Source organism: Somniosus microcephalus, unplaced genomic scaffold (genome assembly GCF_052327205.1).
Source record: "Somniosus microcephalus isolate GS21.2 unplaced genomic scaffold, FLI_Smic_1.0 scaffold82, whole genome shotgun sequence".
Classification (NCBI taxonomy): domain Eukaryota; kingdom Metazoa; phylum Chordata; class Chondrichthyes; order Squaliformes; family Somniosidae; genus Somniosus; species Somniosus microcephalus.
Genome location: NW_028225269.1, coordinates 527,289 through 599,377, shown reverse-complemented (window position 1 = coordinate 599,377; position 72,089 = coordinate 527,289). Strand labels below are relative to the sequence as shown.

At 43.0% G+C, this 72,089-nt stretch overlaps 1 protein-coding gene across 1 annotated transcript; it reads right to left on the bottom strand.

Annotated features, from left to right (window-relative positions):
* Positions 1–33,071: 33,071 nt before the first annotated feature.
* Positions 33,072–57,650, bottom strand: LOC147083127 (C-type lectin domain family 6 member A-like). Its single transcript, XM_085980260.1, has 6 exons — positions 56,692–57,650; positions 49,223–49,318; positions 44,288–44,416; positions 43,644–43,795; positions 36,545–36,651; positions 33,072–33,874 (listed from the first exon to the last, which is right to left on the bottom strand). Exons 1-6 carry the CDS (start codon positions 56,951–56,953, stop codon positions 33,715–33,717), a joined length of 906 nt encoding a protein of 301 aa, XP_085836386.1. The 5' UTR covers positions 56,954–57,650; the 3' UTR covers positions 33,072–33,714.
* Positions 57,651–72,089: the final 14,439 nt, after the last annotated feature.

Sequence of the window (72,089 nt, the reverse complement as noted above, 5' to 3'; positions counted from 1 at the left end):
GGTGTCGCTACAGCTGCTCTCTAACAAACCCGAGCTGGTCTCACAACCGATACGGTGGTCCGCTCAGACTCTACTTTTCCAGAGATCCCCTGTCAGTGCCTTCTAATAATACCCTGTTGATCTACAACTCATTTCATCGTGTTAGTGTTCAATTTTTTTCCATTCATTACGGTGCTTTTGAACGTGGTGAGACGAGAGATGCAAAGATTGCTATCATTAGAGCAAAGAACGTTATGGGATTAAATAGAATTGAAAATCATGAAGGTTTTTGATAGACTAAAACATGAGAAACTATTTTCATTGGCAGGAGGGTTGGTAACCAGAGGACACCGATGTGAGGTAATTTAAATAGAGCTGGATGTAAGATAAGGAGTATTTTTTACGCAGCGAGTTGTTGTGGAATACACTGACTGAAAGGGTGATGGAAGCAGATTCAATAGTGACTTGGATAAATTGTTGAAGTGGAGAAAATTCAAAGGCTATGTGGAAGGAGCAGGGGAGTGGGGTTAATTGGATAGCTCCTTTAAATATCCGGCAGAGGCAAGATGGGCCGAATGGTCTGCTTCGGTGCTGTAAGTTTCTGTGGCATGAAATGATATTGCTGACTCGAGCCAAGGTTTAGCTGCATCGTCGTCTCATTCCATCACTTCCAAATCCCCAGTCTAAAAGTGTGAGTCTGGAGAGTGTCTGATGAAACCCATTGAGCTGGCCCGATCGTGTTCTCATCTGAAATCTGCACACGTACATTACAACAACAGATACTGAACAACGAACAAGAGCAGATGCACGGACTGCTTCCGCATCCATAACACACGGTCATTGTATAGTGATCAGGGGCAGAAACCTTGGCTGGTCGCCCTTCTTCATACACAGTCACTGAGTTGTGACCAGTAGCAGGATTTAGGACACTTTCAACTTCACCAATCCAGGGTAACTGTGCCCAATTGAATCACTGCATCTGCGAACTCAACCTAATCCAAGAAATTGGCTTCGCACATTCCGGTACCGCTCGGCTCCCTGCCACATCGCACGTTGCTTTGAACAATTGAAGCATTCCAGGAGCACATAATTAACATCGCTCTTTTTCTGTTTTATTTTCAGTATCATACAATCATTAATATTTACAGCAGAGAAGGAGGCCATTCGGCCTATCTTGTCCGAGCCGGTCGACAAAGTGCTATTCACCCTAATAATAATTTCCAGCTCTTGGTCCTTAGCTTTGTAGGTTGCGGCATTTCAAGTGCATATCCAATTAATTATTTTAAGTAATAAGGGTTTCTGCCTCTTCCACCCTTTCAGGCAGTGTGTTCCAGAGCCCCATCACCCTCTGGGTGAAAACAAGTCAAGTCAAATCCCCTCTAATCGTAATACCAATTTATTTAAATCTATGACCCCCTGGTTATTGACCATTCTGCTCAGGGAAATAGGACTTTCCTATCCATGCTATCTAGACCCCTCATAATTTTATACAACTCAATTAGGTCTCCCCTCATCCTCCTCTTTTCAAAGAAACCAACCCCAGCCTATCCAATCTTTCCTCATAACTAACAATCCCCAGCCCAGGCAACATCCTTGTAAATCTCCACTGCATCTCATCAGAGCAATCACATGTTTCCTGTAATGTGGTGCCCAGAACTGCATGCAGTATTCTAGCTGCGGACTAACTTGCGTTTTATACATTTCAAACATAGCTTCCCTGCTCTTATATTCTACGCCTCAGCTAATATAGGCAAGTGTCCAGTATGCCTTATTAAATACCGTATATACCTATCCTGCTACATTCAGGGATCTGGGAGAATGCACACGAAGGTCCCTCTGATCAACTGCACTTCTCAGTGTCCTACCATTTATAGTGCATCCCTTGCCTTGTCAGCACTCCCCAAATGCATTACCTCACATATTTCCAGATTGAATTCTATTTGCCACTGTTCTGCTCACCTGTTTAGTCCATTGAAATGTTCATAGAGTCCTAGAAAGTTACAGCATGGAAGGAAGCAATTTCGGCCCATCGTGTCCACGCCCCCCATCAAAGAGCTTTCCATCATAATCCCACTTCCCAGCTCTTGGTCCGTAGCCCTGCAAGTTAGAGTAACGCAAGTGCACATCCAAGTACGTTTTAAATGTGGTTAGGCTTCCTGGCCTAGAAATTCATTTGGGGCGGCCAGCTCGCTCGCACCCAAAAGTTAGCGCTGGGCGGGGAGGCATTAGCGATCGCCAGATATTCGTCTTCTGCGCCCCAATTCGGAAGCGGGCGCTATACCAGGGTGTGCCCGTCTCCGCTTGGGGCGCTGCAACTGAATATCGGCGCACTAGTTGCCGCAGCGCCACCCGCAGCGGAGCGGCAGGCTGCAGTACTGCAGGCCTTCCTCCCTCTCTTAAGGGGGAGGTGCCTGCAACAGCCGGAGCCCCGATCGCGAGTGCCGGCAAGAGAGCCCGGCACAACGGAGAAGTGCCGGGCTCGCGGAAAGCAGCCGGCAATGCCACGGGGGGGGGGGTGGAGGAGGCCGGGGAAGGAGGTGCGGGCAGGCGGCCGCTGCAAAAGCGGCCGGCCGCACCTTCCGCTTTAAAGCGCCCCACTAAGGCAGCAGGACGGCCCCGTTTTCTGGTCGCTGTTTGCGGCCGCTTCGGAGGGGCCGCAACTAAATATGGGGATCGGCGCGGTTTCGGGGCGTTACCGGGGCACCGCGCACACCGATGATGTCATCGGTGCTGGCGCAGCACTAACGGCTACCGCCGCCATTAACGCTGCACTCAATTTCCACGCTACCAACCCCGCCGGCGCAAAAGACCTCTTTAGGCGCTAAGTGGGCACAAGGCCCACTGAATTTCTAGGCCCCTGCCTCTATCAAACTTTCAGGCAGTGATTTCCAGACCCCTACAACCCTCTGGGTGAAGAAATTTCCCCTCAAACCCCCTCCAAACTTTCCACCAATTACTTTAAATCTGTGCCCCCTGGTTTTTGACCCCACTGCTAAGGGAAATAGTTTATTTCTATCCACTCTATCTATGTCCCTCATAATTTTATGCACTTCAATGAGGTTTCCCCTGAGCCTCCTCTGTTCCAAGGAATACAGACACAGACCCAGACCCAGAACAGCCTATCCAGTCTTTCTTCATGGCTAAGGCTCTCTACTCCCGGCAACATCCTTGTATATCTCCCCTGTACCCTCTCCAGTGAAATCACATCTTTCCTGTAATGTGGTGACGACAACAGCATGCAGTAATCTTAAGGCTATAGGAATCAAGGGATATGGGGAGAAGGCAGGGACAGGGTACTGAATTTGGATGATCAGCCATGATCTCATTGAATGGCAGAGCAGGCTCGAGGGGCCGAATGGCCTACTCCTGCTCCTACCTTCTATGTTTCTATGTTTCTACTCTAGCTCCAGTCAGCTGCCTCACTCTCCTTTAGCAACCACGTTGCATTATTATCACTATTTTTCAATGGTTAGATTGTGATTTCTGTAAAATAGCATGATTTTTAATCATTTAGGTCATTATAACCTCGCATTATTTGTATAAGTGTTTTTAACAGTATTGTTAACCATGTGAGCTATGTAACTATATCCTGTTTAGTTACTTTCAATATCCTTATCTGTCTGAGAATGCAACCTGTTACACTGATGCACTGTACACGGGCTCCCTTTTACTGGTTCAGTTTAATAAATGGCACAACTTCACTTTGAAGTATTGAGTTCAGATTGCAGATACACTTTGAGATCTTGGTCACAACCCAAGGCTGATAGAATTCTGGACTGTTCCTTCATTGTTTTGCGCTAACACTCCTTGTTACTGTCTCGTGTTTCTGGGTGATTTGGAAATGGTTTCAAGTTTAGTTTGCGGTCAGCAAATCAGTTAAACATCGGTGGTTAAATTTAATATCGTTGCTTCTAAATTAAATCCAATGTCCATATAGCACAGTTAACTGAAACTACAACCTTCTGTTATCGCCTGCTTTACTTTAATGTAAATGGTCCCAGTTTGTTATGTCTAGAATGTTATTATTTCTATATTTTAAGATCATGTTCCAGAATCAATTGAGCACTCAATAATCACTCACAGACGGGTGAAATGTCACGGAATGTTTGAGCGTATTGTTGTTTATGAAACCCTCGTGATATTTGGAAATTGTGATTCAAAATATAAAACTATCTAAACTGATGAAAGAAGTGAAGGGAAGAATTTGCATGTTAATGACGCCGTTCATGACTTCGGGAACACCCAAATCGCTTTACAGCTAATGTGGTATTTCGGTAGGGTGGTCAGTTTTGTAAAGTAGTAAACGTTCAGTTAAAGGGTCTTGTGGTGTAATTGGACAGTTTGCAGCAAAATATGTGAATTTCGTGCTTTATGTAAAAATGATTTGAACATGCAACAATTAGTGAATACATTTTCAATAATGAAATTGATAGATTATCGAATGAGTATTTATTTTATCAATTATTTCTGGTATTTATTTGTATAACTGTTTCCCCCTCTGCCTATCTTGTTGATACTCAAGCTGCTCTCTAACAAACTGAGCTTGTATCACAATCGATACTGCTCCTCTCCAACAGCTCCTAACGCTGTTCCATCATCCGCTGCTTTTCAAGACTTCCTCTGTCAGCCACTTCCCATAATTACCAACTAATTTATAACTATCTTCAGCAGGTCAATTTTAAAGCAGCAGTTTCAATTCATTGGGGTTCCTTTCCATTCTGCTTTAGTTGGAGAGGCTAAATGAACTGGGATTGTTCCCCATACAGCAGAAAAGGTTTAAGAGCAGATGTAATATAGTTCAAAACCATGGAGGGATTTGGTAGATTAAATCAGCAGGAACGGTTTCCACTGGCAGGAGGGTCGCTAACCAAAAAACACGCATTTAAGTTAAATGGCAAAAGAGCATGAGGAGAGTAAAGGATTTTTTTAAGCTGCGAGTTTTTATGGAGTAAACTGGCTGAAAGGCTGGTGGAAGCAGATTGAACAGTGACTTTCAAAAGGGAATTGGAAAACACTTGAGGGGAGAACATTGCAGGGAAATCGGAAAGGAGCGGTGGAGTGTGACAAATTGGATATATTTTTTTAAAAAGCTGGCACAGGAAATATGGGCCGAATGGCTTCCTTCTGTGGTGTGAGAATCATCGAATCTATGATATGAACTAAAGTTTCTGACTCTTGCTGAGAATGCATGTGCCGCTTATTCAGCCACGTACAAGTCCCTATTCTTAAAGTGTGAGTATGGGTAGTGTTGGAAGATGCTCATTGCAGCTGACCCGATCGTTTTCTCACCTAAAATCTGCACACCTACTTTACAGGAGCAGATACTGAACAATGAACTGGAGCTAATACATGGACTGTTCCTCCTCCATAACCTGGGTTCATTGAATAATGATTAGTGGCTGAAACCTTGGCTGTTCGCCTCTTTATTATCAGGAGTAGGATGTAGGGCTCAGCTACCATCACCAATCCCTGGTCACTGAGCCCAAGTAAATCACTAGGACTGCAAACTCAACACATTCCGAGCACTTGTCTTGGCGCATTCCAGTACTGTTCGGATCCCTGTTACAAGTCACGTTGCTTTGAGCAATTTGAATGAGGTCACGCTCCCCTATTTATCACAGTTCGTTTTCTGAAACATTTTAAAATGGTATTCCTAAGTTATGGTGTATGTGGCCCATTTATTTAATTAAATATTCTATTGATTATTTCATGATAAATATAATATCTCCAGAAACCAGTCCTTTACATGGGCAAAATAATTAGATTGTATCAATGAATTCAATAACAAAATATCAATTTTCCCCCCAGTAACTCCAGCAAATAAGCGCCTTCACTCTGATTCTGATCCTTTCCATTGTTATCCCGTACAGGTAACGTGGTGACGATTGTGATCCAGTCTCGGGGAAAGTGCAGTCTCTCCAAATGTATGACTCGCTACCTGGTGGCCATGGCAGCAGCGGATCTGCTGGTCGTTATCATTGATCAGATACTGAGACATATCCTTACAGTTTATTATGTAGAGCTCAATTTCGTGAGGTCCATCCCAGTGTGTAATATCCACGCCATCCTGATGTACACAGTCACAGACCGTTCTGTCTGGTTCACGGTCAGTTTCACCTTTGATCGATATGTAACCTTTTGCTACCAGGAGCTGAAACCTAAATGTGAAAACGGCGATTGTGGTTATAGCAACAATTACTGTGATTTTCTCTTTAAAAAATACTTTGTGGTACTTTATTTACACGAGTAAATACTGGTCATCAATCAAGCCTGGTATTGCTATATAACACCTATTATTGAAGAGTCAAAAGTATGGAGTTGAATTCTTTCATTACATTTTAACTCCATGCATTTCATTTATTTTGGTCTTGTTGTTCAATGCTTTAACCGTCAGGTACATTTTAGTGACAAATAGAGCCCGCAGCAGATTCCGGAGTCACGTCAGTGGGGAGAGTCCCAGTGACCCAGAGATGCTGAACCGCAGGAAATCCATGATTGTACTGTATGCTATATCAGGGAAATTCATACTCTTATGGGCGCTATACATGATATATTGTATTTATTGGCGAATGGGTTACCTGGGCTACGAGGCTGTGTATCCACCTGTGCTCATACGGGAGTTTGGTTTCATCCTGCAACTCATGGGTTGCTGCACAAACACTTTCATTTATGCCGTGAAACGGCATAAATTCAGAGATGAGTTAAAGAGTCTGTTAAAATATCCCTTTGATTTTATTGTTATATAATTAAAAACTGAAAAGCACTCAATGCAAGATCTCAATCTGGTCTGGTACTATTTGCAGCTGCACTATCACCCGGCTCTGCAATGGTGGATATGATGTGTCGCATGCACTGGGTGCTCTCACGTTTGCAGATGGCAATCAGTTAGGAGGGACAGTAAGTAGTGCAGATAGCAGAAGAAAGTTGCAACGTTATATTAACCCGATTAAGTGAGATGGCAATACTATGATATATGGGTTTCAAAGTGGTTAAATGCGTGGTCATCCACTTTGGACCCAAGAAAAATAAAAAGGAGTATTTTCCAAACATTGAGAAAATATGATCTGCAGTGGAGCACACACTATTAAAAGCTTGTCGACAGGTAAGAAAACAATCAAAAACGATAATGGAATGTTGGACTTTACCTCAAGTGCGCTGGAATACAGAAGAGTGGAAGTCATTCTACAGTTGTATAGAATGCTGGTCAAACCCAATCTGAAGCACTGCTTCAGTTTTGCGCAACGCATCTGAGGAAGGATATGTTGGTTTTGGAGGGGATTCAGCTCAGATTTACTGAATGATATTAGGGCTAAAGAAGTTATATTATGAAGCCACGTTGCTTACATCTGGCTTGTATTCCCTAGTACAGCAGTTTGAGGTGTGATCTGATTGAAGTTTGTGAAATGTGAAAAATATACGATCGGCTAAATCCAGCGGAAATAATTCCTCTGCTGTTGAGATCAATAAAAAAGGGGCACAATCTTAAAATTATAGGCTGTGCATGCCGGGCTGAATTGGAGCATTCAAGACTGATGTCGATTTGTTATGTAAGGGTACCAAGGGATGTAGATGGAAAGCGGTCACTTGAGTTGATGTTCAGATCAACCATGATCTAAGTGAACGTTGGAAAAGGGTCAAAGGGCTGAATGGCCTCCAACTGTTCGTAAACCTGATCCATATCTAGTTACTTCAATGGTGGTAAAGCGCTTTGGGATGCCCTGAGTTCGTGAAAAGCGGTTATTAATGCAAGACTTTCTTTGCAACAGTTTCAATTACATTTCAAAATACACGGGCTAAATTAGGGCTCGTCCGGAATCTGTCGCAAAATTCAACCAATAACCCCGAAAGGAGAATCATACCCCTAGACCAACCAGCGGCTTGGCTGGTATTAGTGGAGAGAAGAGATAACCATTGTAGAACCATTTATTTTGTTTGACGAGCAGAGTATTTGAGACCGAGACAGTGACGTTGCCTTTTTGACTTGTCTTCTGAGCGCCGCCCGGTCCCACTCCTACAGTTAAAATGAGGTGTTTGGACCTTAATGTCTCCGGGCTGCAGGAGGCAACCCCAGGCGCAGCAGAGGAGTCTCTGCATTAGTTCTGCATGGAAAAAGTATCTTTCCCCTTCTCTCTTCCTCTTGTCTACATACCTGTTCATTTATTTCTCTATTTATTTCCCCTGTCTCAGTTTCCTGCATCGTAACATGGTGGGGATATTTTTAGAGACGCGGCTTTTTATTACTTATTGAAAGGACACCCAGATGTACCGATTGAACTGCAATTTGAATCCTGTCGCTGGCCCTGTGTTTTTCTATTCACCTATGTTGTTCTGCTTCCACATTCTCAGTCACAAAGTTCCGAGCCTCAATTTTTAAATAAAATAAGGCCCACCTCTTCAAGTAGCGATCCGCGAGGGGGTCATTCCCTAAATCAGCACCAAATTTCCCCAAATCCCCCTTGAGTACCACAACCCAAACTGTGTCCTATACGGGAAATATCATTGAGAATGACTTCACTCGCTGTAACGCTGCCATTTGAATGGCATAATTCGCCTCTCAATGCGTCTTTTATTTATGCTAAAAAATGTAAATTATTCCAGTTTTCATATTTACTAAATTTGAATGCAGAAAAGGCATTATATTGCCTTTCCCCACTTTCGAACAGTTGATTTTTCATGTGTCTCCCCAGTACACACCGGAAACCCTCCAGCACTCGGGTGCATTGCATTGTAGCAACTCAATAGGAAAAGGAGGAGGCCATTCAGCCCCTCGAGCATGTTACATAGGAACAGGGGGAGGCTGTTCAGCCCTTCGAGCCTGTTACATAGGAACAGGAGGAGGCCATTCAGCCCCTCGAGCATGTTACATAGGAACAGGGGGAGGCTGTTCAGCCCTTCGAGCCTGTTACATAGGAACAGGAGGAGGCTGTTCAGCCCCTCGAGACTGTTCCACCATTCAATTAGTCTGGTCTGTAACTTCACTCCATCTACCCGCTTTGATACTTAACCCTCAATACCCTTACCAAATAAAACTCGATCGATAGTATCTGTAATCTTGAGCCTGAAACAAGCTCCACTCCCGGATGCAGAGAGAAAAGTCTTCTTATTGACCGCCACCCTGCAGATTAATTAATTACATTTGTGAACTTCAGGGATTCGGAGATTCCAGTGTTTAAAATGGAACAAAAGATGAAATGGGCCTCACTGTGGATCAGTTTTCTCTCACTCAAAGTTATCTATTCATTGAAGTGAAATAAAGGCCAATTAAAGAATGAAGGAGAAGCTGCTGTTACAGTTTTCCAGGAGATGAAACTCGCCTCTGGTTGTTCGTCACAGCAAGTTTAACAATTTATGTTTCCACCCGGGCTCGAACGTGATAACCGCTACATTGTGGAAACCGCCTGCTCTATATTATTAGCAGAGAGGAAACTTGACTCAGTGACCTCCCTCTGTGCTGATCAGTAATGTGTTGCCTCACTTCTGTCCCACACTAAATGCTCTAAATGCTTCTCCTCCTCTGCCCATTACAATAATGTCACTTATTCCCCCACACACTCACTAACGAGTTCTCTTCCACACCCTCACAGTGGGGCCGCTGAGGCTCCTCGTGTCTCCCCGCCATCAGCGATCTCACCCAGTTTGTAAAATTAAACCGGAACAAGTGTCCCTCAAAGAGAGTCTGTAACTGAAATCTGTAACAGAATGTAATGGGTTCATTAACGGTGATTAAAGCAATTAATAATCGTCTCACAGACTTGAATTATTTTTTATGCATTGAACTGTTCCCAAATCTTTTGTCAAAATGAGTTCCTTGATTGAGAATCGAAACCGGGCGAAATCCAGTCGACCACCAGGGACCAGCTATCATATTTGTATATATATATAATCCTGAATATGGGTAGAAAGCTGTCTAGATCTCGTGGCGCAACGGTAGCGCATCTGATTCCAAATTGAAAGGCTTCTTTTGAAATTACCAATGAATAACCGATGACCATAATTTACAGAATGAAAGAAAGGCGAAACACACTTCAATAACGCATTTTGTCCTTTCGCGTGGGAAGCGAACCTGATAACCGCTACTCTACGGAAACCTCTGCTTCACTGCTCAAAGAGAATAGAATCAGTTGTGAACAAAATATCCCACGGTGCTCATTTTCAGATTCGACGCAGCCAGCTTTTACATCAAGTGAAATAATTTTTCAGTGAAACGAGTTGGAAGTATGTGTTACTCGTATTTGTGCCTTTAATTAAAGTTTCTGGCGTCTGACTCCCGTTCATGTCTCTTCTTCCTCTGATGAATATGAAAGGAGAGGCTGACGTTGACCAGACTGCACTGCGCCTGATATTTGTGAGCTCATCCTTTATATTGAATGATGCTGTTTAAGGTGAACCAATCAGCACAGAGGAAGTTCACTGCTCAGTTCCCTCCTGTTAAAGATATGCACGTAGTCAGTTCCCGTAGTATAGTGGTTATCACGTTCGCTTTCAATGTGTAAAAGTCCCCGGTTCGAGCCTGGGCGGGAATATTATGTTTAAACTTGCTGTGGATGAACAGCCAGCGGGTTTGTTCCGAATCACAAAAGAAAATTGCTGTGAATCTGAAATAGAAACGGAAAATGCTGGAAATTATTAAGAGTTCAGGCAGTATCTGTGGATAAAAATACAGAGTGAACCTTTCAGTTCAATTAACCATCATTAGAACTGTGAAGCGGGAGAGATGTATGGTGAAGTTATTCTCTTGTCAATAGGGCTAAGCGGTTTCTCTCTTATTCTTTAAGTTCTCTTTATTTCACTTCACTAATCAGATACATTTGAGTGAGCGAAAACTGACACACAGTGAGGCCCATTTCATCTTTTGTTCCCTTTTAATCCCTGGAATCTCTGATGCCCTGAAGTTCAGAAATGTAATTCATTAATCTGCAGGGTGGCCGTCAGTAAGAAACCTTTTCTGTCTGGATCCGGGAGAGGAGCGCGTTTAGGCTCAAGATTGCTGATACTGTCAATAGATTTTTGTGGATAAGGGTATTAAGGGTTACGGAAAAAAAACGGGTAAATGAAGTGATGATACAGCCCAGACCTGATCTAATTGAATGGCGCAACAGGCTCGAGGTGCTGAATGGCCTCCTCCTGTTCCTATGGAGTCGATGCAATGCAATGCACCCGCGTGCTGGAGTGTTTCCAGTGTGTAGCGGTTATCGCATTCCGCTAACACATGAAAAGTCAGCAGTTCGAAAGTGGGTGGAGGCAATTTAATGCCTCTTCTCCATTCAAGTTTGGTAAATATGAAAACTGGAATAATTTGCATGTTTGGTTCAGTATAAATAAAATACGCATTGACAGGCGACTTATACCTTTCAAATGGCAGCGTTACAGTGAGTGAAGTAATTCTCAATGATATTTCCCATATAGGACACAGATAGCGGGTCTTTAAGGAGGATTTGGGGAAAGTTGGCACTGATTTAGGGAATCTCCCATTGCGTGTCACTGACTAAAGAGGTCGGTCATATTTTATTTAAAAATTGAGGCTGAGAAGTTTCTCATTCAGAATGTGGAAGCAGAACAATAAAGATTAATAGGAAAACACAAGGTCAGCGACAGGGTTCAAATTGCAGTTTCAAACGTTCCAACTGTGTGTCCTTTCAATAAGTAATAGAAAAGCCCGTCTGTAAAAATGTCCGCACCATGTTATGATTCAGGAAACTGAGACGGGAGTAGAAATAGAGAATTAAATGCACATGGATATAGAGAAGAGGAAGCGAGAAGGGGAAAATACTGTTTCCACGCAGAACTAATGCCGGGACCCCTCTGCTGTGCCTGGGGCGGCCTCCTGAAGCCCGGATACATTAACGTCCTAACAGCTCATTAACTGTAGGAGTGGGACCGGGCGGCGCTTCAGAAGACAGGACGAAAAGGCAAAGACACTTTCTCGTCTCAATGCTCTGATCATGAAGAATATCCACACACACAAATTCTTTTATCAATGGTTAGATCCTCACTCGGCTAGGTTGGAACCAACGTTCTCGGGTCCGATTTTCGCTTCGGTGGTTGTTTAAATTTCCGAGAAGTCCGCGGTTCAAATCACAAAGGAGCGCTCGTTTTGCCGCCACTATTGGAAGTTGAATCTTTTGCAATCACCATTAAATAACCAATTACCATAATTTACAGAATGAAAGAAAGGCGAAACACACTTCAATAACGCATTTTACCCTTTGTAAGTAATGAACTGTTTAACATATTTCATTTTGCACATTGTATTTTCGGAACCTCGTTTAAAATATTCATTGCTTATGAAAGCAGAAATCTGGTGCATCTTTTAAAAAAATTAACAGGATTGGTCAATGCACAGCATAAACTGCTGGAGAATGTAACTTTTCCGCCAGCAGTCGAACCGGGTACTTGTCGCTTCTGACGTGAACGTGACAACCGCTACACTACGAAAAACTCTACGTCACTGCTCGCAGAGAATAGAATCAATAGTGAACAAAATATCACACGGTGCTCATTTTCAGATGCAATGCAGTCAACGTTTACATCAAGTGAAAGAATTTTTTCGTGAAATGATGTGGAAGTATGTGTTACTCGTATTTGTGCCTCTAATTAAATGTTGTGGCGTCTGACTTCCGTTCATGTCTGTTCTTCCTCTTTTGATAAAGAAAGGAGGGCATTCGTTGAGCAGACTGCACTGCGGCTGGTTTTGTGAGCTCAACCTTTATATTGAGTGATGCTGTTTAAGGTGAACCAATCAGCACAGAGGGAGTTCACTGGCCAGTTCCCCTCTGTTGACGGTATGTGTGCAGCGGTTGCCGTAGTGTAGTGGTTATCACGTTCGCTTTATATATGGAAGGAGCCCGGGCGTGGAACATTATGTTTAAACTTGCTGTGGATGAACAGCCAGCGGGTTTATTCTGAAGGACAAAAAAAAATTGCTGTAAATCTGAAATAGAAACGGAAAATGCTGGAAATTATCAAGAGGTCGGGCAGTATCTGTGGATGAAAATACAGAATGAACCTTTCAGGTCAATTAACCATCGTTATAACTGAGCACATGTATGGTGAGATTATTCTCTTGTCAAAAGGTCTACAGCGGCTTCTCTCTTATTCTATAAGTTTTCTTTATTTCACTTCAATAAGGGTCAGGATGGTGTGACTAGAAGTGAGGCAGGTACAGGGATCCAGGAGGTAGTGTTGGAGGAGCCGCAGCCCTTGCTCTTGCCCAGCAGGTTTGAGGCTCTTACTCCCTGTGAGCCTGGGAACGGTGACTGCGGGGAGGATGAGAAACCCAGCCACAGCACCGTGGAGTGGGGGGCCATTCAAGTGGGGGGGAGTTAAAAGAAATGTTGCAGAGGTAGGGGATAGTATCGTTAGGGGGATAGATAGAGTTCTTTGCAGCCGAGAGTGAGAGTCCCGAAGGCTGTGTTGCCTGCCCGGTGCCAGGGTTAAGGACATCTCCTCTGGGCTGGAGAGAAACTTGAATTGGGACGGGGAGGATCCAGTTGTCGTGGTCCATGTTGGTACAAACCACATAGATAGGACAAGGAAGGAGGTTCTGCTGAGGGAGTTTGAGCAGCTAGGGGCCAAATTAAAAAGCAGAACCACAAGGGTAACAATCTCTGCATTACTACCTGAGCCACGTGCAAATTTGGCTGGGGTAAATAAAATTAGAGAGCTGAATGCGTGGCTCAAAGACTGATGTGGGAGAAATGGGTTTTGCTTCCTGGGACACTGACATCAGTACTGGGACACGAGAGAGCTGTTCCGTTGGGATGGACTTCACTTGGCCAGTGCTGGGACTAGAGTCCTGGCGAATTGAATAACTAGGGATGTAGAGAGGGCTTTAAACTAATTAGTGGGAGGGAGGTTTTAAGAGAGCGAAAAATAAAAATGACAGCGGAGAAGGCAATTGGGCAAGGTAGCAGTGGGCGAATTAAAAACCAGAGCGTGTCAGGAAGGGACAGAATGTATAATGATAAAGGTAAAGTACGAAAAGGGATAAAAGCAGGAATAAATTGTCAGAAAACATATTTGAAAGTTCTTTATCTGAATGCACGCAGTATTCGTAACAAAATTGACGAGTTGACGGTACAAATAACTACACATGGGTATGATCTGGTGGCCATTACGGAAACATGGCTGCAACATAATCATGACTGGGAACTAAACATACAAGGGTATTTGACAATTAGGAAGGACAGACAGGAAGGAAACAGAAGTGGGGTTGCTATGTTAATCAAGGATGGAATCACTGCAATAGTCAGAAATGATATTGGATCAAAGGATCAGGATAGTGAAATAGTTTGGGTGGAGATAAGGAATAATAAGGGGAAAAAGTCATTAGTGTGCGTAGTCTATAGGCCTCCTAAAAGTTGCAACTCTGTTGGTCAGAGTATAAATCAGGAAATAGTTGGGGCTATAATCATGGGTGATTTTAACTTTAATATTGACTGAACTAATCAAATTGGGCATGGCAGCCTTGAGGAAGAGTTCATAGAGTGTATTAGGGATGGGTTCCTTGAGCAGTATGTAACTGAACCAACCAGGGGGCAGGCAATCTTAGATCTGGTCCTGTGTAATGAGACAGGATTAATAAAATATGTCCTAGTAAAGGATCCCCTTGCAATGAGTGACCATAATATGGTTGAATTTCAAATTCATTTTGAGGATGAGAGAGTTGGATCTCAAACCAGCGTACTGAGCTTAAATAAAGGAGACTATAAAGGTATGAGAGTAGAATTGACTAAAGTGGACTGGGAAAACAGATTAAAGTGTAAGACGGTACAAGAGCAGTGGTCTACATTCAAGGAGATATTTCACATCTTTCAAGATAAATACATTCCACTGAGGAAAAAGGGGAATAAAAGAAAAGTCAGCCATCCATGACTTAGTAAAGTAATAAAGGATAGTATCCGACTGAGAACAAGAGCATATAAAGTAGCCAAATCTAGTGGGAGGATAGAAGATTGGGAAGCATTTAAAAGCCAGCAAACAATAACTAAAACATTAATTAAGAAAGGGAAGATAGATTATGAAAGTAAACTAGCAAGAAATATAAAAACAGATAGCAAGAGTTTCTACAACCATATATAAAGAAAAAGGGTGTCTAAAGTGAACGTTGGTCCCTTAGAGGATGGGCCCAGGAACATAGTGGTGGGGAACATGGAGATGGCAAAGACGCTGAACAAATATTTTGTATCAGTCTTTACACTAGAGGACACTAAAAATATCCCAACACTGGACAAACAGGGGGCAATGGGGTGGGGGGGGTGGAGGAGATAAACACGATTAAAATCACTAAGGAGATGGTACTCAGTAAAATAATGGGACTTAAGGTGGATAAATGCCCCGGACTTGATGGCCTACATCCTAGGGTTTTGAGAGAAGTGGCGGTAGGGATTGTGGATGCATTGGTGATCATTTTCCAGAACTCCCTGGTTTCAGGAAAGGTCCCGGTAGATTGGAGAACTGCTAATGTAACACCCTTATTTAAGAAGGGAAGTAGACAAAACTCTGGAAACTATAGACCAGTTAGCCTAACAGCTGTGGTTGGCAAAATGTTGGAGTCCATTATTAAGGAAACAGTAACAGAGAATTTGGATAAACATAGCATTCGTAACAAAATAGACGAGTTAATGGCACAAATAGCTACATATGGGTTTGATCATGTGGCCATTACAGAAACATGGCTGCAGGCTGACAATGCCTGGGAATTAAACATACCAGGTTATTTAACGATCAAAAAGAACAGGCAGGAAGGAAGGGGAGGTAGGCTGGCTATGTTAATAAAGGAAGGAATCACTGTAATACAGAGAAATTATATTGGGTCAAAAGATCAGGATAATGAAGCAGTTTGGGTGGAGGTAAGGAATAATAAGGGGAAAAAAACACTAGTGGGCGTAGTCTATAGGCCTCCGAACAGTGGCAACTCTGTTGGACGGAGTATCAATCAGGAAATAGTTGAGGCTTGTAATAAGGGAACATCTATAATTATGGGGGATTTTAACTATCATATTATTTGGACAAATCAAATTGGGCAGGGCTGCCTTGAGGATGGGTTCATTGCGTGTATTAGGGATGGGTTTCTTGAGCAGTATGTAACTGAACCGACCAGGGGGCAAGCAACCTTAGATCTGGTCCTGTGTAACGAGACAGGATTAATTAAAAATGTCCTAGTAAAGGATCCCCTTGGAATGAGTGACCATAACATGGTTGAATTCCATATTCAATTAGGGGGTGAGAAGGTTGGATCTCAAACAAGCGTGCTAAGCTTGAATAAAGGAGACTATGAAGGTATGAGAGCGGAATTGAGTAGAGTGGATTGGGAAAATAGATTAAAGGGTAAGACGATACATGATCAGTGATGTACATTTAAGGAGTTATTTTACAACTTCCAAAAAAAATATATTCCACTGAGTAGAAAAGGGTGTAAAAGAAAAGACAGCCATCCGTGGCTAAGTAAAGAAATTAAGGATAGTATTCGACTAAAAACAAGGGCATATAAGGTAGCCAGATCTAGTGGGAGGATAGAGGATTGGGAAAACATTAAAAGACAGCAAAAAATAACAAAAAGATTGATTAATAAAGGGAAGATAGATGATGAAAGTAAATTAGCAAAAAATATAAAAACAGATAGTAAGAGTTTTTATAGTTATATAAAAAGAAAAAGGGTGGCTAAAGTAAATGTTGGTCCCTTAGAGGCTGAGACCGGGAAATTAATGGTGGGAAATATGGAGATGGCAAAAACACTGAATGAATATTTTATATCAGTCTTTACAGTAGAAGACACTAAGAATATCCCAACACTGGACAAACAGGGGGCTAAAGGGGGGGAGGAGCTAAACACGATCAAAATCACTGAGGAAGTGGTACTCGGTAAAATAATGGGACTCAAGGCGGGTAAATCACCTGGACCTGATGGCTTACATTCTAGGGTCTTGAGGGAAGTGGCGGTAGGGATTGTGGATGCATTGGTAATAATTTTCCAAAACTCTCTGGACTCAGCCAAGGTCCCGGCAGACTGGAAAACTGCTAATGTAACACCCTTATTTAAAAAGGGCAGTAGACAGAAGGCTGGAAACTATAGACCGGTTAGCCTAACATCTGTGGTAGGTATAATTTTGGAGTCCATTATTAAAGAGACAGTAACAGGACATTTGGATAATCATAATTTAATAGGACAAAGTCAGCATGGTTTTATGAAGGGGAAGTCATGTTTGACAAATTTGCTGGAGTACTTTGAGGAAGTAACATATAGGGTGGATAAAGGGGAACCAGTGGACGTAGTGTATTTAGTCTTACAAAAGGCATTTGATAAGGTGCCACACAAAAGATTATTGCTTAAGATAAAATATCACGGGATTGGGGGTAATATTCTGGCATGGATAGAGGATTGGCTATCTAACAGAAGGCAGAGGGTTGGGATAAATGGTTCATTCTCAGACTGGCAATCAGTAACTAGTGGTGTTCCGCAGGGGCCAGTGCTGGGTCCCCAACTCTTTACAATCTATATTAACGATTTGGAGGAGGGGACCGAGTGTACATATCAAAGTTTGCAGATGATACTAAGATGGGAGGGAAAGTACTGAGTGAGGAGGACATTAAAAACCTACAAGTGGACATAGACAGGCTAAGTAAGTGGGCAGAGATTTGGCAGATGGAGTACAATACTGGAAAGTGTGAGGTTATGCACTTTGGCAGGAAAAATCGTAGAGCAAGTTATTATATTAATGGCAAGAAACTTGAAAGTACTGAAGTACAAAGGGATCTGGGGGTCCTGGTGCACGAAACTCAAAAGGTGAGTATGCAGGTGCAGCAAGTGATTAAGAAGGCCAATGGAATGTTGGCTTTCATTGCTAGGGGGATAGAATATAAAAATAGAGAGGTATTGCTTCAGTTGTACAAGGTATTGGTGAGACCGCACCTGGAATACTGCATACAGTTTTGGTGTCCATACTTAAGAAAGGACATACATGCTCTGGAGTCAGTACAAAGAAGGTTTACTCGGTTAATCCCGGGGATGAGGGGATGGACTTATGAGGAGAGGTTGAGTAGATTGGGACTCTACTCATTGGAGTTCAGAAGAATGAGAGGCGATCTTATTGAAACATAAGATTGTGAAGGGGTTGGATCGGGAGGATGCGGGGAGGATGTTCCCGATGATGGGTGAAACTAAAACTAGGGGGCATAGTCTTAGAACAAGGGGCTGCTCTTTCAAAACTGAGATGAGGAGGAACTACTTCACTCAGAGGGTGGTAGGTCCATGGAATATGCTGCCCCAAAAAGCTGTAGAAGCCACAGCCTTACATAAATTTAAAACAGAAATAGACAGTTTCCTGGAAGTAAAGGGAATTAAGAGTTACGGGGAGCGGGCAGGAATTTGGACATGAGTCTAGGTTCGGATCGGTCATGGCCCTGTGGGTAGCAGAGCGGGCCCAGGGGCCGTGTAGCCTGATCCTGCTCCTATTTCGTGTGTCTAATTCTGTTAGATTCAGGAGATGGTTCTTTGATCGTGGATTGGCGGTTAGGATCAGATCAGCCATGATCTTATTGAATGGTGGAGCAGGCTCGAGGGGCTGATTGGCCTACTCCTGCTCCTATTTCTTATGTTCTTATGTTCTTATGTTCACTGACCCCTGCGGTACCCCACAAGTCACTGCCTGCCACTCGGAATAAGACCCGTTTATCCCAAATCTTTGCTTCCTGTCTGCCAACCAGTTCTCTATCCAAGTCAGAACCTTATCCCCAATCCCATGTGCTTTAACTTTGCACGCTAATCTCTTATGCGTGACCTTATCGAAAGCCTTCTGAAAGTCCATATACACCACATCCACTGGTTCTCCCTTATCTGTTCTACCAGTTGCATCCTCAAAAAATTCCAGTACATTAGTCAAGCATGATTTACATTTGGTAAATCCATGTTGATTTTGTCCGGTCCTGTCACTGTTTTCCAAGTGCTCTGCTATTACATCTTTTATAATGGACTCTAGCATTTTCCCCACTACCGATGTCAAGCTTACTGGTCTATGATTCCCCGTTTTTTCACGACCACCTTTTTTAAATAGTGGGGTTACATTAGCTACCCTCCAAACCATGGGAACTCTGTCCGAGTCTATAGAATTTTGGAAGGTGACCAGCAATGCATCTACTATTTCTAGGGCCACTTCCTTAAGTACCCTAGGATGTAGATTATCAGGCCCTGGTGATTTATCGGCCTTCAATCCCATCAATTTCCCTAACACCATTTCCCTACACACACTGATTTCATTCAGGTCCTTCCTCTCATTAGACTCTATGTTCCCCGACATCTCTGGGAGGGTTTTGTGTCCTCCATTGTGAAGACAGAACCAAAGTATGTATTTAATTGGTCAGCCATTTCTTTGTTCCCCATTATAAATCCCCCTGATTCTGACTGCAAGGGAGCTACACTTGACTTCTCCAATCATTTTCACATCACTTATCTATAGAAGCTTTTCCAGTTAGGTTTTATGTTCCCTGCAAGCTTAATCTCATATTGTATATTCCCCCTCTTAACCAATCCCTTTGCCCTCCTTTGCTAAATACTAAACTGCTCCCAATCCTCAGGTTTGCTGCATTTTCTGGCCAATTTCGATGTCCTCTACTTGGATCTTATGCTATCCATAATTTCCCTTGTTAGCCACGGTTGAGTGACCTTTTTCGTTTTATTTTTATGCCAAACAGGGATGAACAATTTCCGTAGTTCATCCACGCGATCTTGAAATGTTTGGCATTGCCTATCCACTGTCAACCCTTTAAGTAACGTTCCACAATCCATCCTAGCCAACTCACGCCTCATACCATCGTAGTTTCCTTTACTTAAATTCAGGACCCTAGTCTCTGAGTCAACTACTACACTCTCCATCTTAATGAAGAACTCTTTCATTTTATGATCGCTTCTCCCCAAGTGGCCTCGCACAAGAAGATTGCTAATTAATCCTTTATCATTACATAACACCAAGTCTAAGATGGCCTGAGTTCATTTGGTTCCTCGATATATTGGTCTAACCCGGTGACACTCTAGAAATTCCTCCTACATAATATTGTTACTTATTTGGTTAGCCCAAACTATATGTAGATTAAAGTCACCCATGATAACTGCTGTGCCCTTATTGCATGCGGCTCTAATTTCCCATTTATTGCCATCCCCAAACTCAGCATTACTGCTTGGGGGTCCGTATACAACTCCCACTAAGTTTTCTGCCCCTTAGTATTTCTCAGCTCTACCCATACAGATTCCACATCATCAGAGCTAACATCCTTCCTTACTATTGCGTTAATCTCCTCTTTAACTAGCAATGCTACCCCAGCTCCTTTTCCATTTTGGCTGTCCTTCCTGAATATTAAATACCCCTGGATGTTGCTTTCCCAGCCTTGGTCACCCTGGAGCCATGTCTCTGTAATCCCAATAATATCATATCTGTTTATATCTATTTGTGCTGTTAATTCATCCATCTTATTAGGAATGCTCCTCACTTTAAGACACAAAGCCTTCAGGCTATTTCTTTAGCACTCTTAGTCCTTTTAGAAATATTATTTACTGTTGCCCTGTTTGCTTTACACCCTTGATTTATCTGCCTTCCACTTTTGCTTTTATCCTTCCTCTCTTTTGTTTCTATCCTTGCTTTCCTTTCCTCTGTCTCCCTGCACAGGTTTCCAACCCCCTGCCATTTTTGTTTAAACCCTCCCCAACAGCACGAGCAAATACTCCCCCTGGGACAATGGTACCTGTCCTGTCCAGGCGCAAACTGTCCAGTTTGTACTGGTCCCACTTCTCACAGAACCAGTTCCAATATCCCTGGAATTTGAATCCCTCCCCCTTGCACCATTCCTCTAGCCACGTATTCATCTGAAATATCCTTCTATTTCTACTCTGACTACCACGTGGCACTGGTAGCAATCCTGAGGTTACTACCATTGAGGTCCTGTTTTATCATTTACCTCCTAACTCCCTATATTCAGCTTTTAGGACCTCGTCCCGTTTTTTACCTATATAGTTGGTAACTATATGCACCATGGCAACTGGCTGTTCACCCTCCCCCTCCAGAATGCCCTGCATCTGCTCCGAGACATCCGTGACCCTTGAACTAGGGAGGCAACACACCATCCTGGAGTCTCCTTTGCGGATGCAGAAACTCCTGCCTATTCCCCTTACAATAGAATTCCCTATCACTATAGCTCTCCCGTTCTTTTTCCTCCCGTCCTGTGCAGCAGAACCATCCATGGTGCCAGGAAGTTGGCTACTACTGCCTTCCCCCGATAAGCCATCTCCCCCAACAATATGCAAAGCAGTATATCTGTTTGAGAGGGTGATGGCCACAGGGGACCCCTGCACTACCTGTGCAGTCTTTACCTGCGGTGTGACCAACTCCCTAAACGTGCTATCCACGACCTCCTCAGCATCACAAATGCTCCAGTATGTATCCATTCGCAGCTCCAGCGCCGCAATGCGGTATGCCAATAGCTGCAACTAGATACATTTAATGCCAACTTGTTCATCAGGGACACAGGAAGTGTCCCTAATTTCCCACATAATGCAGGAGGAGCATGCCACGGAGCTGAGCTGTGCTGCCATGACTTAACCTCTAATTAAATCAAATTAATTTAAATCAAATCATTACCACTAATTACACTACAATTAAATGATATACTCAAGGGCCCGTGTTTACTTGCACTCCCGCTACACAACAGGGACCTAATAAACTACAAACCACAATTATTAAGTTTGGAAAAAGCGAGAAAGATAAACACTCAACAACCAATCACTTACCTGCTTTCTGGTGATGTCACACTTCGATTAATTTTTACTTCTTTACACTCAGATGTAATAGGAGAGCACTTGGAAAACAGCGACAGGATCGGACAAAGTCAACATGGATTTAAAAAAAGGTAAATCGTGCTTGACTGATCTACTGGAAATTTTTGAGGATGTAACTGGTAAAATAGATAAGGGAGAACCAGTGGATTTTGTGTATTTGGACTTTCAAAAGGCTTTTGATAAGGTCCCGCATAAGAGATTAGCATGAAAAGTTAAGGCACATGGGATTGGGGGCAAGGTATTGACTTGGACAGAGAACTGGTTGGCAGACAGAAAGCAAAAAGTTGGAATAAACGGGTCTTTTTCCAAGTGGCAGGCAGTGACTAGTGTGGTAATGCAGGGATCAGTCCTTGGACCCCAGCTATTCACAATATATATTAATGATCTAGATGAGGGAACTAGATGTAATATCTCCAAGTATGCAGACGACACAAAGCTGCTTGGGCATCTGTGCAATGAGGAGGATGCTGAGAGCTCCAGTATGATTTGGACAGGTTGCGTGATTGGGCAGAAACATGGCAGATGCAATATAACGTGGATAAATGCGAGGTTATCCACTTCCGTGTCAAAAACAGGAAGGCTGATTATTATCTGAATGGCAATAGATTGGGAGAAGCGGAAGTGCAACGAGACCTGGGTGTCCTTGTGCACCAGTCACTGAAGGTAAGCATGCAGGTGCAGCAGGCTGTTAAGAAGGCAAATGGTATGTTGGCCTTCGTGGGGAGAGGGTTTGAGTACAGAAACAAGGATGTCTTGCTGCAGTTTTACAGGGCCTTGGTGAGAACACATCCTGAGTATTGTGTGCAGTTTTGATCACCTTACCTGAGGAAGGATGTCTTGCCATGGAGGGAGTGCAGAGAAGATTCACCAGGTTGATACCTGGGATGGCAACATTGACGTATGAGGACAGATTGGGTCGATTGGGCTTATATTCGCTGGAGTTTAGAAGAATGAGAGGGGATCTCATTGAAATTTATAAAATTCTAACAGGACTAGACAGACTAGATGCAGGAAGGATGTTCCCGATGGTCGAGGAGTCCAGAACCAGGGGTCTCAGTTTAAGGATAAGGGGTAAGCCATTTAGGACAGAGATGAGGAGGAATTTCTTCACCCAGAGAGTGGCGAACCTGTGGAATTCTCTACCACAGAAGGCCGTAGAGGCCAATTCATTAAATATATTCAAGAAGGAGTTGGATATATTTCTTAATGCTAAAGGGATCAAGGGATATGGAGAGAAGGCAGGAACAGGGTACTGAATTTGGATGATCAGCCATGATCTCATTGAATGGCGGAGCAGGCTCGATGGGCCGAATGGCCTACTCCTGCGCCTATCTTCTATGTTTCTATGTTTCTCACCAGTCCGTTGTAGACGCGGCTCACCTTTGAAATCTCCCGAGGTTTTGCGCTCTGCAGCCGCTCTCGGTCACCTTTGAAATCTCCCAAGGTTTTGCCATCTCCAGCCGCTCTCAGTCACCTTTGAAATCTCCCAAGGTTTTGCGCTCTCCAGCCGCTCTCGCTTACCTTTGAAATCTCCCAAGGTTTTGCGCTCTCCAGCCGCTCTCGCTTACCTTTGAAATCTCCCAAGGTTTTGCGCTCTGCAGCCAGTCTCGCTCACCTTTGAAATCTCCCAAGGTTTTGCGGTCACCTTTGAAATCTCCCAAGGTTTTGCGCTCTCCAGCCGCTCTTGCTCACCTTTGAAATCTCATGTGAAGCGCCTTGGGACGTTTTACCGTTAAAAGCGCTAAATGAATACACATTGCTGCTGTTGATGATGATTAATGGTAGGCCATGAAAGTTAAAAGTGAACCCTCGGTGTCAAGAATATTTTCCTGATGACAATCCTAAGTTTGCCATAACTAGTTTGAACTTGTGAATCCAGCTCATAATCTTGAATTTATGTTGAAAGTAATATTCTGGATTTATGATTTATATTATGTTAGCTTTCTTCTGTACCTGAATAATATCACATTTTAAGCCTCAATAATTGAAATTTCTCAATATTTTCTGATCATTCAATACTCTAATACTGTGGATCAGCACAAGAAATTAAAGCCGGATCAACAACCAGTCCTCTGGGCATTTCTTTATCCCTTTTTGACACTATTAGTATGAATATTAACTTCAGTTGCCACAATCTAACATTGATATTCAGTGTTGTTAGGGCAGAAGGAATGGAAGGGATGAAGAAAGGGGAGATCGATGGGAAAGAGAAGGGAATGAAGCAGGAATAGGTTCTGGTGGCGGTGATGGACCGGATATGGTGTCTCAAGCATCTGCTCGGTGGGTTAATAGGTAGCCTTATCGAATGCCTTCTGAATAACCAAATATTCTGCATCCTCTGGTCCCCCCCTGATCTAACCTGCTATTTACACCCTCAAAATCTTCTACTAGATTTGGCATAACATAATTTCCCTTTCGTAAATCCGTGTTGATTCTGCCTAATCATCTTGTGATTTTCCAAATGCCCTATTAACACGTGCTTAATAATAGATGCTAAAATGTTCCTTACAATCAGGCAAACTGCCCGACAGTTTCCTCTTTTCTCCCTCCCTCCTTTCATTTGCTACCTTCCAATCCACGGGGACCGTTCGGGAGTCGAGGGAGTATTGGAAGATCAAATCCAATGTAGACACTATCTCTACAGCCATCTCTTTTAAAACCTTAAGATGTAGGCCATCAGCTCAGCTCCAGGTGATTTGTAGGCTATTTTTTCCATTAATTTCTCTAGTGTTTTTTCTTTAATATTATTATTAACTTTAAATTCCTCACCCTCATTACACCCCTGGTTCCCCGGTATTTCCTGTATGTTCTTTGTCTCTTTTAAGGTGAAGACAGATACAAAATATGTGTTTAACGTCTCAAACGTTTCCTTATTCTCCATACAGTATTTCCTGCCTCTGCCTCTTAAGCGACCCACGTTTACTTTCACTAACCTCTTTTTATTACATAGTTGTAAAAGCTCTAACTATCCGTTTTTATATTTCATGCTAGTTTACTCTCTTATTCTATTTTCTCCCTCTTCATCAATTTCTTGGTAATCCTTTGCTGATTTTTAGAACCCTCCAAATCCTCAGGCTTACTAATCTTTTTGGCAACATTGTAAGCATCCTTTTTAACCTAATACTATCACTAATTTCTTTAGTTAGCCACGGTTGTACCACTTTTCCAGTGGAAATTTTATTCCTAAAGGGAATGTGTTTTCGTCGAGTATTATGAATTTATTAAATGTTTGCCATTGCTTATCTACCATCATATTTGAAATCACGTGTCCCAATCTAACTTAGCAAACTCCCCCCCCCCAACCACCATATAACCATAATTGGCTTTGTTTAAGTTTAAGGCCCTAGTTTGGAAGTTAACCTCCTCCCTCTCAAATTTAAAATGTTACTTATTATATTATGATCAGTCACTCTAGAGGAACCTTTACAAAAATATTATAAACAACATTGTCACACTACTCAATACCCGATCTAATATAACCTGTTCCCTAGTTGGTTCCTCGAAATATTGTTCTGGCCAACTGTCTCGAATGCACTGCATGAACTAATCCCCCAAGCTATTTTTGTCAGTTCCGCTTGCCTAGACATTACGAAGATCAGAGTTCCCCACGATTATTGTATGAACTTGTTACTTGATCCTCTAATTTCCTCAGTTATACCCTGTCAAACACTTTGATTACTCTTAGGTGGCCTATAAACTACTTCCATATGTATTTCTCCTGTTTGTTGCTTATTGGCTCCACCAATACCGATTTGAAACTTGATTTTTTCCACATGCTGACTTCTATTTATTTCAATCTATAATGTTTGCCCTCTCTATAGATTTCATTAGATTCTGTGTAACCGGAAACTCCTTCAAGTGGAAGCAGTGTTCCCTGTTAACTGGAGCGTAATTGTAATGGCCAAAATCTAGCTAAAGAATAACATGACGTGGGACCATCAGTTATAAGACCAATCGTTGCAAAAACTGGATACTGTGATTGCACACACACAACCGACAACCTTGAAGTTAATTTTGATTTTGCAGTTTTCAAACGAAGGATGATAAATTATGTTTTGTATGGACTTGGTGATGGATATTCCTGCTTCATCATTTGGACCAGATTCGGCATCCAGCTGAGGCAGGCTGTGGATCCATTCCAATTTTTGAGTCACCAGTTGTGGGCTCCGGCTGCGGAGGGCAGTTTATTTCCTGTAGGTCAAGAGCGGATAAAGTAACGTTAATCAGAACAGACTAACGCCCCTAATCTTATTGTGTAAGAGGCAATGTGAAGATTGGTACCCCATCCATCACCTTAATGATTCACTCCCTCCACCATCAGCGCACCATGTATGCAGTGTGTACCATCAACAAAAACCACTGCAGCAACTCGCCCATCTTCTTCAAATCCGCGATCACTGACACCTGGAAGGACAAGCGCAGCAAGTGCTTGGGAACACCACCACCTACTAGTTACCGTCGAAATCAAACAAAATCCTGATTTGGAAAGATATCGCTGTCCCTTCATCGTCAGTGGATCAAAGTCGTGGAACTCCATACCTAACAGCACTGTGGGAGTAACTTCACCACACAGACTGCAGAGGTTCAAGAAGGTGGCTCACCACCACCTTCTCAAGGACAATTAGAGATGGACATTAAATATTGGCTTTGCTAGAGAAAACATCGCATGAATGATTAAAAATATGGAAATTACGGAGCAGGCACATTCAGAGGGATCACATCTATTGGAGCTATTTTTATATTTTCCATGGGAAATATTAATAAGAAGATACCAACATGTTTGATTATAGATTCACAAAGTAATACATCAGACCCGATCCCACAAACAATGTGCAGGACACTCCACTGCGTAACTTGCTTTTGGTGATGCGATTATTTGATCTAATGTTTGGTGATTCGTGCAAATCCTAATTAAAATGTCTTCAAACAGCCTCTCACCGAAGAACCAGACAGTGCTCAAGTTAGTCAGTGTGTGAATAAATCGATAACTTGGTGCATAAAATCCCTCATCCTTATTGTAGTAAACAGGATTTTCTGTCTGAAATCGGTTTTCATTGTGGTTTCCATCCCTGTAAAGCAGACAGCAGACTCTTTCTGAATCACAGCTGGGATTACTGGGTAATTTTATCCCAAACCGCCTGGCGGGTAACTGACGGGATTGGGTCAAATGCTGGTTTTTCGCTCTCCAGATTTTACTTTCCACTTACTTCTCCAGTGATCGATAATCGAGCGGGTGTAAACCCATTGTTCCACTCGATCGCTTCAGCTAACCGCCGTCTGCTTAGGTTAAAATTTACTGTATCATTAAATGAAGTTTATTATTGCCCAAATGTGAATTGTCATTTCATTCAGGTGTCAAAAACCACAGTAATGCCTGATTCCAACTGATCTTGCAATAGGTGATGCAGAACTGTTGCTTTAAACGCGAATTTAATCAAAGTCGGTCATTCTCTTCAGCTATCGTTTTATCCGAAAGAAATGACATTGTAGCATTCCACGTGTAGCTGCAGATCTCTATTAAATTGTAGGTTCAGTTCACTCTTAGGCCTGTTTGGAGTTATACATCATGTTATTCCCTCCAACTCTCAAAGCCCCGATTTAAATAAACTAAGCTGGTGTGAACAGCGCTACTTAGGGTCGGACGCCCATTTCACACAACGCCCGCTTTTATTTCCAATTGGTCAATGGGGGTAAAAGTCGCCTTGCGTGGTAGCACAATACGGGCCATAACAAATCGACAACCCGTTCTACACTCCCCCATACAATTTTACATTGTCTTCAATGGAATATAGATGATTCGCCTGGAATTTAGAACGGGCTCCCGATTTGCTGCCACCTGTTTTGAGCTTATGAGCCGGGGATTTTCACCACCAGGTTATCAAGAAGATTAAACCCTGTTCCAGCCAGGTGACGTAGTTTAAATCGGTGAGTTTTAAAGGTCTCAAAACATATAAAGCTTTCTCCATGAATCGTGCATAATTTACCATGCAGGAATTGTGTTGCCAATAAATTGCTGAAACCAACTGAAGTTATTTTTGAACCTGTCTTTTTAATTTAATAATATGTCCGAATAGTTAATATAATATATACCATTGGTTATTCTACTGCAATAGAAACCTTTAATGCATTGTAGTTACGTCAATATATTCATTTATACGTAAATAAATCAGAGTAAGTAGTTTAACCAGTCTGTGGGGTAGAGAAAAGATGGTGAACATCCGGGGTATTTCCAGAAATCGATACCGGGTGATTGCTGTTGGCAAAAATAAAGCTGTCCTGATAGCTGACAGAAACCTTTGAGTTAGTTATTCACCAGTAAATGATGCATCTAAATTGTTACCATAGAATCGAGGAATATTAAAACACAGCAGGAAGTAATTCTTCCCATCGTGCCTGTGCCGGCTCTTTGAAAAAGCTATCCTGTTAAACCCACTCCCCTGCTCTTTCAGCATCGCCCTGCCACTTTCTCCACTTCAAGTATTTATCCATTTCCCTCTTGAAAATTGTAAATTAATCTGCGTCCATTATCGTTTGACCATTCCATTACAGATCATATAAACTCACTCCATAATTATTCCGTATCCCCAAATCCTCCCTGACTCTTTTCCCAATTACTGTAAATCGGTGTCCTCTGGTTACCAGCACTCCTGTGAGTGAAAATTGTGTCTCATTTCTAACAATGAATGATATTGACGCAACTACCAAATCTCCCCTCAATTTGCTTTGATATATTGAAATGAATGCCAGTTTCACCAGTCTCTTCACATAATTGATGTCCCTGATCCCTCGGACCATTCTAGTGAAACTCTGCTACAACCTCACCAAGGCCTTTACATACTTCCTAAAATATGGTGAACAGAATTGGACACAATACACCAGTTGAGGCCTAACCAATGATTTGTAAATATTTAGGATAATTTCCTTGATTATTTTCTCTATGACTCTTTTTATCAAGCCAAGAATGGCGTATGACTTGTTAACAGCGTTCTCTACTTGACCTGGCACTTGAAATACTTTTGAGCGGACACACCAGGCCTCTCCGTGGGAAATATTATTAAGAAGATACCAACATGTTTGATTATAGATTCACTAATTAATACGTCAGACCCGATCCCACAAACAATGTGCAGGAGACTCCACTGCATAACTTGCTTTTGGTGATGCGACTATTTGATCTAATTTTTGGTGCTTCGGGCAAATCCTAATGAAAATGTCTTCAAACAGCCTCTCACCGAAGAACCAGACAGTGTTCAGGTTAGTCAGTGGGTGAATAAATCTGTAACTTGGTGCATAAATTCCCTCATCCATATTGTAGTATACAGGAGGTTTCTGTCTGAAATCGGGTTTCATTGTGGTTTCCATCCTTGTAACGCAGACAATAGACTCTTTCTGAATCACAGCTGGGATAACTGGGTCATTTTAACCCAAACTGTCTGGCGGGTAACTGACGGGATTGGGTTGAATGCTGGCTTTACAGCTCTCCAGATTTTACTTTCCACTGACTTCTCCAGTGATGGAAAATCGAGCGGGTGTAAACCCATCGTTCTACCCGATCCCGTCAGCTTACCGCCGTCTGCTGAACTTAAAATTAACTATCATCCAATGAGTTTTATTATGGCCAATATGTGAATTATCATTTCAGTCAGGTGTCAAAAACCACAGCAAAATCTGATTCCTAGTGATCTTGCAATACGTAGGTGATGCAGAACAGTTGATATAAACGTGTAAACTTAATCAAAGTCAGTCATTCTCTTCAGCTACCGTTTTATCTGAAAGAAATAACGTAGCAGCATTCCACGTGTAGCTGCAGATCTCTATTAGATTGTAGATTCAGTTCACTCTTAGGCCTGTTCGGAGTTATACGTCATGATATTCTGACCAACTCTCAAAGCCCCGGTTTAAATAAACCCAGCTGGTGTGAACAGTGCTACTTAGGGTCGGACGTCCATTTTACACCACGCCCGCTTTTATTTACAATTGGTCAATGGGGGTGAAAGTCGCCTTGGACAACAGCACAAAACGGGCCATAACAAATCGACAACCCATTTTACACAACCCCATAAAATTTTACATTGTCTTCAATGGAATGGAGAATCACCTGTAATTTAAAACGGGCTGCCGATTTGCTGCCGGCTGTTTTGCGCTTATGAGTCGGGGAATTTCAACCCCAGTGAGGAGTGAAATCAGGCCTGGTGTAAGACAGGATGTCAAGAAGATTAAACTCTGTTCCAGCCAGGCGATGTAGTTTAAATCGGTGATTTTTTAAATGTCTCAGTACTTAAAATCCTTTCTCCCTGCATCGTGCTTAATTTACCATCCCGGAATTGTGTTACCAGTAAATTGCTGAAACCAACTGAAGTTATTTTTGAACCTCTATTTTTGATTTAATAATCTGCCCGAATAATCAATATAATATGTACCGTTGGTTATTCTAATACGATAGAAACCATTAATGCATTTTATTTACTTCAATATATTCATTTATATGTAAATAAATCAGAGTAACTAATTTAACCAGTCAGTGGGGTACAGAAAAGGTGATGAACATCCGGGGTATTCCCAGAAAACGATTCCGGGTGATTGTTGTTGACAAATATAAAGCTGTCCTGATAGCTGACAGAGATCTGTGTGTTACGATAGCAAAATACTGCAGATGCTAGAAATCCGAAATAACAACAGAAAATGCTGGAAAAACTCTGCAGGACAGACAACATCCGTGTAGAGAAAATAGCGTCGACGTTTCGGGTCTAACCCTTTTTCAAAACTGGAAAGGAAATGAAATAGATCGAAAGGCAGGGCTGGGAGAGAACAAAAGAAGTGAAGAGGGGTATTCAAAACGAGACGAGATGGTGATAGGACTAGTGGAGACAAAAGACGGCTCTAGATTAGGTGTGAAATGTTCCAGCAGAATGAGAGACAGCTGCCATGTGGGAGAGAGAGCTGCCTGTGAGTTAGTTATTCACCAGTAAAGGATGCGTCTAAATTGTTACCATAAAATCGATGAAGATTAAAACACAGTAGGAAGTGATTCTTCCCATCGTACCTGTGCCAGCTATTTGAAAAAGCTATCCCATTAAACCCACTCCCCTGCTCTTTCAGCATCGCCCTGCCACTTTCTCCACTTCAAGTATTTATCCATTTCCCTTTTGGACATTGTAACATAATCTGCGTCCATTATCGTTTACCAGTCCATTACAGATCATAAAAAGTCACTCCATCATTATTCTGTATCCCCCAACTCCTCCCTGACTGTTTTCCCAATTACTTTAAATCGGTGTCCTCTGGTTACCGACAATCCTATCAGTGAAAATTGTGTCTCTTTGTTAACAATGAATGATTTTGACGCAAATAGCAAATCTCCCCTTAACTTTCTCTGACGTAAGGAAATGAATGCCAGCTTCACCAGTCTCTCCACGTAACTGAAGTCCCTGGTCCCTCGGTCCATTCCAGTGCAACTCTACTGCAACCTCACCAAGGCCTTGACATACTTCCTAAAATATGGTGAACAGAATTGCACACAATACTCCAGTTGAAGCCTCACAAATGATTTGTAAATATTTACGATAATTTCCTTGATTAATTGTTCTATGCCTCTTTTTATCAAGCCAAGGATGGCGCATGACTTGTTAACAGCGTTCCTTACTTGCCCTGGCACCTTGAAAGACTTTTGCACAGACTCCCCAGGTCTCTCTGTTACTGCGCCCCTTTAACATTTTACCATTTAGTTTATATTGCCTCCGCTCATTCTTCTTTCCAAAATGCATCACGTTACACTTTTCTATGTTAACATTCATCTACCAGGTGTCTACCCGTTTCACCAGTCTGCCTATTTCCTCCAGAAGCCTGGAATATGTCCCATTGTTTATCACTTGTTCGTGTTTTCTGTCATCTTCAAACTTTGAAATTATGTATAACCAAACCCAAAAATAGTTCACTAAATGTGGACATGTCCAGACGGAGACTGTGGATCACTGGGTCAGTGTACAACCTTGTGAGATCTGAGTCCTGTTTATGGACACACATCAAGCTAGTGGGTGATAAATTATTCTCTCTGCTGACTCTGAAGATCTGCTGTGAAACAAACTTCAGTCCCACTCTGGGATCGACAGTGAAACGGTGCAGATGGAGCACCCCAACATCGGCGACCTCCACCACTGCCACAGCCCCTCCACCGGCCAAATATTGATCCTTCTGTTAGACAAACGCTGATTTCTGCCGTGCTTTGCTGATTTAGGGAATGTAGGATCGAAGATTGTGGGTTAAACAGAATACAGTAACCCCAGCATTACACTTTCTCACCATGGCAGAAAATTGCTCTGGCTCATGTATGTCGGCAGTGAAATAAAACTAGAGGGAATAATTACATTATTCACAATTTTGAAAATATTCTTAACAGCCTCTGAAACAATGGGGTCGTATTGCGCAGTCTACACCTGTGGTTGAAGGTGCTGTAATTCAAGTTACACCTGTCACAACACAGTTACATCTTTCTCTATCTTCAGCTTTAGGCGCTTCTCTATGTCACTCATTATGCTCAGTTATACAACTCTCCATCTCCCCCAGTTGTCCCTCAATACTCAATGTACAATAGTTCTTGTCTCTGTATCTCCCCCCGTTAGCGTGGGGGTCATTTCAACCCTACTTGCTGAGCAGAAACCTGTCGGGAGGGCAGTTAATATCCATCTGCCACTTACTTGTCCTAAAGTTACCCTGATCAAAACTTCTGCAATTTAACCTGCTGTCCTGAGCAGGCAGCAAGGACATGCACTCGGAGCAAACAGGGTCCTTGTTTATATATGTCTGTTGCGGCCTGATGACATCATTTAGACCTGACTGTAATTTTAACTCATGCCTGAGCGGCGAATCCATCTGGATTTAAAATCGGGGCCGCTGAGTGATTCGCTCTTCTCAATTATAACTCTCTTTCTCCCTCTGTTTGATTCTCTCTGTAAAACACGATATACTCAGTTATACATCTCGCTATTACCTTCTGCTGCTGACTCTCTATTACTCACTCTGCTCAGTTATTTCTATTTCAATCACCCTCTGCTGCTGTCTCTCTCTATCACTCAGTGTGCTCAGTTATTTCTATCTCAATCTCCCTCAGTCGGTGTCTCTCTGCATCAGGTAATGTATGAAGTACACAGATTCACAGTTGGCAATATTAATCCACCAACATCTAGATTAAATATTCTCTGATATTTGACAGATGAACCATTTACAGAAGAGCATTCGCGGGTTTTTAGGATATTCTAACAATGCGTTTGCAGAAAGTAATCAATATTTTATTGGACAGCACGCTGCACATTATGCTTCTTGAATATACAAACTGCTCGGTTTTAATGTAATGAAACAAAGATCTTTTGTAACTCTGTCACTGCTATGTTATTATGGCAATACCACTTAAATCTATGAATGAAGTGAGGCTGAGACACTTCTTTAAACGTTCATCATTAAGTCGAAGTCAATTAGTATTCATTATCTAAGGCGTTGGGTAGACTTCTGGAAACTAAAACATTATTCCTGAAATCTTTCACAACCAGCCTATATTCAACTGATAAGGAGATGTGATCTGCTTTGAGCCAATCGGCTTCAATATACCCGAAAGCTTATAGCAACTAGTATAAGCAAACAAAGGGGAAGCTTTGGATTGTGCAATCATAACATAAGAAGAGCGTCTTGGGAATGTGGAGTTTTTCAGTCGGTGTCTGTGGAAGAAAGTGACTGACTCAGGATGTTCTGGAAGGGTCTCTCCAGTAACATTCCGCTCCCAATATAGACCTGCTGTAGATTCCTTGCAGTTTCGGGATTAATGCAGAAATGTACAAAAATCCTCAGGCGAGTCGGGCAATTCCTCCCTTCTTACTTTGTCTGCTTCTGTGCAAATGACAGCGAATTCCGCAAAACTAACGCTACACGACAGAAGCGGCTGATTTTCGTTCACAAATCCACTTGCAATCCAGGGCGCAGCAATAGTCGTTCCAGCCCGAACTACTGACAGTAGCGCAGTTCTCAGCCTGACATTGGGCAATCTGGTGATTGTGGTTGTCCGGTTGATTGTCTATCCAAAATCTGCACAGAACAAACAAATGTCAGTATACGTGTGAGTGGGAAAAATCCTTTTAGTTCAATGAAAGTTAATATTGTGTTGTTTCCGATTGGAATACGGGTCATCAGCATTCCTTAGTTACAGAATTTTACCTCCTCCTGAACCCAGTCATTCTGAGCTCGAGGTGGCTCGTGGGGTTAGGCACTAATAAGCTGCACAGTCACAGAAGGCCCTGTTTTTCAATGCTGGCTTGTCTGAAGTTAGCTGACTTGAAAGGGTAGGAACCGGTGAAGGATTTGGCCTCAGTTATTCCTGAGCACTGAATGGATTCAGACTCTTGACCCAACCCTAACCGTTGCCACGTGAGCTCTACTGCAAACCATTGAGGTGAATGTTCTCGGGGTTCTTCTACTGGGCTGCCATAAGTTCCGTGGAATTTCGATGGCAGCCCCATCTAAGCTAGGGCAAGAAATGAAGAGCAGGACAGACTAGGAGGACCTTCATCCCCTCATATCAGTGGACCATTTAACAGGCAAGGAGGGGATCTTGTCTGATGTGCCCTATGGGCAGAGGCTGCCAAAGGTCACTGGGATAAAACTGCGCCCTTGACAGTAACAGAAACCGGCTGGTAGCAACTCAGGCTCTGCTCCGAGCAATTCCCACATATCTGGGGGTTCCTGTCGAACTTCTACCAACATTACTGGTGGATGATGGGTAGAACCTCAGGGGGAATTGCCAGTCAATATAAGCTACCATTTCCTCTTGGTACAGTAGTGTAGGCTTTATAGGGTATGGTAGTGTATTATTTATCGGGTACGGTATTGCAGGTGTTATAGGGTACGGTAGCTAACGGGTAATAGGGTGATCTACCTTAGTATTTATATTGTATGGTATTTTAGGTGTTATAGAGTACAGTTGTGTAGGCGTTATTGAGTCTGGTAACGTAGGCTAATGTGTTTTGGCAGTTATAGATTATGGCAGTGTATGTGTTACTGGGTACGGTAGTGTAGGGGTTATAGGGCATGATAAAATAGGAGTTAAATGGTACGGTAGTGTAGGGGTATAAGGTAATGTATTTTAATGGTTTTAGGTAAGATTGTGTAAGGATTGCAATGAACGGTAGTGTAGTGGTTACAGGTACAGTGGTGTAGGGTTTATAGAATAAATAGCACAGAGCTTATAGGATATGTTAGTGTAACTGATATAGGATGGAAAGGTGTAGGGGTATAAAGTACGGCAGTGTCGTGGTTGTATGGTAAAGTGGTGTAGGGGGTATAGGACGCCATATTGTAGCGGTTATAGTGTGCTGTGCTTTAGCAGTTATAGTGAACGATAGTTCAGGGGGTTGTCGAGGACGGTAGTTTAGCGGTTATAGGGTATGGTGATGCAGAAATTATAGTGTATCCTAGTGTAGCAAATATCGGATGCGCTAATGTTCAGGTGATAGGGTGCAGCCCTGTTGGTTTTTTATGGTATGATAGTCTACGTTAGTGTATGCGTTATAAGGTAAAGAGTGCATGGATTATAGGTTATGATAGTGTATGGGATATTGGAAACCGTACTAAAGGGCATATAGGTTACATCAGTGTCTGAGTTATATGGTATGCTAGTGTCAGTGTTAAAAGTTACGGTAGTGTATGGGTTTTACATTACGACCGTTTAGCGGTTAAAGGGTAAGGTAGTGTATAGGTTATAATTTACTGCAGTTTAGGAGCTAGATGATACGATAGTGTACAGGTTATAGGATACGGTGGTTTTGGTGTTTTAGGGTGCGGTAATTTGAGAGCTATATGACTGGACTAATAATCCAAAGGCATAGATCGATAATCTAGAGAATGTGAGTTCAGATTCCACCATGACAGTTTCAGAATTTGAAATCTGAGAAAAATATATGCTAGTCAAAGGCTGTTATTAGAAAAAGTGAACATAAAGCTGTTAGATTGTGGTAACAACTCAACAGGTTCACTGCTGTCCTTTACGGAAGGAAACACGCTGCCCTTACCCTGTCTGGTGTATATCGGACTCCAGTCCGACACTGTGCTGGTTGAGTCTTAAATGTCCTTTAAATTGGCCTAGCAAGCTACTGAGATGCATCAAACTGCTACAATTAGGAAAAGAATGTTCTCCACCATCTCAGGGTACCTAGCATGAGGCAACATATACCCACATCAAAATGTAATAATCTCTTATTAGATAAAGATTTAAGCTTTCTAATTGCAGTTGCTAATTCCGTATGGATCTACATGCAGTGCGGTTCATTTCCCTTCTTCTAGCCCGATGGAAAACGGGCGTTCTTAGATCAGCCGCAGTTGAAATGAAAAATGTACAGAAACTAAAACCACCGGCCAATCCTCGGAGCCCATTTTATTCTGGCGGTAAAAGTAAATATTCACCCTAGAAAGCTTTTTAAGGATACAACCTGATCCCAGAGGGTAATTGTAACAGCTTGGCAAAGGCAACAGGAAAGGAAAATTGGTCGAGATGTAGAATTCACGGGCGGTCTGATACCGACAATTTTACGCTTTTGACGTAAGTTAAAATGATCTCCATAGTGTTTCTTGTACAGGCAGGCTGTGCAGACTAACATGATTTTATTCCAGGAATCCGATCTGTCCCGAGGCCACTGCATCACCCAGATCCCTTGGAATGTTTTTCTGCATCCTGTCCATTCACTCACACCTCTCGGTACTCACTTAGGCTCAGAGAGCTGGCCTGTACCATCCACCCATTGCCAGGTGCCTTCGTTTTCCTCATCCGTCATCCCAATCCAGTGATCATCATCTCTGTCCTTAACAAAATCCTTCATGGAATGAAAATATTACACAATTCATAAGATTATTATTGTTACTATTATTAATTGTAAAAACCTGGTTGCAGGGCCGTCGCTGATTCTGTAGCACTGCTCATTGGTTATAAACAGTGAGGAAGGAGACAAGGCAACATAATAAGCAGTGACGTTAAACAGTTTTTTGAAGTAAGTTGATTGTGAAGGAAGAGATATAAAAACAGAATGAAACAAATACAGATATAAAGAAAGAAACAACAAATGAACGGAACAAAGGCTTTGCATTTTATAGCGCATTTCACTACCTCAGGACGTCCCAAAGTGCTTCACAGCCAATGAAGAACTTTAGCAACTGATGTAATGAGCGGAAACACAGCAGCCAGTTTGAGCACAGCGGGATCTCAGTATAAGAATATTCGGTCCTTCAAGCCTGCTCTACCACTCAATAAGATCGTGGCTGATCTTCTACCTAAACTCTACCTTCCCGTCCATATACATTGACTCCCTGAGTTTGAAAATGTTTATCGACCGCTGCCTTGAATATACTCAATGACTAACTATCCATAGCTCTCTGAGGTAGAGAATTGTAAAGATTCACAGCCTTTAGAATAAAGCAATTTCTCCTCAACTCAATCCTAAATTGCCGAACGCTTATTCTGAGACTGTAACCCCCCTAGTTCTAGACGCCCCAGGCAAATGAAACAACCTCCCAGCTTGTACTTTTTCAAGCCCCTTAAGCATTTTTATGTTTCAATGGGATCACGTGTCATTCTTCTAATCTCTAGGGAATATAATCCTATTTAAACAATCTCTCCTCATAGGACAATTCTCTTAATCCCAGAATGAATGCAATGAACCTTTGTTGCACTCTCTCTAAGGCAAGTATATCCTTCCTTAGGTTAGAAGATCAAAACATTGTCAGCTGTGACTCAGTTGGTAGCAGTCTTACCTCTGAGTCAGAAGGTTGTGGGTTCATCGAACCCACTCCAGAGACATAAGCAACAAATCTAGGCTGACACACCAGTACAGTACTGAGGGAGCGCTGAACTGTCAGAGGGGCAGTGCTGAGGGAGCGCTGAACTGTCAGAGGGCCAGTACTGAGGGAGCGCTGAACTGTCGGAGGGGCAGTACTGTGGGAGCGCTGAACTGTCGGATGGGCAGTACTCAGGGAGCACTGAACTGTCGGAGGGGCAGTACTGAGGGAGCGCTGAACTGTCAGAGGGCCAGTACTGAGGGAGCGCTGAACTGTCGGAGGGGCAGTACTGAGGGAGCGCTGAACTGTCAGAGGGCCAGTACTGAGGGAGCACTGAACTGTCGGAGGGGCAGTACTGTGGGAGCGCTGAACTGTCAGATGGGCAGTACTGAGGGAGCGCTGAACTGTCGGAGGGGCAGTACTGTGGGAGCGCTGATCTGTCAGATGGGCAGTACTCAGGGAGCACTGAACTGTCGGAGGGGCAGTACTGAGGGAGCGCTGAACTGTCAGAGGTGCCATATTTCGGATGGGACGTTAAACCAATAACCCTCTGCTCTCTCAGGTGAAGGTAAACGATCCTATGGTACTATTTCGATGAAGAGCAAGAATTAACCTCGATGAGCTCACCAATATTTATCCCCCAATTAACATATAAAAACAATCTGGGCATTATCACATTGCTGTTGGTGGGAGCTTGCTGTGCCCATATTGGCTGCTGCGTTTCCTACATTACAACAGTGACTACACCTCCAAAAGTACTTAATTGGCTGTAAAACACTTTGGGACGTCCGGTGGTCGTGAAAGGCGCTGTATAAATTCTTTCTTTTTCTTTCAAAATTGCACAAAGTACTCCAGGTGTCGTTTAACTAAGGCCTTATATAATTGCAGGAAGACTTTTTTACTCTTATGCTCCAATGATTTCTAATAAAGGCAAATATACCATTTGCTTTCCAACTTGCTCGCTGTACCAACATGTTAATTATCGGTGATTAATGCACAAGGGCACCCAGGTCCCTCGGAATACCATCATTTCCAATCTCCCACCATTTAAAACAAATTCTGATTTTCTATTTTCCGACCAAAGTGGATAACTTTATATGTACACAACTTATATTCCTTCTGTCATGTTCTTCCCAATTACTTAACCTCTCTGTATCTCTTTGTTGCCACTTTGCATCATCCTCACCACTTACATATGGACCTAGCATTGTATCTGAAGCGAGCTTGGATACATTGCACTCGGTCCTCTCATCTAAGATATTGATACACATTGTTAATAGCTGAGGCCCAAGAACTGATGCTTGCTGTACACCAACATTTACAGACTGCCAACCAAAAAATTAACCTTTCATTCGTAATCTCTGTTTTCTGTCCGTTGACAAATCCTCAATCCATGCTAGTATATTACTTTGAATCTCATTAGCCCTAATTTTGTTTAACAACCACATGTGTGGCACCTTATGAATGACTTCTGAAAATCCAAATACACCACATCTACTGGTTCCCCCTTATCTATTCTGCCAGTTACAACCTCAAAAATCTCTAACAGATTGGTCAAACACGATTTCCCTTTCATAAATCCGTGTTACCTCTGCCAATCCTATTATTATTTTCTATGTGCCCTGTTACCACATCATTATTAATATAATCCAGCATTTTCAGACTACTGATGTCAGTCTAACTGATTTCTAGTTCCCCATTTTCTCTCACCCTCTTTTCTTAAATAGTGTGATTACAATTGGTACCTTACAATCCACGGGAGCCCTTGCAGAATCTATGGAATTTTGGAAGATCGAAACCAATGCCTCCACTTTCTCTGTAGCCAACTCTTTTAAATGCCACCGATGTCGGTCATCAGGTCCAGAGGATTTGTTGACATTTAGGCCCATTCATTTCTCCAGTACTATTTCTTTACTGATACTAATTTCTTTACGTTGCTCATTCTAACTAGGCCCTTGGTTCCTCATTATTTCTGGAATATTTGCTGTGTCCTGCTCCATGATGATAGATACAAAGTACTTGTTTAATGAATATGCCATTTCGTTATTTTCCTTCATTATTTATCCTGTCTCTGCCTGTAAAGGATCCACATTTACTTCAGCAAATCTATTGCTTTTTACATGCCTATAGAACCTACTACAATCTGTTTTATGTCTCTTGCTTCTTTACTCTCGTATTCTCTTTTCCCTCTCTTTATCAATTTCCTGATCATCATTTGCTGAATTCTAACATCCTCCCAATCCTTAGCCTGATATTCGTTTTGGCAACATTATAAGCCTCTTCCTTGAATCCAATACTATCTTTAACATCTCTTGTTAGCTACGATTGGACCACTTTTCCCGTGGTGGTTTTATTCTTAAGCGAATTTATATTCGTAATTAGATAGTGACCAGATAATCTAGTTTATTGATGTCGTTTGAGGGATAAATATTAAACAGAAATTATCCTTTTTTTCTTCAACATAGTCCACCTGAGAGGGCAGACAATCCTCGGTTTAACATTCTGTCCGAAATACGTCACCTCTTACAGTGCAGCTCTTCCTCAGTGGGGCCCAGAATAGCCAGCCTGGATTAGCTGCTCAAGTCAATGGCGCGGGATTTGAACCCATGCGTGTGATACCACTAAACCAAGGGTGGCAACTAAAAGGTGGAGAGAGCTGAGGAATTGACGGATTTAGATCTTGTGGACAATGAGCATAGATTGAAGGTGGTGAGGAAACTGGATTTAAATGCAATGCGGCTTCATGGAGCGGAGGTAGAAAAAATGTATAGGGCAGTAAGGTAATAGGAACAAGGGATGTAAGTTCCAATGCTGAAAATTCGAAAAAAGTTTGCTAAAGTAGAAGAAAAAAGAAAGGCAGCAACACAGAGATAGACAGAGATAGCGAAGGAGACAGAAAAAGAGACTGTGACAGATAGACTTCACATCCGAATGGCCTCTTTATCAGATAATAGCCGACTGCAAACCCCTTCATTTGTTAGAAAACCAGCATGTGAGTGTTTGCGACTGTGTGAGTGAGTGTGTGTGTATCTGTGTTCGTCTCTGTATGTTTCTGTATGTGTGTATGTGTGTGTGTGTGTGTGTGTGTGTGTGTGTGTGATTGTTTTTATTTGCTTATTCTCAGGATGAGGGCTTTGCTGGACAGGCTGACATTTATTGTCCAATGCTAGATTCCTTGAGAAGGTGCTGGTTAGCTGCCTTTTTGAACTGCTGTGGTTCTTGCGGTAAAGATGCTCCTACAATTCTGTTAGATAGGAAGTTCCAGGATTTCGTCCAAGACAATGAAGGAATATCGAAATATGTCCAGTTCAGAATGGCATGTAACTTAAAGGGAGGATTAGAGCTGATGGTGCTCCCATGCGCCTGCTGCCCCGGTCCTTCTAGGTGGTAGAGGTCCTGGGTTCAGGAGATGCTTCTGAAGATACATTGGTGACCTGCTGCAGTGCCTCCTGTGGATAGTGCACACACTGCAGGCACGGTGGGCTGGTGGAGGAGGAGGGAGTTAATCTATAATCCAATGGATGTGGTGCTGCTCAATGGGCTACTTTTACCTGGATAGTTTCGAACTTTAGGAGCATTGTTCGAGCTACACCCATCCCGGAGAGTGGAGATAATCACAACACATTCCTGATTTGTGCCTTGTACTTTGTAAGCAGGCTTGGGGAGTTAGGAGGTGAGCCACTCGCCACAGAATACCTTCTTTATGTCCTGCTCTATTCGCCACGGCATCTATATGGCTTGTTCAGTAGAGTTTCTGGTCAATGGTGATACTAAGATATTGAAGGTGGGGGATTCGGTAAAGGTTGTGCCATTGAATATCAAGTGAAAATTGTTACATGCTTTGTAGTTGAATATGAACATTGCTGTACACTTTACTTGCATCTGTCATTCCGGGCTTGACACTTGCACTATTGTCTGTGACTGTATGTATGTGTGCGTGAGTGCCTCTGTTTGCCTGCGTCTGGGCATGTCTCTATAACCTGGACATGAACTGGGGTGGGTTACATATCGCGGGGGCAGAGAATCGGTCGGGAAATCCGTAAGACCGGGTTTCCCAGCATGCTGTTGCGTATTATCTCCACAGCGTGAGATTTTTGTATTTGACACGTGCCCCACCAGGAGGTCAGCCTGATTGACCTAATTGGCTTGCACTCGGGCGTAAAGGACACTGTCGCAGGCCGCAGGGGCAGCGAGGATCTGGGTGGGTGGAGTTCGATCGCTGAGGGTATTCGATTCCAAGGTGTCTGGTCTCGTGTGTATTTTATGGGGGGGTCTGATGGTGGGGCAGCCTGGGCTCCGGGGAAGCACTCCGGCTCTGCTTGGCCCACAAGCAGTGCTGTAAAGGCACATAACTGGCCTAAACTCTCTACACCTGCTTCAGCTGCTTGGTTTAACGAGGCCTGGGAAACCCGGCCAGCCACTTATAAAACCTGCAAAGTAGGTTAAAACAGGTTGGCAACCTCATTAATATATTTGAATTGTGTACCCGTCTCCTCAGAGGGGCTTGACTCCCACCGCTTGTCCTGCCTCTGATAAAAACAGAAGTGAGTAGGTTGGAGGCAGGATGTGGTGGGGTTTCAGATTTTTAAATTTTCATTCCTAACCAGACTCCAACGCAGTGGGGCTGCTTACATTCAGCCATGTGTCTCTGTGCCTGTCTGTGTCTGAGATTCTTCTGTATGTGGGCGAGTGTGTGTGTGTCTGTGTCTGTGTCTATGTGGGTTTTGTCTGTGACATTGTTTCTAACCATGTGCATGTGTGTGTTGGTGACTGTGCACCTCTGTCTTTGTATGTCTGTGTGAGACTGCGAGGGTGTGTGTGACTGTGACTGTGTGCCAATGATCACAGCCCCAGGACAACGCTGCTGTAGATCCTAAGTGCAGTGTTTAAGGCACAAACAAATTCAGCTGCTTCATTAATGACCTTCCCTCCATCATAAGGGCAGACGTGTGGATGTTCACTGATGATTGGACAGTGTTCAGTTCCATTTGCAATTCCTCAGATAATGATACAGTCCATGCCCGAATGCAGCAAAACCTGGACAACATCCAGGCATTGGCTGATAAGTGGCAAGTAACAATCCCGCCACACAATTACCAGTCAATGAATTTCTCCCACAACAGAGTCTAACCACCACCGCTAGTCATTGAATGGCATTACCATCACCGAATCCTGCACCATCAACATCCTGGGTTGTCAGCATTTTGAGAAACATAACTGGACCAGCCACGTTAATATTGTGGCTACAAGAGCAGGTCAAATGCTGGGTATTCTGGGACAGGAATCTCACCTCCTGACTCAGCACAGCCTTTCCACCATCTACAAGGCACAGGTTAGGAGTTTGCTGGAATGCTCTTCACTTGCTCCAACAACACTCAAGAAGCTCGACACAATCCAGAACAAAGCAGCCCACTTGCTTGGCACCCTATAAACCACCTTAAACATTTACTCCCGACACTTGCAACGCACCGTGGCTGCACTGTGTACCATCTAGAAGATGCACTGCATAAAATCGCCAAGGCTTCTTCGGCAGCACCTCACAAATCCGCGAGATAGACAGACAAGGGCAGCAGGCACCTGGGAACATGGTCACCTCCAACTACCCCTCCAAATCACACACCATCCTGACTTGGCACTTTATCGCCGTTCATTAATCGTCGATGTTTCAAAAGCCTGGGAATCCCTCTCTAACAGCATTGTAGGAGTACCATCACTACAGGGAATGCAGCGGTTCAAGAAAGCAGCTCACCACCACCTTCTCAAGGGCAATTAGGGATGGGCAATAAATGCTGGCCATGCCAGAGATGCCCTCACCCCATGAACGAATAAAAACATGCCAAGGGACTCTATGGTGTAGATCGAACACGCCTTAAAAACACTTCTTTGCTCGACTGCACAACATTCTATTTCCATGTATTTAATGGGAGCAAAAATCACTGATGGACGAGTGCAGGTTGGAAATTTCATCCCCATACTCTTTGCTCTTATTAAATTGATATCGAGTTTAGATTTTGACACTAGTATGAAATCTCACCTCTTCATGTTTACTAGTGATCACCACAAGATGGGATTCATTCCCAATGCAATAGTTCGCACTTGAAATCCAATTCCGTTTAACAGTTGAAAAAAAGTAACAACTTCCATTAAAAAACTTCCATTCGTTTGAACACATTACAGCATCGCACTCTGAAAGACAAAAGGGATTGTTCACATAATTCAGTAGAAATACAGAAATAAATGTATTATGTAGATCGATGGATAGATAGTTAAATAGATGGTCAGCTAGAAAGATAACAGAGAGACTAATAAATAACTGGGTGCATGGATGGAGATATAAATGTGACACTGGATAGAAAACATGATAATTAGAGATAGAATATGGATACATATGGTTTAAAACTCAAATTTGGCATGTCCGCAAAACTGATGGCAGATGATCGGCCACACGATTGTCCTTCATTGCACCTCAATAAGGGGCTGGCGGCCAATCTGCTGTAGCCAGTTTACCTGATAGATCGATCTATAGCTACATAGATAGCGAGATAGCTAGATAGATAGATATAGATGTGTACAAATGGATCTCAGAATTAATTGGTTGTGACATGGATGAGTGGGTGGCTATGTTAACAGTTGGACGGATGGATATATTCCTGAAATGTTAATCTTTATTATACATACCAGGAGCGACCAATTGATCACAAAATCTTCTCCAGATTTCCATGTATTTTTCCTGGAGATGTGTAACATTACGATGCAGTTTCTCCAGGGTCGTAAGTTGCTCATCATTTTCCATGCGAAGAAAATATCCTTAAAATACGTGAAACTTTTACAACATCAATTAATCTGATAAATTAAGACAAACTATCAATCACGGCTGAAATTAATTGAAGGGTAAATCCTGTCAGCACAGCTCGGCCCCTTGGCATGCTCCTCCTGCACTATGTAGGAAATGAGGGACACTTCCTGTGCCCCTGACGATCATGTGTGCTGGAAGTGTATCCAGCTGCAGCTACTGACAGACTGCATTGCGGCACTGGAGCTGCGAATCGATACATACTTGAGCATTCGCGATGCTGAGGACATCATGGATATCGCAGGCTCGAGGGGCCAAATGGCCTACTCCTGCTCCTATCTTCTATGTTTCTTTGTTTCTAAGATATATTGCTTCACTGCTTCTGAAATCTTTTGAAAATTATATAAAATCACAAATATTGATAGTTGTTTATGAATATCAATAATGCAATAGCAATACAGTTGGAAAGTATTGTGGGGACAACGGACATTTAGTCTTTACGTTGCATCCAACCTGCTTTATGGGATACTGTAATGCACATGGAAAAACATCATAATTTACAGAGATTGTTGAGGAAATTTATTCCACATTAAATCTCATGTGAATGAATCTGGAACGTGCTCCACTGGGAGCGTTTGCAACTCAAGTGCGCTGTTGGGATGTTTGATGGGACAGTGTATGGAGAGCGTTAAACTGTATCTAACCCGTGCTGTACTTGCCCCGGGAGTATTTGAGGGTCCAGCTTATTAGGAGCTTTATTCTCGATATAACTTTTGATGTACCTGCCGTAGGCGACTGTTCACACGAGGTTTTACTCACTATCTAACCCGTGTTCTACAAACCTGAGAAATATTGACGTGACAGTGCGGAGCAGCTTTACTCTCTGATTGCGAGTCAAGATCTTGTGATGGAGGAGACTCAGTCCCCGACCTTGGCAAAAGGTATGAGGTACTTTATACCTCTATGAATGCGAAAAATGACTGCAGGAAGGATGGGCATACTGACCACGGCACTCCCTTACAGAGGGCATCCAAGTGGGGGGATATGGAAGGAATGTGGTAGGAGTAGGGAGCAGTATAGTCGTGGGGATAGATACTGTTCTCTGCAACCGCGAAAGAGAGTCCCGAAGGCTTTGTTGCCTGCCTGGTGCCATGGTTAAGGATATCTCCTCACGGCTGGAGAAGAACTTAGAGTGCGAGGGGGAGGATCCAGTTGTTGTGGTCCATGTAGGAACCAACGGCATACGGAGAACTAATAATGAGGTTCGGCTGAGGGAGTTTGAGGAGCTAGGGTCTAAATTAATCAGCATAGCCGCAATGGTAATAATCTCTAGATTACTACCTGAGCCACGTGCAAATTGGCATAGGGTCAAGCAGATCAGAGAGCTAAATGCGTGGCTCAAAGAGTGGTGTGGGAAACGAGGTGAAAATTCATGGGGCACTGGCACCATGACTGGGGAAAGAGGGAGCTGTTCCGTCGGGATGGGCTCCACTTAAACAGGGCTGGGAAAGCGTCCTGGCGAATCGAATCATGAGGGCTGAAGAGAGGGCATTAAACTAAAAAAATAGGGGGTGGGTGATAGGGAGGGGTCAGGTGAAGCTACATTAAGAACGCTAATGAGAAACAGCAAGGCAATATAGCAGTGTAAAGATTTGGATAAAAATTAAGCAGAGTGTAACAGGAAGGGACAGAAAGTTTAAAGGTAGCAGTGCAACAGAGAATCAGCTCAAAGAAGGGAAACGTGTTAAAAATGTAAATTAAAGGTCCTTTGACTAAATGCACGAAGCATTCACAACAAGGTAGACGAACTCGTGGCACAAAAAGAGATAGATGGGATTAATCTATTAGCCATTACAGTGACATGGTTGCAAGGTGGTCAAGTTTGGGAAATAAATGTTCCAGGGTACTTGACCTTTCAAAAGGACAGACAAAATTGAAAAGGAGCGGGATTAGACCTGATCATAAAGGATGACGTAAGGACAGTAGCAAGAAAGGATCTCAGCTCGGGAGATCAGGAAGTAGAATCAGTATGGATGGAGATATGGAATAGCGAGGGGCAGAAAACACTGGCAGGAGTAGTATATAGCCCCCTAACAGTAGATGAAAAGTTGGACAGTATATTAATCAAGAAATAGTAGGAGCTTGCAACAAAGGTAGTTCAATAATCTTGTGGGACTTTAAAATTCATATATTCTCGACAAATCAAATTGGCAAAGGTCGTCTGGAGGACAAGTTCATGGAATGCATTCGGGACAGTTTCCTCAAGCAATATTTCATGGAACCAACCAGGGAACAGGTTATTTAGATCTTTTATCGGGTAATGAGACAGGGTAAATTAGCAATCTCAAAGTAAAGGATCGTCTGGGGCAGAGTGATCATAATATGATAGAATTTCACGTTAAATTTGAGAGTGACATGTCTAAGTCCGAAACTAGACTCTTAAACTAAAATAACGCCAATTACATAGGTATGAGGGGCGTGTTCGTTAAGGTAGATTGGAAAAATAGATTAAAAGGTATGGTAGTAGATAAGCAGTGGCTACTGTTTAAACAAATATTTCATAATTCTCAATAAAAATATATTCCATGGTGAAACAAAAACTCTACGGGAAAAGTGAGCCAACCTTAGCTAATTAAAGAAGTTAAGAATAGCATTAGATTGAAAGAAGAAGCTTATAATGTTGCAAAGAATAACGGTAAGCCTGAGGATTAGGAGAATTTCAGAAAGAAGCAAAGATTCAACAAAAAATAAAAAAAGGGACAAAAATAGAATATGAGAGAAAACTACTAAGAAATATAAAAGCAGATTGTGAGAGCTTCAACAAGTATGTAAACGGAAGAGAGCAGCAAAGGTAAACGTTGGACCCTTAGAGGCTGAGACAGAAGAAATGATTATGGAGAATAAGGTAATGGCAGAAACGTTAATAAATATCTTGTATCTGTCTTCACAGTAGAAGACACAAAAAGCGTACCAAAAATGGTGGGGAATCAAGGGTCAAATGAGGGTGAGGAACTTAATGTAATCAATATAATTAGAGAAAAGGTACTAGAGAAGCTAAAGGGACTAAAAGCCGGCAAATCTGCTGGACCTGATGGCCTACATCCTAGGCTTCTAAAAGAAGTGGCTGAAGAGATGGTGGTTGCATTGGTTTTGATATTCCAAAAGTCCCTAGATTCTGGAATGATCCCAGCAGATTGGAAGGTCACAAATTCAACACCGCTATTCAAGTAAGGAGGGAGAGAGAAAACAGAGAACTGCAGGCCAGTTAGCCTGACGTCAGTCGTCGGGAAAATGCTGGAATCCATTGTTAAGGAAGTGGTATCAGGGCACTTAGAATATCGTAACATGATTAGGCAGAGTCAACATGGTTTTCTGAAAGGGAAATCGTGTCTGACAAATTTATTAGAGTTTTTGAGGATGTAACTAGCAGGGTAGTTAAAGGGGAAACACTGAATCTAGTATATTTGGATTTTAAAAGACATTCGATAAGATGCCACATAAAAAGTTATTACACAAGATTAGGGCTCATGGGCTTGGGGGCAATATAGTAGCATGGATAGAGGATTGAGTAACGGATAGAAAACAGAGAGTAGGGATAAACGGAACTATTTCAGGTTGGCAGGCTGTAACTAGTGGGGTGCCGCAAGGATCAGTGTTGTGGACTCAGCTATAGACAATCTATATTAATGACCTCGATGAAGGGAACAACTGTAATGTATCCAAGTTTGCTGATGATACAAAGTTAGTAAGCAGAGAAAAGAACACAAAGAGTCTGCAAAGGTATATACATAGACTATGTGAGTGGGCAGTAAGCTGGCAGATAGATTATAGTGTAGGAAAATGTGAGGTTATTCACTTTGGTAGGAAGAATAGCAAAACAGAATATTTTAAATGGTGAGAAACTTTCAAATGTTGGTGTTCAGAGAGATTTGGGTGTCCTCGTGCAAGAAGCACTGAACGCTAGCATACAGGTACAGCAAGCAATAAGGAAGGCAAATGTCATCTTGGCCTTTATTGCAAGGGGCCTTGGTGCGATCACACCTGGAGTAATGTGTACAGTTTTGGTCTCCTTATCTAAGGAAGGATATACTTGCCTTGGAGGCGGTGCAATGAAGGCGCACTAGATTGATTGCGGGGATGAGTGGGCTGTCCTATGATGAGATATTGTGCAGAATGGGATTATACTCTCCGGGGTTTAGAAGAATGAGAAGTGATCTCATTGAAACATAAACGATTCTGAATTGGAATGACAGGGTAGATGCTGGGAGGTTGTTTCAGTTGGCTGGTGTATCTAAAACGACGGGGCCTAGACTCAAGATAAGGGTTAGGCCATTTAAGACTGAGATGAGGAGGAATTTCTTCAATCAGATGTTTGTGAATCTTTGGAATTCTCTGCCCCAGAGTGTTGAGCATGCTGAGTCTTTGAGTATATTCAAGGCTGAGATAAATAGATTTTTGGAGTCTAGGGGAATCAAGGGATATGGAGATCGGGTGGGAAAGTCGAGTTGAAGTCGATGATGAACCATGAACTTAGTGAATTGTGGAGCAAGCTCGAGGGGCCAATTGGCCTACTTCTGCTCTTATTTCTTATGTTCTTATGTTCTATATTACCTGTGCTGCAACATCCCTGATTGTGTTTGATGGGTCGGTGTGGCGGTGCTTTAATCTCTATATAACCTGTGCTGTACCTTTCCTAGGACTATTTTGATAGGACGAAGAAAGCATTAAAAATTATTCCTGCCTGTTGTGTCTCAAACGTGAACCAGGATGAGATAAAATGAAGTTATTAAGAGGAAAATAATCAAATTAATTTTACTGACCAGTTATTACTTGCGAAACAAGTGTAGCAATTAGAACGCAACAGGTGACCAGGAGGACTATTGCCAGCGCCTTCCAGACGACAGATTTCTTGGTATCTGCAATGAGAAATTGTTTGGCGAATTAACGGAAATGAAACAAAAGAATGGAATATATGTGGCTCTGGGCTGATCAGTGAAATCAGAGGAGTTTGCGATACATTCAAGAGTAACTGAAATCATTTGCAACAAATTTAATTTGTTGGTGATGTGCATCACGTAACATCTGTATAAGGAAGGTACAGAGCAATGAATTTATAATTTTAAGAATATTGAATGGTAATCAGGAAAGGTTTGTTAACCATTTTATGATAGACTGTTAAAGTTGTTGCCTGTGAAGTGTTTATGTTTTCGGGAGTACTGGGGATTCTGGGCTTGCTCTCATTAGAAAGAAAAACACTGAGGGCTAATTTTACATTTGTTCAGTTTAAAGAAGTGGTGATATTGGATACACCACGTATTATACACCCGTACATTTTACATCATTGTTGGATTTTAAAATTCCCAGCCAGATATAGGGAACAGAGTTGAGCAGAATTATTTTTCTCACCGCAGTTCGAGCGTCTTTGGAACTCTCTTTCTCAGAGGGCGGTGGAAGCAGAGTATTTGAATATTTTTAAGGCAGTGGTAGATAGATTCTTGATAAGCAAGGGGGTGAAATGTTATTGAGGCACCGAGTGACCTTCTCCTGCTCCTAAATCATTTGTTCGTAACATTTTCAATGTGCCATTTGCGTGTAAATCTGAATTCATTGGATTGAATATTGGGCTGTTTCTATGATTGATAGCTGCAGGTAATATTCTAATTGCAATTCAGGAAATGGCAGACTTACTAAATAATGAATCTGTATTGGTCTTCGCAGTGCAGGATGAGGATAAAATACCAGAGATGCAAGGAAATCCAACAATAAATCAAGGGGAAGAACTAAATAGATTCAATATAAGTTTAAAAAATGTTGATGGAGAAATTAAGGAGATTAAGGATAGACAAACTTCCAGGACCCAATGTTTTCCAGCCCATGACTTGTAAGTAGTAGGTTGAGAATTGCTGGTGCGTTAGTCAGATCTTCCAAAAGACTCTCATTCAGGAAGCGCGCACTTGCTTTGGAAATTTGCCAATGTCACTCCAAAATTTAAGAAGGGTAAAAGAAAGAAACTCGGAAAATATAAGGCCATGACTCTAAATTCCGCTATGGGGAAGTATCTAGAATCTGTTATTAGGGACAGAGTGACTGAACATTTGGATTTGTAAACGGTAAGTCATGTCTAACGAAGCTAGCTGAATTATTTGAGGCGCTAATTGACGTTGTAGATAAGGGACTGTCTATGGAGGTTATGAATATATACTTCCAGAAGGCATTCGACAAGGTTTTCCTTAATAGATTGTTAACAAAAATTAGAGTGCATGGAATTGGAGGCAATCTATAGGCTTGAATAAGTTCGGTGGTGTGTGACAGAGATTGGGGATAATGGATATTTCCTTAAATTGGCAAGATGAGCCATGTGGTGCCCTCAGGTATCTGTACTGAGGTGCATGTTTACATTATTTTTATAAATGTCTTGGATGAAGTAATAGAGAGCAGTATACCTAAGCTTGTCGACGATGCTAAGTAAGGTGGCGCTGGAAATAATGTAGATAGGAGCAGAACGTTGCAAAGGGAAATTGTTAGGATAAGTGAGTGAGAAAAACTGCGGCAGATGGAGATTAACGTGAGAAAGTGTGAAGTCAACCACATTAGGTTGAAGAAAGAGGGATCAGAGAATTTACCAAATGGCGAGAAGCTATGATCTGTGGAAGAGCAGCTAGATTCAAGGGTCGAAGTACAGAATTCACTAAAACATAGTGGCAGGTACCAAAAAATAATTTAATGGAGTGTTGGCCTTTATCTCAGGAGGGCTGGAATACAAAGGGATGGAAGTTATGTTACAGCTGTGCAGAGCTCTGGTGAGACCCCATCTGGAGTATCGCATTCAGCTCTGGGCACAGCACCTCAGGAAGGATGTATTAGACTTGGTGAGGGTGGTGTGCAGACTCACTGGAATTCTCCCGGGGCTTAAAGTGTTACATTATGAGGACAGATTGCACAAACTATCCTTGTATTCCCTTGATTAAAGGAGATTAATGGATGGACTAATTGTGCTTTTTAAGATCAGTAAAGTACTTCATAGGGCAGATAGAGAGAATCAATGTCCTCTGGTGGAATAATACAGTACAAAGGGGCCTAACCTTACAATTAGAGAGAGGCCGTTCAGGAGTGATGTCAGAAAGGACATCGGCACACAAAGAGTAGTGCACATCTGGAACTCCCTGCCCCAAAAAGATTTTGAGGCTAATTTAGTTGCAAATTTCAAAGCTAAGGTCAACAGATTTTAGTTAGGCAATAGTATTAAGCGTTACAGAACCAATACGGATTGATGGAGTTAAGATACAGATCATACATGATGCAATTGACTCGCGCAAAGACTCAAGAGGCCGATTATTGTCCTATATTCCAAAATCCTTCCTATGTTCCTAGGTTCACGCTATACGACTGGGCAGCAGTAGATTTGTGGTGGTTTTAACCCACCCCACCCAGTGTAGTACACATCTCTTCTCTTTGCTTAACCTTCTTAACTGCCTCGGTCATTTTCTCCCCTTCGTAGTTCACCATCTTACCTTTCTATTTCAATTCGAAAACTGTAAATTTCATGCTCTCCCTTGTCTGGTTCTCCTTCCAAGCTGTGCACATCTGCTTATCTTCATACCTTTCAACTTCACAACTTCATTCGTCTAGTTCAGTTTCTCATCTGCCAAAGAGCATTGTCACTTGACCAGTTCATCTCTGCCTAGGTTATCTTCTCTCTTGTATTAGTTGACCTTCAGAGATCTCTATTTCACCTTCTAATCAGTACAGCTCACCTTCTTCATTGTCTGTTTCACCTGCTCACCTTTCCATTTCACTTTCTCATCTGTGAACTTCAACTTTCCCCCTCTGCAGTTCACCTTCTGTCCTGGCCACTCACTTTCTCATCTGTCTCGTTCATATTCTCGCTTGTCTATTTCACCTTCTGAACTTTTATGGCACACCTCATCAGCTAAACAGTTCACCTGCTCACTTATCTACGTCTCCTTTCCATGTAACTTTTGGCTTGTATACTTCAATCTTCTCATCTGTGTATCTCATATTCTCAATTGTTAAGTAGCTCACCTCCTCATTTATCTATTTCTACTGCCTAACTATGTAATTCACTTTCTCACTTGTTTTGCTCAGGTTCCGGCCTCTCCAATTCCACTTCTCACTTACATAGTTCAATATCTGACCTGTATCGGCCTGCTTCTCCAACGTCTACTACACATTTTGTGATGCATTTTTACGACAATATGGAAGCAAACTCGTTCTGCACCTATTGCTCAAATTACCAGCTTGATCAAATTGAGTTTAAACAGATTATCCTGGTGATATTTCAATTCATGATCTCCGGGCTGCCAACTTTTTGCTATAAACGCAATGCTAACATTCACCTTCTCAACTGCCCTGTTCACTATCGCACTTAATTTCTTAACCATCTCACCTGATAATTCCTCTATTACCCGTTTGGTTAATCTTCTTACCACAACAGTTCACAAACTCTACTATTGGTTCAGCAGCTCACCTGCTTATTTCATGTTTTGACTTGCCTCTTTCACCTTTCACTTGTTTATTCATCTTTTTCACATGCCTATTTAATCTTATCACTTGTGTAGTCCAGCTTCTTAACTGACTAGTCCACATTCTCAGTTGTCTAGTTAAGCGTTTGACTTATGTAGTTGACTTTATAATTGGCCCCTGAGGCATACCAGTTAAATGAAAAAAGACACTGATCCATTCACTCAGCAGCTTTCTCTCGCATCCGTCTAATCTGGAGAATGCAGGTAAAACTGTGGCTTGCGTGAAGCGGTTTACAAATCTAGGATCTCTGAGCCAGGAGTCATGTTCAATCTTTCCTGAACTACGATACAGAATTGCCCGAAGGCGCTCGGTAAAGCTGAACGTGGACAACAAATTTTGGTCATCGTATTCCTTGCTTCCAACAAAGCTTGTCCTTTATAAAACGCGCATCAATCCAATTATCCTGGATACATCAGAGATATGAACTGTCTCGCATGCAGACCAGGCCCAAATTGATCCAGTGTTCCAATCGCATCACTGCTGCAACCACCATATTCGGAGATGTGGCTACGTCACCAATATTCAGGTCAGAAAGTTGACCTCCGAGCCGTCATTAAGGGCACGTGACAAGTATGGACTGCACACAGCATTTCCACGATACTTGCAACCTGTGGCTTGATGGTCTGGAAATGATAAAATAATAAGCAGAAGCAATTGGCTCTCTCACCGTTACAGTTGACCTCAGGCCCCAGAATATCCTGACCTTCAGCATGACGAGCGCAGAGAGCATGAGAGTTGGCGATGTACCGACGTGCTGAATGAATATGCTACAATCATCTTCGTGATCACCTGCTGTATTGTCTCAGATGTTTAGTTCACCTACTCACCAGTCAAAGTTCACACTCTTAGTTAATCTAGTTCACCAACTATTCCGTTTTGTGTGCTTTCGCACTTCTTCAATCCACCTTCTCACTTTTCAATCTAACGTTATCTCCCACCAAGTTCATCTTGTCACATGTATAAATCACCTTCTCATCTGTGTGCGCCGCACAATCAAATGGTTCTTTCATTGTCAAACCTGTCCAGGTCACCGTGTTACCTGAATCGGTATTATTTCCTCGACCTCGTTCACCGACCCACCTGATTTGTTAATCTCTCACATCTTTCATCGTCTCACCTGCCTGCGTAACGTATTACCATAATATTTCATCTTTCAATCATCTCGCTCATTGTCTCACCTGAATCCTTCACCATTCACCTAACTAATTAAAAATTCCCACTGTCTGGGTCACTGTGGCACTGGTCTAGGTCAGTTTGACACCTGTCGAGGTCACTGTGCCACCTGTCTATTTCACTGTATCAATTGTCTAAGTTACTGTGTCACAGGTCTATTTCACAACGTCACAGATATAGGTCACCTTGTCACCTGTGTCTTTCACAGTCTCACCTCTCTAAGTCGCTGTGTCATAGGTCAAGTTCACTCTGTCACCTGTCTAACTCACGGTGTCACAGGTTTACGTCACTGTATCACAGGTCCCGGTCATGCTGTCATCTGTGTAGGTCACTTTGTCACCTGTGTAGGTTAATTTGACACGTGTTTAGGTTACCATGTCACGTGCCTAGCTTACTGTGTCACTGGGCTAGGTCACTTTGTCACCTGTCTATGTTACTGTGTCACTTGTTTAGGTTACTGTGTCACGTGTCTAGGTTACTGTGTCACTGGTCTAGATCACTTTGTCACCTGTCTATGTTACTGTGTCACTTGTTTAGGTTATTGGATCACCTGTCTACGTTAATGTTCACGTGTCTAGCTTACTGTGCCACTGGTCTAGGTCACAGTGTCACCTGCCTAGGATACAGTATCAGAGGTGTAGTCCACTGTGTCACTTGTCTAGTTCACTGAGACGCCTGTGTGGGTCAATGTGTCATTTACCTATGTCACTGTGTCACAGGACCTAGTCACTATGTCATCTGTCAAGTTCACAGTGGCTCCTGTCGACGTCATTGTGTCAGCTGTCTAGGTAAATTTATCACAGTTCTCGTTCACTGTGTCACTTGTAGATTTAACTGTGTCACCAGTCTGCATCACTGTGGTACCTATCTAATCACTGTGTCAGGCCTACGTCACAGTCTCACCTGTCCCGGTTACCATATCCCCTGTCTAGTTCCCTGTGTAACCTGTCTAGGTCACTGTATCACTTGTCTAGTTCTACACTTAACCTGGCTAGGTTATGCTGTCCCAAGACTAGTCACTGTGTCATCTGTCTAATGCACCATGTCATCGACCTAGGTCACTGTGTTTTCTGTCTGGGTCGCCGAGTCAGCTGTCTATTTCACTGTTCCTCCTGTCTGGATCATTCTTTCTGTCCAGTTTGCCTTCTGATCGGTTTACTTCATCTGTAGCATTTTCTTCCTCACTTGTCATTTCAGGTTCTCTCATCTCCACTTCATCTTCTCACCTATGTAGTACACCTTTCCATCTGTCTATGGCACCTGCTTAATTGTTGAGTTCATTTTTCTATCCTGTATGCTTCACCTTGTAACCAGTATTTTTCAGTACCATTTCGGACAGTGCATTTACTGGATAATAATGGGGCAGCAATACTTCTAAATCTTATGGGAAAATATATGCTTTTTACGAACCAGTTGTGAAATAAACATTTGGTATAAAAACAACTTTGCAGTAAAAATATTGCAACTTCCCTTTGGTCTCCGGATGCACAGGAAACAGCTGTTGTGAACGGTGAACATGTAATCAAATCAGGAAGTTACTTTAGAAAATAACGGAAATACTAATGCCCGCAATAGCTTGGTTCTGTACATAAATAAAATTCAAAAACATGAAGTTCAACAAAAAATGGTCTACTTCATTCATCAAAATCTCCTGCTGCTGTTCCTGGCAGTGCAGAATTGAAAAACCGCCATGGTAGGCTGCCTAGAGACAGCAGTGAACTTTGGCTCACTGAGAATTTACACTGCTTGAAATGTAGTGCAGATTGTATTACACATACACACACATACCCCCCCCACACACACACACACACACATACCCACACACACAAACATACCCACACACAATCTCACACACATACCCACACACATACAGATATATATGTTGAGGGAGAGAGTGTGCCACATTGAGTTACTATATACATGTATATACACACACATATATATACATAGAGAGATTGCCAGATTGAGTTACAATACATATAAATGCATTTGCTTATAGAACAATCCATGATTTTTCCAATATACTCCCCACCCCAGTCCCTCCTTCAGAAGAAAAAACATTTAGGCACAGCTCAAAAAAGTCTAAACATTGTTTTACTGATATCCGTCACGTTTCTGGTCACTGGCCCGAGCTCTCATTGTTCATGTTGGAGCCGGCCAGTTCAAACGATATTTAAGCATGGACGGGAATCCCGTCCAATACAGCTCCCATTAGAACCTCTTGCCCACTGTTTCTGGACAGAGTAACTGGATGGCAATCTGCAGCTTGAATCCCCCGTTAACCGTCCCCGCTAAAATGAGAGTCCTCAGATCCTTAATATGCGGCTGTCAGGACCGTGTCCAGACCAGCAAACCCTGAACAGATCAGGCTTCGTGCCTGGACCCCTGTGGACTGTATGTCTTCGATGCAACTCCAAAGCGTTCAAGTATCTAAGAGTTAAACAGACACAAATTTCAAAGGTGGTAATTAAAATGGGACGTACCTGTCAGCACAATGCCACAGAGCGACAACAGTAACTGCCTGGTTACCCTAAAGCTATGTTGCTATTTACTGAAGAAACGGCTCCTGTACCTGCATTGCTGGACGGAGGTGCTGGAAGTTGTTGCTGTCGAGAAGTTTGCGAGAACTTCAATTCTGCATAACTGATATCAGCTTCCATTCCACCATCAGTGTGCAGCTTCTGTGAAGCTGTGTTGTTCAGGGGTGGTGTAAAAGGCAACAGTGCCGTTTGTCGGAGGCGGGGTTCGCTACTTCTCATTTTCTCCGCTATGCTGAGGATGTGATGCCTGTGTTGGAGCTTTTGCAAGCGTCTCTCAGAATGGTGGAAAAACATGTTTGTTTTTAATTGAAATATAACCGAACATACATATTCCTTTTTTTTCAGTTTATATATTATGGGGGTAGCAATTCGCTGGATGGGGATTTAAAAAAAGTCAGCCTACATTCTTTGGCCTGTCAGGCGCTCTGCCCGATATTCAGTTCCATTGGCCTCGATGTTAACCCCCCCACGACGGGCGGGAGGTTGTCTGTGGTGCAAGGTGGGGGGCGGGGCAGTGTGGGGGGGGTGGGTGCGAGCGGGGTACATAAAAAAGAAAAAAAGGCGACCATTGCTGTTTGGTGCTGGGTTTTGTGACACCCCGGGCAGTAGAGGGCTGGGACACTTAATTAAAATATTTAAATCGGGCTTCTACAATGCAATTGGGAGAGGGATTTAACGTTTTCTGATGCTGGTGGAGGTTCACAGGGGTGGGGAATCCCAGCAGTGAAAGTGAGGCGGGAGCTGCCGGCTCCATAATGTAATGGCCTCTTTCAGCACTTCCTGTGGGCCAGCAGGACCAGGACTCTCGCTGGTCCCACAAAGAAGCGATCAGCATTCCCTCTGCCGTTTGCCACCTCTCTCTCCACCTGCCGCGATCGGCGACCCTTCCCCCCTCTCCGGCCCCGATGGCAGCTTTCTCCCTCCAGCGGATGGCGACCCCTCCCATCAAACCACCGCCACCCCACGAGCACCGATTACCGACCTACTCCTCCCACTTTGCCGTCTCTCTACCCCTCAAGCACATATCACCGACTGTCCCCACTCCCGCGATGTTCTCTTTAACCCCCAACACCCAGGTCCAGATCACTGACCTTCCCCACTCCAGATTGCCGGGGGCTGATGCCAAGTGTCCATGGCTGTGACCTCCTGCCGCTGGTTTTCACACCCGGCCTTCTGCCAGGATGTCTACTTGACCGGTAACAAGGCGACAAACGGGAGAAAAAACTATAATGTGGACCTGCTGTTTAATTCAGAAAGACCTCCTCGTCCCCGGTCTAACCGGGTTCTTTGTTCTGTGTACATCCCCCACACCCTCTCCGCTTCCCCGTAAACATTGTGGCCATTGACTTCATTGGTCTAGCAATATCTAAATATTATAATTACACGCACAAACAGAGAAACAGATATATATATTTTTAGTAGATAATAATCTATAAATCTTTCTCTGTCTCTATTTAGTATCAATAGCTACTAATTTCTACATTTCATGTATGCATACACATACAGATATCCAGATATAATGTTTATGGGTTAGAACTGTATATTACTATATATGCATGACTCTATCTTTCTTTTTTAGGGACCCAGTGTCACATAGAATGACAGTATCTGGCTTGCTACCTTGGAAAATACGTTGGCAATGGGCATTGAATGCCTGTCTTGCCGGCAATGGTCACATCCTGTGAATGAATTAAAAAAATATTTTGCTCTAGAATAATTTAAATGTAATTATCGAAATAGTCTTGGGATTGCAAAGAAACCTTTATTAATTGTATAACCCACGACATATTTTACATGCAAACATTTAATGGCTCTCCGATTCTGAGGGACCTTGACAGGGTAGATGCTGAGAGGTTGCTTCCCTGGCTGGAGAGTGTAGGACTAGGGGGCATATTCTCAGGATAAGGGGATGGACAATTAGGGCTGAGATGAGGAGGAATTTCTTCAGTCAGAGGGTTGTGAATCTTTGGAATTCTTTACCCTAAATGGCTGTGTGTGCTCAGTCTTGAGTATATTTAAGGCTGAGATAAATTGATTTTTGGATTCTAGTGGAATTAAGTGATATGGGGGGAAACTGGAGTTGAGGTTGAAGATCAGCCCTGATCCTATTGAATGTCAGAGCAGGCTAGAAGGGACTTATGGCCAACTCCTGCTCCCAGTTCTTATGTTCAAACTGTTCTTGTAATACTTAGTGAAGCAAAACGGTTGCTTTTAACGGGAATTTCAACAAAGTCGCTCATTCCCCTCAGATCCGCTTTTATCTCAAAGAAATAACATTGCAGCATTCCACTTGTAGCTTCAGTTTTCTGTTAGTCCTGCGTGCAGTTATACCTCACGGTATTCAGTCCAAATCTCAAAGACCCGATTTAAATAAACCCTGTTGGGACGAACGGGGCTGCATAGGTTAGGAAGCCCATTTTACACCAGGCCCGGTTTTATATCCAATTGGACAATGGGGGCGAACGTCGCCTTGGGCGGCAGCACAATACGACCGGTAAAAAATTCACAACCCGTTCTACATTCCCCCATAAAATTTTACATTGACTTCCATAGAATAGAGAATCGCCTGGGATTTAAAACGGGCTCCTGATTTGCTGCCGCCATTTTTGCGCTTATGACTTGGGGATTTTCAACCCCAGTGAGGAGTGAAATCAGGCCTGGTGTAAAACCCTGGACTCGGCAATGGTCCCGGCAGACTGGAAAACTGCTAATGTAACACCATTATTTAAAAAGGGCAGTAGACAGAAGGCTGGAAACTATAGACCGGTTAGCTTAACATCTGTAGTAGGTAAAATTTTGGAGTCCATTATTAAGGAGACAGTAACAGGACATTTGGATAATCATAATTTAATAGGACAAAGTCAGCATGGTTTTATGAAGGGGAACTCATGTTTGACAAATTTGCTGGAGTTCTTTGAGGAAGTAACGTATAGGGTGGATAAAGGGGAACCAGTGGATGTAGTGTATTTAGACTTCCAAAAGGCATTTGACAAGGTGCCACACAAAATATTATTGCTTAAGATAAAAAATCACGGGATTGGGGGTAATATTCTGGCATGGATAGAGGATTGGCTATCTAACAGAAGGCAGAGAGTTGGGATAAATGGTTCATTCTCAGACTGGCAATCAGTAACTAGTGGTGTTCCGCAGGGGTCAGTGCTGGGTCCCCAACTCTTTACAATCTATATTAGCGATTTGGAGGAGGGGACCAAGTGTAACATATCAAAGTTTGCAGATGATACTAAGATGGGTGGGAAAGTACTGAGTGAGGAGGACATAAAAAACCTTCAAGGGGACATAGACAGGCTAAGTAAGTGGGCAGAGATTTGGCAGATGGAATACAATACTGGAAAGTGTGAGGTTATGCACTTTGGCAGGAAAAATCGTAGAGCAAGTTATTATCTTAATGGCAAGAAACTGGAAAGTACTGAAGTACAAAGGGATCTGGGGGTCCTGGTGCAAGAAACTCAAAAGTTTAGTATGCAGGTGCAGCAAGGGATTAAGAAGGCCAATGGAATGTTGGCTTTCATTGCTAGGGGGATAGCATATAAAAATAGGGAGTATTGCTTCAGTTGTACAAGGTATTGGTGAGACCGCACCTGGAATACTGCGTACAGTTTTGGTGTCCATACTTAAGAAAGGACATACGTGCTCTCGAGTCAGTACAAAGAAGGTTCACTCGGTTAATCCCGGGAATGAGGGGATGGACATATGAGGGGAGGTTGAGTAGATTGGGACTCTACTCATTGGAGTTCAGAAGAATGAGAGGCGATCTTATTGAAACATGTAAGATGGTGAAGGGGTTGGATCGGGTGGATGCAGGGAAGATGTTCCCGATGATGGGTGAAACTAGAACAAGGGGGCATATTCTTAGAATAAGGGGCTGCTCTTTCAAAACTGAGATGAGGAGGAACTACTTCACTCAGAGGGTGGTAGGTCCATGGAATATGCTGCCCCAAAAAGCTGTAGAAGCTACATCATTACATAAATTTAAAACAGAAATAGACAGTTCCTTGAAGTAAAGAGAATTAAGGGTTACGGGGAGCGGGCAGGAATTTGGACATGAGTCTAGGTTCGGATCAGTCATGGCCCTGTGGGTAGCGGAGCGGGCCCAGGGGCCGTGTAGCCTGATCCTGCTCCTATTTCGTGTGTCTAATTCTGTTAGATTCAGGAGATGGTTCTGTGATAGTGGATTGGCGGTCAGGATCAGATCAGCCATGATCTTATTGAATGGCGGAGCAGGCTCGAGGGGCCGATTGGCCTACTCCTGCTCCTATTTCTTATGTTCTTATGTTCTTAAGAAGTTTCCACCCTGTTCCAGCCAGGTGATGTATTTTAAATCGATGCTTTTTAAGGTCTCAACTATTAAAAACCTGTCTCCCTACATTATGCATAATTAATCATTCAGGAATTGTATTGCAAATTAATTGCTGAGAATAACTGAAATATTTCTGAACATGTCTTTTTAATTTAATAATTTGTCTGACTAGAAAATATAATATATACGATTGGTTATTATTCTATAATAGAAAATTTTTATGCATTTTATTTACTTCAATATACTCATTTGATTGTAAATAAATCAGGCTCAGTAGTTTAACCAGTCAGTGAAGTGCAGTAACTGCCTTCTGGGGTAGAGAAAAGGCAGTAAACATCCGGGGTATTCTAAGAAAACGATTCAGGGTGATTTGTGTTTAAAAATATAAAGCTCTCCTGACAGCTGACAGAAACCTATGAGTTAGTTCTTCACCAGTAAATGATGCGTCTACATTGTAATAATAGAATCAAAGACAATTAAACCTGCTTAATTACTAATTCTGCCCATCGTGCCTGTGAAGTCTCTTTGAAAAGGCTATTCAGTTAAACCCAAATCCTGCTCTTTCAGCCGAGCCCTGCAACTTTCTCCATTTCCTGTATTTATCCAATTCACTTTTGAAAATTACTAATTAACCTGCAGCAACTATCATTTCAAACAATCCATTACAGATCATACAAACTCACTACGTAATTTTTTTATACCCCAACTCCCTTCTAACAATTTTCCCAATGATCTTAAATCGGTGTCCACTGGTTGCCGGCAATCATGTAAGTGGAAAGTATTTCTCCTTATTTAATCTATCAAAACAATTAATGATTTTGAAAGCATCTAGCAAATTTCCCCTTAACTTTCTCTGATCTAATGACATGAAAGACATTCTCTCCACCTAACTGAATTCCCTGCTCCCTCATACCATTCCAGTGAAAACCTTCTGCAACCTCACCAAGGCTTTGAGATTCTTCCTTATGTAAGGTGCCCAGAGTTGGACACAATACTCCAGTTGAGGCCTAACCAATGATTTGAAAATATTTTGCATCATTTCTTGATGTTTTACTCTACAACTCTAATTATCAAGCCAAGAATCGTGCATGAATTGGTAACAGCATTTTCTGCTTGCCCTGGCGCCTTGGAAGGCTTTTGTATGTACACCCCAGGTCTCTCTGTTCCTGCGCCTCTTTAAAATTGTACCATTTATTATATAATGTCTCCCCTCATTCCTCTTTCCAAAATGCTTCATGTTACACTTTTTTACGTTTGGTTTCATCTGCCATGGCTCTGCCCATTTCAGCAGTCTGCCTATTTCCTCCTGAAGTCTGAAATCTTTCCCATTGTTTATCACTTGTTCGCGTTTCGTTTCATCTGCAAGCTTTGAAATTGTGTACACCCAATCCCAGCTAATAGTTCTCTAAATGTGGACCTATCTGGAGACTCTGGATCACTGGGTCAGTGTACAACCTTGTGAGATCTGAGTTCTGTTTATGTACACACATCAGACTGGTGGGTGATAAATTCTTCTCTCTGCTGACTGTGAAGATCTGCTGTGAAACAAACATCAGTCCCACACTGGGCTCTGCAGTTAAACGGCGCAGAGTGAACACCCCAAAATTGCCGACCTCCATCACTGCCACCGCCCCTCCACCAGCCAAACACTGATCCATCTCTTAGGCAATCGGAGACTTCTCCTGTGCTTTGCTGATTTGTGGAATGTTGGATTGAAGATTATGGGTTAAACAGAATACAATATACCCAGCGTTACATTTTCACACCATGGGAGAAAATGCTCTGCTCCGTGTACGTTGGCGTCAAAATACAACTGGAGGGAATATTGCCTTTATTCCCAATTTCAAAAAGATTTTGAACAGCCTCTGACAGAATGGGTTTGTATTACGCTGTCTAAATCTGTGATTGAAGGTGCTGTAATTCGAGTTACACTTGTTACAACACAGTTACAGCTTTCTCTATCTTCAACTTTACACGTCACTTTGTCTCACTCATTATACTCAGTTAGACCACTCTCTGTCTCGCTCCGTTATTGTCCATCTGTACTCACTGCACTCTGTTACTTTTCCCTATCTCTCCCTCAGTTATTGTGGGGGTCATTTTAACCAACTAGCTCAGCAGAAACCTGGTAGGAGGGCAGTTAAAGGCGCCCTGACTCCTACCTCTCCGAAAGCCACCATGATCACAACATCATCAATTTTCAGCTGCTCTCCTAAGCAAGCAGCAAAGACACGTGCCCGGAGCCAACAGTGTCCTTGTTAACATATACATGTTGCAGCTCAATGATATCATTGAGATTTGAATGTAATTTTAACTCAGGTCTGAGCGGCGAATCCACCTAGATTTAAAATTCGGAGCCTGTCTATCTCTGTTTCACTCACTCTACTCAATTATAACTCTCTTTCTCCCTCTTTTAGTTTCTCTCTGTCAGCAAGCTCCACACAATTATACCTCTCACTACTACCCTCTGCAGCTATCTCTCTCTATCTATCACTGTGCTTAGTTATATCTATCTCACTCTCCCTCTGTCGGGGTCTTTCTGCATCAGCTACTGTAACAAGTAAACACATTCACAATCGGTAGCATTAATCATCCAGTTTGTGGATTAAATATTCTCTGCTAATTTGATGATGAACCATTTACAGAAGAACATTGAGGAGTGTTGACAATATTCTTACACGGCAATTGCAGAAAGTGGACCTGGCGGAACCCAAACTATGCATCAGTGAGCATGTTATTGGTAAATAAGTGCCACTTCATAGCACTGTCGACGACACCTTCCATCACTTTGCTGATGATTGAGAGTAGACTGATGGGGCAGTATTTAGCTGGATTGGATTTCTCCTGCTTTTTGTGGACAGCGTCGGCGGGAAACTCGAGCGGCAGAGCGGGGCTATAAAAGGCCCCAGAGACCACGTAAGGCCTCACAGCGTCGGCGGGAAACTCGAGCGGCAGAGTGGGGCTATAAAAGGCCCCAGAGACCAGGTAAGGCCTGACAGCATCGGCGGGAAACGCGAGCGGCAGAGCGGGGCTATAAAAGGCCCCAGAGACCAGGTAAGGCCTCACAGCGTCGGCGGGAATCTCGAGCGGCAGAACGGGGCTATAAAAGGGATCAGAGACCAGGTAAGGCCTCACAGCATCGGCGGGAATCTGGAGCGGCAGGGCAGGGCTATAAAATGCCCCAGAGGCCAGGTAAGGCCTCACAGCATCGGCGGGAATCTGGAGCGGCAGAGCAGGGCTATAAAATGCCCCAGAGGCCAGGTAAGGCCTCACAGTGTCGGCGGGAATCTCGAGCGGCAGAGCAGGGCTATAAAAGGACCCAGAGACCAAATAGGTTTACCAGTCACCGAACTCGGAACTCGGAGGGAAGGAGAGAGGTAAAAAGTAATCCAAGTGTGAAGTCACCAGAAAGCGGGTAAGTGATTGGTTGCTAAGTATTTCTCTCTTTTTTAAGCGTAAACTCTGTGGTTTATAGTTCCTAAGGTGCGATATTCATCATCTAGAATCGGGGCAGAGGGTATTTAAAGATAATATTAATAAATATATTTAATTACACAGAATGGGAGATCAGGTGATGTGTTGCTGCTGCAATATGTGGGGGCTGGTGGACACCATTGATGCTCACGGTGATCACATTTGCAGTAAGTTTTGGCTGCTCGAGGAATTCCGGCTCCGTGTTGAAGAGCTGGAGTCCGAGCTTCAAACACTGAGACACTTTAAGGAGGGGGAGAGTTACCTGGACTCTGTGCATCAGGAGGTAGTCACACCAATTAGATTAATTAATTCAGATGTAGTCCGTGGCCAGGGTCAGGATGGTGTGGCTAGAAGTGAGGCAGGTACGGGGATCCAGGAGGTAGTGTTGGACGAGCCACAGCCCTTGCTCCTGTCCAACAGGTTTGAGGCTCTTTCTCCCTGTGAGGATGGGAACAGGGACTGCGGGGAGGATGAGCAACCTGGCCACAGCAACGTGGAGCGGAGGGCCATTCAAGTGGGGGGAGTTAAAAGAAATGTTGTAGTGGTAGGGGATAGTATCGTTAGGGGGATAGATAGAGTTCTTTGCAGCTGAGAGCGAGAGTCCCGAAGGCTGTGTTGCCTGCCCGGTGCCAGGGTTAAGGACATCTCCTCTCGGCTGGAGAGAAACTTGGAGTGGGAGGGGGAGGATCTAGTTGTCGTGGTCCATGTTGGTACCAACGACATAGATAGGACAAGGAAGGAGGTTCTGCTGAGGGAGTTTGAGCAGCTAGGGGACAAATTAAAAAGCTGAGCCACAAGGATAATAATCTCTGAATTACTACCTGAGCCACGTGCAAATTTGGCTAGGGTAAATAAAATTATACAGTTAAATGCGTGGCTCAAAGACTGGTGTGGGAGAAATGGGTTTTGCTTCCTGGGACACTGGCATCAGTGCTGGGACAAGAGAGAGCTGTTCCGTTGGGGCGGACTTCACTTGGCCAGTGCTGGGACTAGAATCCTGGCGAATCGAATAACTAGGGCTGTAGAGAGGGCTTTAAACTAATTAGTGGGGGGGAGGATTTAAGAGAGCGAAAAATAAAAATGACAGCGGAGAAGGCAATAGAGCAAGGTAGCAGTGGGGGAATTAAAAACCAGAGCGTGTCAGGAAGGGACAGAATGTATAATGATAAAGGTAAAGTAGGAAAAGGGGTAAAAGCAGGAATAAATTGTCAGAAAACTTATTTGAAAGTTCTTTATCTGAATGCACATAGCATTCGTAACAAAATTGAAGAGTTGACGGTGCAAATAACTACACATGGGCATGATCTGGTGGTCATTACGGAAACATGGCTGCAAGATAATCATGACTGGGACCTAAACATACAAGGGTATTTGACAATTAGGAAGGACAGACAGGAAGGAAAGGGAGGTGGGGTTGCTATGTTAATCAAGGATGGAATCACTGCAATAGTCAGAAATGATATTGGTTCAAAGGATCAGGATAGTGAAACAGTTTGGGCGGAGATAAGGAATAATAAGGGGAAAAAGACACTAGTGGGCATAGTATATAGGCCTCCTAACAGTTGCAAATCTGTTGGTCGGTGTATTAATCAGGAAATAGTTGAGACTTGTAATAAGGGAACAGCAATAATCATAGGGGATTTTGACTTTCATATTGACTGGACTAATCAAATTGGGCATGGCAGCTTTGAGGAAGAGTTCATAGAGTGTATTAGGGACGGGTTCCTGAGCAGTATGTAACTGAACCAACCAGGGGGCAGGCAATCTTAGATCTGGTCCTGTGTAATAAGACAGGATTAATAAAAAATGTCCTAGTAAAGGGTCCCCTTGGAATGAGTGACCATAATATGGTTGAATTCCAAATTCAGTTTGAAGGTGAGAGAGTTGGATCTCAAACCAGCGTACTAAGGTTAAATAAAGGAGACTATGAAGGTATGAGAGTCGAATTGACTAAAGTGGACTGGGAAAACAGATTAAAGTGTAAGACGGTACAAGAGCAGTGGTCTACATTCAAGGAGGTATTTCACATCTTTCAAGATAAATATATTCCACTGAGGAAAAAGGGGAGTAAAAGAAAAGACAGCCATCCGTGGTTTAGTAAAGTAATAAAGGATAGTATTCGAATGAAAACAAGGGCATATAAATTAGTCAAATCTAGTGGGAGGATAGAAGATTTGGAAGCATTTAAAAACCAGCAAACAATAACTAAAAGATTAATTAAGAAAGGGAAGATAGATTTTGAAAGTAAACTAGCAAAAAATATAAAAATAGATAGCAAGAGTTTCTACAGCTATATAAAAAGAAAAAGGGTGGCTGAAGTGAACGTTGGTCCCTCAGAGGATGGGACCAGGAAACTAGTGGTGCAGATCATGGAGATGGCAAAGATGCTGAACAAATATTTTGTATCAGTCTTTACAGTAGAGGGCACTAAAAATAACCCAACACTGGACAAACAGGGGGCAATGGGGGTCGAGGAGCTAAACACGATTAAAATCACTAAGGAGATGGTACTCAGTAAAATAATGGGACTTAAGGTGGATAAATCCCCCGGACCTGATGGCCTACATCCTAGGGTCTTGAGAGAAGTGGCGGTAGGGATTGTGGATGCATTGGTGCTCATTTTCCAGAACTCCCTGGATTCAGGAAAGGTCCCGGCAGATTGGAAAACTGCTAATGTAACACCCTTATTTAAGAAGGGAAGTAGACAAAAAGCTGGAAACTATAGACCAGTTAGCCTAACATCTGTGGTTGGCAAAATGTTGGAGTCCATTATTAAGGAAACAGTAACAGAGCATTTGGATAAACATAATTTGATAGGATGGAGTCAGCGTGGTTTTACGAAGGGGAAGTCATGTTTGACAAATTTGCTCGAATTCTTTGAGGATGTAACATACAGCGTGGATAAAGGGGAACCAGTGGATGTAGTGTATTTGGACTTCCAAAAAGCATTTGACAAGGTTCCACACAAAAGATTACTGATCAATATAAAAAATCACGGGATTGGGGGTAATATACTGGCATGGGTGGATGATTGGCTATCTAACAGAAAACAAAGAGTTGGGATAAATGGTTCGTTCTCGGGCTGGCACATAGTGGTTAGCACTGTTGCCTCACAGTGCCAGGGACCCGGGTTCGAATCCGGCCTCGGATGACTGTCTGTGTGGAGTTTGCACATTCTCCCCGTGTTTGCGTGGGTTTCCTCCGGGTGCTCCGGTTTCCTCCCACAGTCCAAAGATGTGCGGGTTAGGTTGATTGGCTATGATAAATTGACCCTTAGTGTTAGGGGGATTAAATACATGGGGTTACGGGGATAGGGTGGGATATGTGTTGGTGTAGGGGTTACGGGGATCGGGTGGGATATGTGTCGGTGCAGGCTCGATGGGCCGAAATGGCCTCTATCTGCACTGTAGGGTTTCTGGTTTCTTCTGGTTTCTAGTGGTGTTCCACAGGGGTCAGTGCTTGGACCCCAAATCTTTACAATCTATATTAACGATTTGGAGGAAGGGACCGAGTGCAACATATCCAAGTTTGCCAACGATACAAAGATGGGAGGGAAAGCAGTGAGTGAGGAGGACATAACAAACCTGCAAAAGGACATAGACAGGCGAATTGAGTGGGCAGAGATTTGGCAGATGCAATATAATGTTGGAAAGTGAGAGGCTATGCACTTTGGCAGAAAAAATCTAAGAGCAAGTTATTATCTAAATGGAGAGAAACTGCAAAGTGCTACAGTATAATGGGATCTGGGGGCCCTGGTGCATGAAACACAAAAAGTTAGTATGCAGGTGATCAGGAAGGCCAATGGAATCTTGGCTTTTATTGCAAGGGGGATGGAGTATAAAAACAGGGAAGTCTTGCTGCAGTTATACAGGGTATTGGTGAGGCCACACCTGGAATACTGCGTGCAGTTTTGGTTTCCATATTTAAGAAAATATATACTTGCTCTCAAGGTGGTTCAGAGAAGGTTCACTCGGTTGATTCCAGAGATGAGGCGGTTGACGTATGAGGAAAGGTTGAGTAGGTTGGGACTCTACTCATTGGAGTTCAGAAGAATGAGAGGCGATCTTATCGAAACATATAAGATTGTGAGGGGGCTTGATCGGGTGGATGCGGTGAGGATGTTTCCACTGATGGGTGAGTCTAGAACTAGGGGGCATAATCTTAGAATAAGGGGCTACCCTTTCAAACCTGAGATGAGGAGAAACTTCTTCACTCAGAGGGTAGTAAATCTATCGAATTTGCTACCCCAGAGAGCTGTGGACGCTGTAACATTAAATAAATTTTAAATGGAGATAGACATTTTCCTAGCAGATAAGGAATTAGGGGTTACGGGGAGAGGGCAGGGAAGTGGACGTGAGTCTAGATTCAGATCAGCCATGATCCTATTGAATGGGGGAGCAGGCCCGAGGGGTCGTATGGCCTACTCCTGCTCCTATTTCTTTTGTTTCTTATGTTCTTATGTTAGGACATACCTGGGCAGTTTTCCACATTGTTGGATAGCTGCCAGTGTTGTAGCTGATCTGGAACAGCTTGGCCAGATGCGTGGCTAGTTCTGGAGCACATGTCTTCATCCACTTGGTGTTTCTGGCTGAAGATATTTGCAAACACTTCAGGCTTGTCTTTTCCACTCACGTGCTGGGCTCCACCCTCATTGAGGATGGGGATATTCATGCAGACTCCTCCTCCTGTGAGCTGCTAAATGGTCCAGCACCATTCACGACTCTATGTGGCAGGACTGCAGAGCTTTGATCTAATTCGTTGATCGTGGGTTCGCTTAGCCCTGTCAATATATTGCTGTTTCCGTTATTTAAAATGCATGTAGTCCTGTGTTGCAGCTTCCCCAGTTTGGCTCCTCTTTGTTATGTACGCCTGGTGCTGCACCTGGCATGGTTTTCTACACTCCTTTTTGAACCAGGATTTGTCCCCTGGTTTGATGGTAATGGTAGAGTTAAGGTTATGCCTGGCCATCAGGTTACCGGTTTTATTTGGAATATATTTCTGCTGCTGCTTGTGGCTCACAGTGCCTCATGGATGCCCAGTTTTGAGCAGCTAGATCTGTTCTGAATCTGTCCCATTTAGCACGGTGGTAGTGCCAAACAACAAAATGGAGGTTGTCCTCAGTGTGAAGACGGGACTTCATCTCAACAATGACTGTGCTGTGGTCACTTTTTACAATGCTGTCATAGACGGATGCATTCGCGACAGGTAGATTGGTGAGGACGAGGTCCATTAGACTTTCCCCTCATGTTGGCTCTCTCCCAGACTGGCAGCTATGTCGTTCAGAACTCAGCCAGCTCGCTCAGTATTCGTGTTGCCGAGCCACTCTTGTTAATGGATATTGAAGTCCCCCACCCTGTGTAAATGATGTGTCCTTGTTATTCTCAGTGCTTCTTCCAAGTTGTGTTTAACATGGAGGAATACTGATTCATCAGCTGATGTAGGGCTGTAGGTGCTAATCAGCAGGAGGATTCCTTGTCCATGCTTGACCTGAAGCCTTGCTACATCATGGGGTCTGGATTCAATGTTGAGGTCTCCCAGGGCCACTCCTTCCCGACTGCGTTCCACTGTGCCGCTACCTCTGCTGGCCCTGTCCTGCCCATGGGACAGGACATACCTAGGGATGGTGATAGAGGAGATTGGGACACTGGAGGAATAGCATTATTCTGCGGGTATGACTATGTCAGGCTGTTGCTTGACTAATCAGTGGGAGAGCTCTACAAATTTTGGCACAAGTTACCAGATGTTGGTGAGGAGGAATTTGCAGTGTCGCCTGGGCTGGGTGTGTCGTTGTCCTGTCGATAGCTTTGCTGAGTTTGATGCCGGGTGCTCCCTCCGATTTTATTCTTATTATTGTTTCTTGTAGCAGTTGGTTGCAACTGAGTGTCTTGCTATGCCACTGAAGAGCACAGTTAAGAGTCAGCCAGATTGCTCTGTGTCTGGAGTCACATATAGGCCAGATCAGTAAAGGAAATCAGATTTCCTTCCCTAAAGGACATTAGGCACAAGTAAGGAGTGTGATGGCATAGTCTCCACTTAACTGGATGAGTGCAGCTCCAACAACACTCAAGAAGCTCGACACCATCCAGGACAAAGCAGGCCACTTGATTGGCACCCCATCAATCAAATTAAACATTCACTCCCTACATCACCGGCATACCGTAGCTGCAGTATGTACCATCTACAACATGCACCATAGCAACTTGCCATGGCTTCTTCAGCAGCACCTCCCAAACCTGCGAACGCTAACACCTAGAAGGACAAGGGCTGCAGGTGCATGGGGAGGCCACCACCTCCAAGTTCCACTCCAGGTCACACACCATCCTGACTTGGACACATATCGCCATTCCTTCATCGTTGCTGGATCAAAATGATGTAACCCCCTCCCTAACAGCACTGTGGGAGTACCCTCACCACACGGACTGCAGCAGTTTGGGAAGGCCTTTCAGCACTCTCAAGGGCAACTAGGAATGGACCATGAATGCTGGCCTTACCAGCAGAGCCACATCACATGAATGAAAAGAAAAATAAAGTATCCCATATTATATCGGACAGCACGCTGCACGTTATACTTTTTGAATATACAAACTTCTCAGCTTTAAGTAATTAAACAAAGTTTTATTGTAGCTCTGTCAATGCTATGTTATTATGGCAATACCGCTTCTATTGTTGAAAGAAGTGAGGCTGAGACACTTTTCTAAACATTGATAATTAAAGCCAGCTCAATTGATATTCATTATCTAAGGCGTTGGGTAGGCTTATGTTAACTACAAATTTGTTCCGTTAATGTTTCACATCAACTCTATGTTCAACTAATAAGCAGAAGGCTTTGGGCCTATCTGGTTCAATAAAACCAAAAGTTTATAGTGACTAAAATAAACGATCAAAGAGAAAGCTTTGGAATTGTGCATCGTAACATAAAAAGAGTGTCTTGAGAATGTGGAGTTTATCAGTCGGTGTCTGCGGGAGACAGGGACTGACTCAAGATGTTGCACAACCGTCTCTCCAGTAATATTTCACTCCCTGATTGAACTGCTGTAGATTTCTTGCAGTTTCGGGATTAATGCAGAAAAGTATAAAAATCATCAGGCGAGTTGGGCATTTCTGCTGTTCTTCTCTTTGTCTGATTTTGTTCAAATCACAGCAAAGTCTGCAAAACTAACACTGCACAGCAGAAGCCATTGATTTCCGTTCACAAATCCACTTCAGATCCATAGCGCAACAAACAGCACTCCATCCCCCCAAAACTGACGGTAGCGCAGTTCTCAACCTGACATTGGGCACTGAACTCGCTGTCATTGTCCGGTTGTTTGTTTCTCCAAAATCTTTACAGGTCAAACCAATATCAGCATACGTGTGTGTGGGAAATGCTCCTTTTAGTTAAATAGTGTTAAATATTGTGTTGGATTCGATTGGGATCCGTGTCATAAGCATTCCTTAGTTATTGAATTTTATCTCCTCCTTAACCCGGTCATTGGGCGCTATAGGAGGTTCAGGCTGTTAGGCACTAATATGTTGCACAGTCACAGAAAGCCATGGGTTTCACTGCTGGCTTGTCCGAAGTTAGCGGATTCGAAAGGGTTGGTGGTAGCTGATGGATTTGGCCTTAATTAATCCTAAGCGCAGAATGGATTCAGACCC

Excerpts from the sequence above, each read along its gene's own strand:
- LOC147083127 (XM_085980260.1), bottom strand. The coding sequence starts at position 56,953 with ATGTTTTTCCACCATTCTGAGAGACGCTTGCAAAAGCTCCAACACAGG. Across the intron at positions 49,319-56,691 it reads ACCTCCGTCCAGCAATGCAG|ATACCAAGAAATCTGTCGTC; the intron begins GTACAGGAGCCG and ends TTCTCATTGCAG. Across the intron at positions 43,796-44,287 it reads TGATCAATTGGTCGCTCCTG|AGTGCGATGCTGTAATGTGT; the intron begins GTATGTATAATA and ends TTTGTCTTTCAG.